This window comes from Oncorhynchus tshawytscha, linkage group LG10, assembly GCF_018296145.1.
Source record: "Oncorhynchus tshawytscha isolate Ot180627B linkage group LG10, Otsh_v2.0, whole genome shotgun sequence".
Classification (NCBI taxonomy): Eukaryota; Metazoa; Chordata; class Actinopteri; order Salmoniformes; family Salmonidae; genus Oncorhynchus; species Oncorhynchus tshawytscha.
Genome location: NC_056438.1, coordinates 71748194 through 71807141, shown reverse-complemented (window position 1 = coordinate 71807141; position 58948 = coordinate 71748194). Strand labels below are relative to the sequence as shown.

The window sequence follows — 58948 nt, the reverse complement described above, 5'->3', positions numbered from 1 at the left end:
AATCAACACCTGCGATTACTTTATGCCTCACTGTATGTCTCTCTCAAATGTCAATATGCCTTGTATACTGTTGTTCAGGTTAGTTATCATTGTTTTAGTTTACAATGGACCCCCTAGTTCCACTCTTCATACCTCTGATACCTCCTTTGTCCTACCTCCCACACATGCGGTGACCTCACCCATTACAACCAGCATGTCCAGAGACACAACATCTCTTGTTATCACCCAGTGCCTGGGCTTACCTCCGCTGTTCCTGCACCCCACCATACCCGTCTGTGCATTATGCCCTGAATATATTCTACCACGCCCAGAAATCTGCTCATTTTATTCTTTGTCCCCAACACTCTAGGCGACCAGTTTTGATAGCCTTTGGCCGCACCCTCATCCTACTCTTCCTCTGTTCCGCGGGTGATGTGGAGGTAAACCCAGGCCCTGCATGTCCCCAGGCACCCTCATTTGTTGACTTCTGTGATCGAAAAAGCCTTGGTTTCATGCATGTCAACATCAGTCTCCTCCCTAAGTTTGTTTTACTCAATGCTTTAGCACACTCTGCCAACCCTGATGTCCTTGCTGTGTCTGAATCCTGGCTTAGGAAGGCCACCAAAAATTCTGAGATTTCCATACCCAACTATAACATTTTCCATCAAGATAGAACTGCCAAAGGGGGAGGAGTTGCAGTCTACTGCAGAGATAGCCTGCAAAGTAATGTCATACTTTCCAGGTCCATACCCAAACAGTTCGAACTTCTAATTTTAAAAATGAATCTCTCTAGAAATAAGTCTCTCACTGTTGCCGCCTGCTACCAATCCCCCTTAGCTCCCAGCTGTACCCTGGACACCATTTGTGAATTGATCGGCCCCCATCGAGCTTCAGAGTTTGTTCCGTTAGGTGACCTAAACTGGGATATGCTTAACACCCCGGCAGTCCTACAATCTAAGCTAGATGCCCTCAATCTCACACAAATCATCAAGGAACCCACCAGGTACAATCTCAGCGATCACTGCCTCATTGCCTGTATCCACTACAGATCCGCAGTCAAACGACCACGCCTCATCACTGTCAAACGCTCCCTAAAACACTTCTGCGAGCAGGCCTTTCTAATCAACCTGGCCCGGGTATCCTGGAAGGATATTGACCTCATCCCGTCAGTTGAGGATGCCTGGTCATTCTTTAAAAGTAACTTCCTCACCATCTTAGATAAGCATGCTCTGTTCAAAAAATGCAGAACTAAGAACAGATATAGCCCCTGGTTCACTCCAGACCTGACTGCCCTCGACCAGCACAAAAACATTCTGTGGCGGACAGCATTAGCATCGAATAGTCCCCGCGATATGCAACTGTTCAGGGAAGTCAGGAACCAATACACGCAGTCAGTCAGGAAAGCAAAGGCCAGCTTTTTCAAGAAGAAATTTGCATCCTGTAGCTCTAACTCAGAAAAGTTCTGGGACACTGTAAAGTCCTTGGAGAACAAGAGCACCTCCTCCCAGCTGCCCACTGCATTGAGGCTAGGTAACACGGTCACCACCGATAAATCCATGATAATCGAAAACTTCAACAAGCATTTCTCAACGGCTGGCCATGCCTTCCTCCTGGCTACTCCAACCTCAGCCAACAGCCCCCCCCAGCTTCTCTTTTCGCTCTTGCTACGGGCGATTCCCTGATCCACCTCTACGCAGACAACACCCTTCTGTATACTTCTAGCCCTTCCTTGGACACTGTGCTAACCTCCAAACGAGCTTAAACGCCATACAACACTCCTTCCGTGGCCTCCAACTGCTCTTAAACGCTAGTAAAACTAAATGCATGCTTTTCAACCGTTCGCTGCCTGCACCCGCACGCCCAACTAGCATCACCACCCTGGATGGTTCCGACCCAGAATATGTGGACATCTTTAAGTACCTAGGTGTCTGGCTAGACTGTAAACTCTCCTTCCAGACGCATATCAAACAACTCCAATGCAAAATTAAATCTAGTCGGCTTCCTATTTCGCAGCAAAGCCTCCACTCACGCCGGCAAACATACCCTTGTAAAACTGACTATCCTACCGATCCTTGACTTCGGCGGTCATTTACACAATAGCTGCCAATACTCTACTCAGCAAACTGGATGCAGTTTATCACAGTGCCATCCACTTTGTTACTAAAGCACCTTATACCACCCACCACTGCGACCTGTATGCTCTAGTCGGCTGGCCCCCACTAGATATTCGTCGCCAGACCCACTGGCTCCAGATCATCTACAAGTCCATGCTAGGTACAGCTCCGCCTTCTCAGTTCACGATGGCAACACCCACCCGTAGCATGCGTTCCAGCAGGTGTATCTCACTAATCATCCCTAAAGCCAACACCCAATTTGGCCGCCTTTCCTTCCAGTTCTCTGCTGCCTGTGACTGGAACGAATTGCAAAAATCGCTGGAGTTTTATTTCCCTCACCAACTTTGAACATCTGCTATCTGAGCAGCTAACCGATCGCTGCACGCCGTCCATCGGGAAATAGCCCACCCAATTTAACTACCTCATCCCCATAGTATTTCACTTTTCTGCACCAGTATCTACCTGCACATGACCATCTGATCATTTATCACTCCAGTGTTAATCTGCTAAAATTGTAATTATTCGCCTACCTCATGCCTTTTGCACACAATGTATATAGTATCTTTTTTCCTGTGCTATTGATCTGTTTGTTTACTCCATGTGTAACTGTGTTGTCTGTTCACACTGCTATGCTTTCTTGGCCAGGTCACAGTTGTAAATGAGAACTTGTTCTCAACTAGCCTACCTAGTTAAATAAAAAATAAAATCAGAGTTTATTTACTAGTTATTGGAAGAGGTGAAACTATTGACTACATCCATCTAGAGCTATGAACAAACACGAAGAGTGTATCTTTTCATTTTATTTATTTTTTTATAACATGTTAGTATGGTGTCCCATAGACAAATCACCCTACCTAAAGCAGTCTCCCCAAAGAGATGCAGCTTGTAGGATCTCTATACATAATGTTTAGATGGGAAAATATGTTTTCCCAAAACTCCTGGGAACCAGTGACTGCATTGGCTGAGTGTCTTCAATGCAGAGTACTGGGTTGATGTGTTGACTCCACTGCCGCTCACATCACCTCCAGACACTGGACCTAAGACCAAGGAATGAAAGAACTAGTCAATATTGCATAAATCATGCATTTTCAGAGCATTTGAAATGGCAGCTTAACAGATACGCAAAACTGTACAAAAGACTAACCTGGAAGACTGCTGCAGAAGGTTCCAGTTTATCACCATCTGACACACTGGAGAGTTCAGTCTCCAAAAAGTTAACTCACCCTAAAAGAGAAGACAGTCATGACATTAGAACAGAATCTCACAAAGACAACAGGACTTTGGCATGCAACAGCTTAACTTGTTCAACTACCCAGACTTTATACACAATGCTTAGAACCACGCTATAAAAATAAAACAGAGCAAGAAACAAAAACACAGATCAGTGGGTTGTACATCAAGAGGGGCAATTGAGGTGATCACAATTGAGTTTGACTGAAATACATACAAGACATGACGGAAGAGTAGTCGTACGGAGGCCAGGTTGTCATTTTGCTAAGGCACATTTCAAGAGGGGGCAGTTGGACTTAAGCATCGTGTGTTGCAAAATGGCCAGGGGACATTTGACTGGCAGTCTCTGCAGCAGGGGGACAATGGCTAAAACATTGCTGGAAATAAAAATTACTGAAGGATGTGAGCAAAAGGAGTTTACCTCACGTGAACTGGCCTATTGATTGTCCACAAATGAACTAGGCAAGAGAGCAGCTTTCACTTCTGATGAGCACTGGTTGGTAGGAGCAACACGTCATTCGCCAAGGACTTGTAGACATTTTCTGTAGCTGAGCAATGAAGCATTAACAGGACCCCCCCACCCCCATGAGTAGGCCACACTAGTCATGTCAAGATCATACAATATTCCTCTAGGCAAATAAACTACCCATTTATTTACCAAACCACTAGTGCCCAGTGGCATCAAGTAATCAAACTAAATTGTTAAGTGCAACTATAGTCAAAGCGTTTTGACTACCAGTACCCCACTAACCATTAGCCACTAAAAGGTAAACCCCACACGTCGGCCCCAGAGGGAAAATATGCCAACAGAAGTTATTTAAAATACTGGAACCATGGCACTTCCTGTGAAATGCAGTATAGTTATTCCCAGTTTTGGGATGTATATGTTTGAAGTGAAGTCTCTGTAGTACCAGAGAAGTTAAAAACCACAGAAGGGACACATTTAAATGCTATGAAGATACACGAACTGGCAAAATGCTAACTTCCCTATAAGTACGTTCAAGGCACACGTATTTTCAACAAATCGTTTAATGGGCTCCATGAAGCCAAAATTGACAAAAAAAAATAATCTTCAATGTTGATGATACAAAGAACAGAAAGTACAAAATCGTTCCCAGGTGGAATATTGGGGAAGAGTAGTAACAGTATGAATTGTTTTTGTTGTTCTCTTTAAGTTAAGTCCATTATAACAAGCACATTTAAAATGCAGGCTTCTGAGCAGAGCAAAACACCGTGGGCCGACTGTAGCCCACTGCAATTTGCAACTTCATGAACAGCCGGCCACTTCAGGCGTGCAGTGTCACCAGCCTTAAAGGAATTCACTCTTTTTGGAAACTTAACACAGGACCGTCGGCTATATCAAGAACCTCAATGGTATGGGTGAAGGCATTGCTGCCTAGCAACACAAGGAATGCATTCATAAAATCCAAAAAGCACTTCCCGGCCAGTTTTCAAAAGCATCTAAGTGGAATATTTTTTTTTACTGTTTTAAAACTTGGCAGGAGGTAGGTCGGACATTGTCGTTTAAAACAAAAACAGGAAGTTAACAAGCCCCATTGGTATCCCCAATATTAATATTTAGGATTCAAATGGTGATGTCAGACAGTGCTGGATAGGAACAGGGCGTAGAAAGTAACTGAGGCTGTTATTCAAAAACAGCCATGTGAAGCAATATTTTCGTTCACTAAATTTGCAGCACCAACAAGTCAGACATTATGCTTTATCAATTGAAATGCCATAAGAGCAAATAGAGATGCATCCTTTAGAGAACATCTCCAACTGGAACTTCTATTAAACATGGTTTGTAAATGAATGGCCGAAACCCAATGGCTAAATTTAAAGACGCTCGAGCTACTTAAACACAGAATAGGACTACAAAAAATCATCAGGTCAACACGTGGACAAATTTCTTGAGAGGAGCGCATCTTTTTAAATACAGCCAGCCAAGGGATGATCTTGAATCGGGGGGGCAGATTTTTACTCGTGAGCAGCTGAGGACAAGAAGTGGGCACACAGACACTGAGTTTAGGAAACAAGTTCACGAACATTTGAGTTTGACACATCCAACATGGTTACCCACTAAACAGTCGCAAATAGCTGAACCAACTAGTGTGGGAGGTCTCTCTGTATAAACAGTGCTGGGCGTAAGATGAAGCAAATATGATCCCAGCAAATTGAATGAGTTCAGAGTACAAGGGAGGAAGGAACGGCGCATTGAACTAGATGGCATTCTATACTAGTCAGAGGAATAGATTTGATTCCAGAACCCTGAGGAAGTGTCCTAGGCCTATTGATGCAAGCACATCATTATGTAAGTACACATAACTCATACATACCATAACTGTCGTAGCTGTCTCTGTAGGATCCCCCAGAGCGATCCCCGTAGCCTCCCTGGCCCCTAACATTGGAGGAGAAAAAAATATATAGGTAAGGTCGCGGTCCGATATAAAATATGCAAGAGGGGAATTTCTACAAACAATTTGAGCATCTCTTAATTGGCAGTCGGACGTGTCGCCTCACCTATTGTCCCTGTATCCTCCACCACCGGAAGAGTATCCTCCGCCACCGCCGCTCCTGTATCCACCACCACTTCCATAGCTCCGGTCTCCGCCGCCACCGCCATAGCTCCGGTCTCCACCGCCACCCCCATAGCTCCTCTCACCATATCCCCTGTCACCACCACCACCATATCCTCCACCACCTGGGAACAAACAAGCACAGGCTGTTCAAAAACAAACTCATATTGACAGCAAAACACACTGAAATGTTTGACTACGGCCAAGAGGGAGGGCAGGACAAACGCTAATGGAGGACGGGGAGCACACCATTTTGCAGAATGTCTGCCCATACCTCGCGAGTAAACTCGCCCACCTCTTCCTCTCCCCCCTCCATATCCACCTCCACCGCCATATCCACCACCGCCTCTGGACCCTCTGAATCCACCACCTCCGCCTCCAGAACGACCACCACCCTTGCCTGCCTCGTCCACACGAATTGTTCTGCCGTCAACTGACTGCAAGAGAGAAAGGGGTTAAAACTATTATGAACTACAATGGTTATGTATGGGTTTAACACATTGACATTTGTCTGGGTGGGCCATCATATTGTTTACAGCTGTACAACATTTATAGTGGTAGTGCTAGATATTCAAACAGGTGCGCTATAATAATTATACATGCAAAAACCGAGGTAAATAAGCTTCCTTAGAAAATGATCGACATATCTACCTTGCCGTTCATGCCATCCAATGCATCCTTCGCATCCTCGGCATTATCGTACTTAACAAAGCCGAATCCACGAGATCTTCCCGTTTCTTTGTCCCTGATGACATCAACTGAGCGAGACCAAAACATCAATTAACCGGAAGTTCCCAATTTCTGATAATATATTTAGTAGCCAACCATCACGCAAATAAAATTACTTAGGACGCACCTTTTGCTATGTTTCCATACTTAGCGAAAGCTTCAGCCAGAGATTCTTCTGTTGTGTCGAAGCTCAGGCCACCGACGAAAAGTTTTCCTTCGTCGGACATGTTTCTTTGTCTGCAAGGGAAAAAGCCCGGGTCAAATAAAATCCCATTAGGTGGCGTTACCTGGCCATTTCCATTAATATCAAACGTTACATAACGTACTCCCGATACCTACATGAGTTGGAAATCTAGCTAGGTCACATCTAGGGTAGTTAACAAATTGTCTGACGCACATTGCGCACAACATAATTAGCTCCGTTAGCGCTAGGCCAACGTATCAATAATCATCGGAATTCAGGCTAATACAACATTTTTGAACGTTATTTAACCTGCTATGGTGAAAAACAAATTAAGCGTAAACCATACGCGCGGATTAACCGTCTGGCTAAATGAGTCTTAATTTTTTATTTATTTTTTAAACAGGCCAAGAAGGGAGCGCCATTTTACACCACGTTGTTGGCCTGTTTCGCCACCTGGTGCTAAGCTAAAGGCGGAGACGCAGCCATCTTTACAATGAAGTTGATAGCTAACGTAAGGTGAAACGAGAACTGAAAATAGAAAAATAAAAAGGGTTCAACATCCGTGTATTTAATTCATGTTAACTAGCTAGTTCTCGCAGAATTTTTTTTTTTTTTTTTAAATAACCTTAAGTGAATTGGCGAAATACATGTCGAAAATTAACGTTAGCGAGTACTTTCGCTAGCTAAAGCGGCTTTCGAACCACGTTTATGCAACAATAACTACATTTCTGTAATTTACACAATAATTATTTACAATACCTAAAGACGACCAAAATGACGATAAATTAGGCAATCAGCTAAATACACCAGCCACAAAATATATAAAAACGTACCTTTTACGGACAGAACGAGAAGAGCTGGTGTTTAGAGAGGCACGTCGTCACAAAAGAAATGGAAGCGCACTCTGTCTGTGACGACTGTTAGCGAAGTATTTAAATGACTTTGGGGGGGCGTGATCTTGTCTTATTTGACTATGGGCACATCTTTTCGCGGTAACCTTTCATTGACAATTTAAACGCATTGATACAATTATAACAGCTATTCAATAATATATGAGTTTGCTATTTGAGTTTGTAAACTTATACGCCCAATGTCTTTGACACTTTTAAAGTCAGTCCAAATTGGGCTATATTTGAATAATTATTCAGGCTACTTTGCCCACTAGTTTTATATAGGCAATTTTCTAAAACATTTATCCAGAAGTGGAAAGGATACACATGTTAGTGGTCCAGTGTGTCCATGTATCTCACAGTCCACTTTTTCTGCATGTACTGTATGTCACCCAATGCATAGGCTTGGTTTGCTTGTCTCTGCAACTGTAGGCCTTAGTCAAGCTACTGTGCTTTTCTTCCTAAAGTATTATTGAAAGAAGAAGAAAAATAACCAGACCATGCCAGATTTTGATGCTGGCATGAATCGGTATATGGAATTGTTTGACCTTTGGCATTAGCCTGCATCTAAATTGAACAAAAATATAAACAAAACATGCAACAGTTTTAAAGATTTTACTGAGTTACAGTTCATATAATCAAATCAAAGTTTGTCACGTGCGCCGAATACAACCTTTACAGGCTCTAACCAACAGTGCAAAAAAGGTAATAATAGGTCAAGAAATAAAAACAACAGTAAAAAATATCAGTTATATTTTACCTTTATTTAACTTGGCATGTCAGTTAAGAACAAATTCTATTTTTCAATGACAGCCTAGGAACAGTGGGTTAACTGCCTTGTTCAGGGGCAGAACAACAGATGTTTTACCTTGTCAGCTCAGGGATTTGATCTTGCAACGTTTCGGTTACTAGTCCAACGCTCTAACCACTAGTCTAACTGCCACCAGAAATAACAGTAGTGAGGCTATATACAGCAGCAAGGCTATAACAGTAGCGAGGCTATGTACAGTTGCGAGGCTATATACAGGCACCGGTTAGTCGGGCTGCTTGAGGTAGAATGTACATGTAGATATGATTAAAGTCACTATGCACATATGATAAACAGAGAGTAACAGTAGCGTAACAGAGGGGTTGGCAGGTGATGGGTGGCGGGACACAATGCAGATAGCCCGGTTAGCCAATGTGCAGGGGCACTGGTTGGTCGGGCCAATTGAGGTAGTATGTACATGAATGTAGAGTTAAAGTGACTTTGCATATATGATAAACAGAGAGTAGCAGCAGCGTAAAAGAGGGTTTGGGGGGGGCACACAATACAAATAGTCTGGGTAGCCATTTGATTATCTGTTCAGGAGCCTTATGGCTTGGGGGAAAAAACTGTTGAGAGGCCTTTTGGTCCTAGACTTGGTACTCCGGTACTGCTTGCCATGCGGTAGTAGAGAGAACAGTCCATGACTGGGGTGGCTGGGGTCTTTGACAATTTTTAGGGCCTTCCTGTCACGTCTGCTCCCGCTCTTCCCCCACTGGCACTTGAGGGCGCCTTCCCTCGTCACGCGCATCAGCGAGATTGGACTCACCTGGACTCACTCATCACCTGTTTACCTCCCCTATATTTGTCAGTTCCCCTGCTCTGTTCCCCGCTGCTGCATTAATAGTTTTTTGTCTGTATTACTCGTTTGCTGACGCTGTTCCTGTCTCATTCTATATTAAATGTTTGACTCCCTGTACCTGCTTCGTCTCTCCAGCATCATGCATGTGACACTTCCTCTGACACCACCTGGTGTAGAGGTCCTGGATGGCAGGCAGCTTAGCCCCAGTGATGTACTGGGCCGATCGCATTTCCCTCTGTAGTACCTTGCGGTCGGAGGCCGAGCAATTGCCGTGCCAGGCAGTGATGCAACCAGTCAGGATGCTCTCGATGTTGCAGCTGTAGAAACTTTTGAGGCAAATGGTGGTCATATAAGGAAATCAGACAATTAAAATATATTAATTAGGACCTCATCGAAATATTTCACATGACTGGGAACACAGATATGCATCTGTTGGTCAGGCTGTTGATTGTGGCCTGTGGAATGTTGTCCCAAACCTCTTCAATGGCTGTGCGAAGTTAATGAATATTGGCGGGAACTGGAACGCTGTCCAACACATCGATTCAGAGCATTTCAAACCTCAATGGTTGACATGTCTGGTGAGTATGTAGGCCATAGAAGACCTGGGATATTTTCAGCTTCCAGGAATTGTGTACAGATCCTTGCGACATGAGGCCGTGCATTATCATGCTGAAACATGAGGTGATGGCAGCAGATGAATGGCATGACAATGGGTATCTCAGTGTTCTCTGTGCATTCAAATTGCCATCAATAAAATGCACGTAAAAATTGTGTTTGTTGTCCGTACCTTATGTCTGCCCATACCATAACCCCACCGCCACCATGGGGCACTCTGTTCACAAGGCAACCATACTGTTAAACAGCCACCACTAGCACATTAGATGCTGCTGCCTATACCCATAGACTAGAAATCATTGGTCACTATAAGTAATGGAACACTAGTCGCTTTGATAATGTTTACATATCTTGCATTTCTCATCTCATATGTATATACTGTATTCTATACTATTCTATGGTATCTTAGTCACTTTGATAATGTTTACATATCTTGCATTTCTCATCTCATATGTATATACTGTATTCTATACTATTCTACGGTATCTTAGTCACTTTGATAATGTTTACATATCTTGCATTTCTCATCTCATATGTATATACTGTATTCTATACTATTCTACGGTATCTTAGTCACTTTAATAATGTTTACACATCTTGCATTACTCATCTCATGTATGTCCTGTATTCTATATTATTCAACTGTATCTGAGTCCATGCGGCTCTGACATCGCTCATCCATATATGTATATATACTTCATTCCTTTCCTTAGTTCCATCCTTAGTTAGTTCTATCCTTGGTACTTCCGGCGCCGACAGAGATGGCCGCCTCGCTTCGCGTTCCTAGGAAACTATGCAGTTTTTTGTTTTTTTACGTGTTATTTCTTACACTAGTACCCCAGGTCATCTTAGGTTTCTTTACATACACCCGAGAAGAACTACTGAATATAAGATCAGCGTCAACTCACCATCAGTACGACCAAGAATATGTTTTTCGCGATGCGGATCCTGAGTTCTGCCTTACAACCAGTGTAACCGAGTGGATCACATGCAGCGACCAAAAAAAAAAACGACTCAGAAAAAGAGGGAAACGAAGCGGTCTTCTGGTCAGACTCCGGAGACGGGCACATCGTGCACCACTCCCTAGCATTCTTCTTGCCAATGTCCAGTCTCTTGACAACAAGGTTGATGAAATCCGAGCAAGGGTAGCATTCCAGAGGGACATCAGAGACTGTAACGTTCTTTGCTTCACGGAAACATGGCTCACTGGAGAGACGCAATCCGAAGCGGTGCAGCCAGCGGGTTTCTCCACGCATCGCGCCGACAGAAACAAACATCTTTCTGGTAAGAAGAGGGGCGGGGGCGTATGTCTTATGGCCAACGTGACATGGTGTGATGAAGGAAACATACAGGAACTCAAATCCTTCTGTTCACCTGATTTAGAATTCCTCACAATCAAATGTAGACCGCATTATCTACCAAGAGAATTCTCTTCGATTATAATCACAGCCGTATATATCCCCCAAGCAGACACATCGATGGCTCTGAACGAACTTTATTTAACTCTCTGCAAACTGGAAACGATTTATCCGGAGGCTGCATTCATTGTAGCTGGGGATTTTAACAAGGCTAATCTGAAAACAAGACTCCCTAAATTTTATCAGCATATTGATTGCGCAACCAGGGGTGGAAAGACCCTGGATCATTGTTACTCTAACTTCCGCGACGCATATAAGGCCCTGCCCCGCCCCCTTTCGGAAAAGCTGACCACGACTCCATTTTGTTGATCCCTGCCTACAGACAGAAACTAAAACAAGAAGCTCCCACGCTGAGGTCTGTCCAACGCTGGTCCGACCAAGCTGACTCCACACTCCAAGACTGCTTCCATCACGTGGACTGGGAGATGTTTCGTATTGCGTCAGACAACAACATTGACGAATACGCTGATACGGTGTGCGAGTTCATTAGAACGTGCGTTGAAGATGTCGTTCCCATAGCAACGATTAAAACATTCCCTAACCAGAAACCGTGGATTGATGGCAGCATTCGTGTGAAACTGAAGGCACGAACCACTGCTTTTAATCAGGGCAAGGTGTCTGGTAACATGGCTGAATACAAACAGTGCAGCTATTCCCTCCGCAAGGCTATCAAACAAGCTAAGCGCCAGTACAGAGACAAAGTAGAATCTCAATTCAACGGCTCAGACACAAGAGGTATGTGGCAGGGTCTACAGTCAATCACGGACTACAGGAAGAAACCCAGCCCAGTCACGGACCAGGATGTCTTGCTCCCAGGCAGACTAAATAACTTTTTGCCCGCTTTGAGGACAATACAGTGCCACTGACACGGCCTGCAACGGAAACATGCGGTCTCTCCTTCACTGCAGCCGAAGTGAGTAAGACATTTAAACGTGTTAACCCTCGCAAGGCTGCAGGCCCAGACGGCATCCCCAGCCGCGCCCTCAGAGCATGCGCAGACCAGCTGGCCGGTGTGTTTACGGACATATTCAATCAATCCCTATACCAGTCTGCTGTTCCCACATGCTTCAAGAGGGCCACCATTGTTCCTGTTCCCAAGAAAGCTAAGGTAACTGAGCTAAACGACTACCGCCCGTAGCACTCACATCCGTCATCATGAAGTGCTTTGAGACTAGTCAAGGACCATATCACCTCCACCCTACCCGACACCCTTGACCCACTCCAATTTGCTTACCGCCCAAATAGGTCCACAGACGATGCAATCTCAACCACACTGCACACTGCCCTAACCCATCTGGACAAGAGGAATACCTATGTGAGAATGCTGTTCATCGACTACAGCTCGGCATTCAACACCATAGTACCCTCCAAGCTCGTCATCAAGCTCGAGACCCTGGGTCTCGACCCCGCCCTGTGCAACTGGGTACTGGACTTCCTGACGGGACGCCCCCAGGTGGTGAGGGTAGGCAACAACATCTCCTCCCCGCTGATCCTCAACACTGGGGCCCCTCAAGGGTGCGTTCTGAGCCCTCTCCTGTACTCCCTGTTCACCCACGACTGCGTGGCCATGCACGCCTCCAACTCAATCATCAAGTTTGCGGACGACACAACAGTGGTAGGCTTGATTACCAACAACGACGAGACGGCCTACAGGGAGGAGGTGAGGGCCCTCGGAGTGTGGTGTCAGGAAAATAACCTCACACTCAACGTCAACAAAACTAAGGAGATGATTGTGGACTTCAGGAAACAGCAGAGGGAACACCCCCATCCACATCGATGGAACAGTAGTGGAGAGGGTAGCAAGTTTTAAGTTCCTCGGCATACACATCACAGACAAACTGAATTGGTCCACTCACACAGACAGCATCGTGAGGAAGGCGCAGCAGCGCCTCTTCAACCTCAGGAGGCTGAAGAAATTCGGCTTGTCACCAAAAGCACTCACAAACTTCTACAGATGCACAATCGAGAGCATCCTGGCGGGCTGTATCACCGCCTGGTATGGCAACTGCACCGCCCTCAACCGTAAGGCGCTCCAGAGGGTAGTGAGGTCTGCACAACGCATCACCGGGGGCAAACTACCTGCCCTCCAGGACACCTACACCACCCGATGCTACAGGAAGGCCATAAAGATCATCAAGGACATCAACCACCCGAGCCACTGCCTGTTCACCCCGCTGCCATCCAGAAGGCGAGGTCAGTACAGGTGCATCAAAGCTGGGACCGAGAGACTGAAAAACAGCTTCTATCTCAAGGCCATCAGACTGTTAAACAGCCACCACTAACATTGAGTGGCTACTGCCAACACACTGTCAATGACACTGACTCTACTCCAGCCACTTTAATCATGGGAATCGATGGGAAATGATGTAAATATATCACTAGCCACTTTAAACAATGCTACCTTATATAATGTTACTTACCCTACATTGTTCATCTCATATGCATACGTTGATACTGTACTCTATATCATCGACTGCATCCTTATGTAATACATGTATCACTAGCCACTTTAACTATGCCACTTGGTTTACATACTTATCTCATATGTATATACTGTACTCGATATCATCTACTGTATCTTGCCTATGCTGCTCTGTACCATCACTCATTCATATATCCTTATGTACATATTCTTTATCCCCTTACACTGTGTATGACAGTAGTTTTTTTTGGAATTGTTAGTTAGATTACTTGCCCGTTATTACTGCATTGTCGGAACTAGAAGCACAAGCATTTCGCTACACTCGCATTAACATCTGCTAACCATGTGTATGTGACAAATAAAATTTGATTTGATTTGATTTAGTTAGATTTGTGTGTATTGGGTATATGTTGTGAAACTGTTAGATATTACTGCACGGTCGGAGCTAGAAGCACAAGCATTTCACTACACCCGCAATAACATCTGCTAAACACGTGTATGTGACCAATACATTTGATTTGATTTGACATCAGCAAACCTCTCGCCCACACGACACCATACACTGCCATCTGCCCAGTACTTGAGACATCTGTGGCATTGTGTGACAAAACTGCACATTTTAGAGTGGCCTTTTATTGGCCCCAGCATAAGGTGCACCTGTGTAATGATCATTCTGTTTTAACATCTTCTTGATATGCCACACCTGTCAGGGTTATATTGGCAACTGAGAAATGCTCACTAACAGGGATGTAAACAAATTTGTGCAGAAATGTTAAGAGAAATAAGTTTTTGTGTGTATGGAACATGTCTTGGATCTTTTGTTTCAGCCCATGAAACATGGGACAAACACTTTACATGTTGCTTTTATAATTTACATGAACATGAAAGATGTATAGTGTTATTGATTTTGAAGTGAACTATTAGTGGGCAGTGCTTAATTTGTCAATTGGGAGGTGCCGGGAAAAAAACAAGCCGAGCCCTGGTGGCTCTGATGTAACTGAACGTATGAAAGAGAGAAAGAAATCACCTTTATAATAAAGCATTCCATGCATAACATCGCTTTTGCGCGCTGGCATAGTTCACTAGAGTAGAGGCGCTTGGAGAAGATGCGCACATAGTGATATTTTTTAAAGCCTATGTTCCGGAATAAAGGTTACCTTTTATAAACGCATTTCATGTAATTCTACATAATATTTATTAGATGACTAGAGACTTTAGCAGAATCTTTTTTAATACCTAAAAAATGTAGAATCTGAGATCAATAAAAAATACCTTGTCTTGCATCTATCAATAGCCTAGGCCTAGGTGTGTGGAGACACATATTGTACAAAATGAAGAGAAAATTATAGTCCTAAAAAAGCTTTCCAGTTTCACTGACTTACCCAATAATGCGCAGCTCACTCACCGGCGATGGACGATGCGCTCGTGCCAAAAGACTATCTCTCTCTCGTTTTACTTTCTAAAACAATGTTTTTCGCTCAACGGGCCTATTTGAAAGTTGCAAACATATTTGGTAGCCCAATAGATTGTTCCAAAATTTAACCAGAATTTTTTTTTTCTCCTATTAATGAAGTCGCGCAAAAACGTGTGTATTTTCCTACGAATTAAGTCGCACGAAAATTTGTCTTTTCACACGAATTTAGCCACACAGAAACGAACGAAATATGCTGAAATATTTTATAAATATTTTCACGAATTGAGTGTGGGATTATGTTTGCAACAGCATGCAGCCAAAACAGGCCTTTTGCAATATTTAAAATAGAAACATCGCGGGAAAACACAGGGTTGAAAGCAAATGGATTCCGTTGAAGAGAGACTAATCTGTCTGTAGGCTACTAGGGCAATGCTGTTCTAAACTGTCTTTTTTTTATGTCCCATATTTATTTACAGTATCAATCAGACGTTTGGACACACCTACTCATTCCAGGGTTTTTCTTTATGTTTACTATTTTCTACATTGTAGAATAATAGTGAAGACATCAAAACTACGACATATGGAATCATGTAGTAACCAAAAAAGTGTTAAACAAATCAAAATATATTTTAGATTTTAGATTCTTCAAAGTAGAAAAACTGTGCCTTGATGACAACTTTGCACACTCTTGGCTGTCATCGACAATTACATGAAGTTGATGCAAAGAGTCAATATTTGCAGTGTTGACCCTTCTTTTTCAAGACCTCTGCAATCCGCCCTAGCATGCTGTCAATTAACTTCTGGGCCACATCCTGACTGATGGCAGCCCATTCTTGCATAATCAATGCTTGGAGTTTGTCCGAATTTGTGGGGTTTTGTTTGTCCACCCGCCTCTTGAGGATCGACCACACGTTCTCAATGGGATTAAGTACTGGGGAGTTTCCTCGCCATGGACCCAAAATATCATTGTTTTGTTCCCCGAGCCACTGAGTTATCACTTTTGTCTTATGGCAAGGTGCTCCATCATGCTGGAAAAGGCATTGTTCTTCACCAAACTGTTCCTGGATGTTTGGGAGAAGTTGCTCTCGGAGGATGTGTTGGTACCATTCTTTATTCATGGCTGTGTTCTTAGGCAAAATTGTGAGTGAGCCCACTCCCTTGGCTGAGAAGCAACCCCACACATGAATGGTCTCAGGACGCTTTACTGTTGGCATGACACCTTGTCTTCTCTGATGAATCCCCTTTCAGATTGTTTGGGACATCTGGAAAAAAAAGCTTGTCCGGAGAAAATGACTTTACCCCAGTTCTCAGCAGTCCAATCCCCGTACTGATGTTTTTCCTGGAGAGAAGTGGCTTCTTTGCTGCCCTTCTTGACACCTGGCCATCCTCCAAAAGTCTTCACCTCACTGTGCATGCAGATGCACTCACACCTGCCTGCTGCCATGCCTGAGCAAGCTCTGTACTGGTGGTGCCCCGATCCTGTAGCTGAATCAACTTTAGGAGACGGTCCTGGCGCTTGCTGGACTTTCTTGGGCGCCCTGAAGCCTTCTTCTCAGCAATTGAAGTTCTTGATGATCCAATAAATGGTTGATTTAGGTTTTATTTTTATTTCACCTTTATTCAACCAGGTAGGCTAGTTGAGAACAAGTTCTCATTTGCAACTGCGACCTGGCCAAGATAAAGCAAAGCAGTTCGACACATACAACAACACAGAGTTACACATGGAATAAACAAACATACAATCAATAATACAGTATAAAAATCTATGTACAGCATGTGCAAATGAGGTAGGATAAGAGAGGTAATGCAATAAATAGGCCATGGTGGCGAAGTAATTACATTTTTTATTTTACCTTTATTTAACCAGGTAGGCTAGTTGAGAACAAGTTCTCATTTGCAACTGCGACCTGGCCAAGATAAAGCAACGCAGTGTGACACAGACAACAACACAGAGTTACACATGGAGTAAACAATAAACAAGCCAATAACACAAACAAGTCAATGACACATTAGAGAAAAGAAAGTCTATATACAGTGTGTGCAAAAGGCATGAGGAGGTAGGCAATAAATAGGCCATAGGAGTGAATAATTACAATTTAGCAGATTAACACTGGAGTGATAAATGAGCAGATGATGTGCAAGTAGAGATACTGGTGTGCAAAAGAGCAGAAAAGTAAATAAAATAAAAACAGTATGAGGATGAGGTAAGTAGATTGGGTGGGCTATTTACAGATGGACTCTGTACAGCTGGAGTGATCAGTAAGCTGCTCAGATAGCAGATGTTTAAAGTTGGTGAGTGAAATAAAAGTCTCCAACTTCAGCGATTTTTGCAATTCGTTCCAGTCACTGGCAGCAGAGAACTGAAAGGAAAGGCGGCCAAATGAGGTGTTGGCTTTGGGGATGATCAGTGAGATATACCTGCTGGAACGTGTGCTACGGGTGGGTGTTGTTATCGTGACCAGTGAACTGAGATAAGGCAGAGCTTTACCTAGCATAGGCTTATAGATGACCTGTAGCCAGTGGGTCTGGCAACGAATATGCAGTGAGGACCAGCCGACTAGAGCATACAGGTCGCAGTGGTGGGTGGTATAAGGTGATTTGGTAACAAAACGGATGGCACTGTGACAGACTGCCTCCAGTTTGCTGAGTAGAGTGTTGGAAGCGAAGATGTAGATGACATCGCCGAAGTTGAGAATCGGTAGGATAGTCCGTTTTACTAGGGTAAGTTTGACAGCGTGAGTGAAGGAGGCTTTGTTGCGAAATAGAAAGCAGATTCTAGATTTAATTTTGGATTGGAGATGTTTAATATTAGTCTGGAAGGAGAGTTTACAGTCTAGCCAGACACCTAGGTATTTATAGTTGTCCACATATTCTAGGTCGGAACCGTCCAGGGTGGTGATGGTAGTCGGGCGGGCGGATGCGGGCAGTGAAAGGTTGAAAAGCATGCATTTAGTTTTACTAGCATTTAAGAGCAGTTGGAGGTCACGGAAGGAGTGTTGTATGGCATTGAAGCTCGTGTGGAGGTTAGTTAGCACAGTGTCCAAGGAAGGGCCAGAAGTATACAGAATGGTGTTGTCTGCGTAGAGGTGGATCAAAGAATCACCAGCAGCAAGAGCGACATCATTGGTGTATACAGAGAAGAGAGTCGGCCCGAAAATTGAACTCTGTGGCATTCCCATAGAGACTGCCAGAGGTCCGGACAACAGGCCCTCTGATTTGACATACTGAACGCTATCAGAGAAGTAGTTGGTGGACCCGGCGAGGCAATCATTTGAGAAAACAAGGCTGTTGAGTCTGCCAATAAGAATGTTGTGATTGACAGAGTCGAAAGCCTTAGCCAGGTCGATGAATACGGCTGCACAGTAATGTCTCTTATCGATGGCGGTGATGATATCGTTTAGGACCATGAGCGTTGCTGAGGTGCACCCATGACCAACTCTGAAACCAGATTGCATAGCGGAGAAGGTACGGTGGGATTTGAAATGGTCGTTAATCTGTTTGTTAACTTGGCTTTCGAAGACCTTAGAAAGGCAGGGTAGAATAGATATAGGACTGTAGCAGTTTGGGTCTAGAGTGTCTCCCCCTTTGAAGAGGGGGATGACCGCGGCAGCTTTCCAATCTTTGGGAATCTCAGACAATGCGAAAGAGAGTTTGAACAGGCTAGTAATAGGGGTTGCAACAATTTCGGCAGATTTTAGAAAGAGAGGGTCCAGATTGTCTAGCCTGGCTGATTTATAGGGTCCAGATTTTGCAGCTCTTTCAGAACATCAGCTATCTGGATTTGGGTGAAGGAGAAGTGGGGGAGGTTTGGGCGAGTTGCTGTGGGGAGCGCAGTGCTTTTGACGGGGGTAGGGGTAGCCAGGTGGAAAGCATGGGCAGCTTATTGAAATTCTCAATTATAGTGGATTTATCGGTGGTAACAGTGTTTCCTAGCCTCAGTGCAGTGGGCAGCTGGGAGGAGGTGCTAACCATAGCTTTCCTAACTGCCTGTGTAAATTTGTTCCTAACTTCCCTGAAAAGTTGGATATCACGGGGGCAGTTTGATGCTAATGCAGAACGCCACAGGATGTTTTTGTGCTGGGCAAGGGCAGTCAGGTCTGGAGAGAACCAAGGGCTATATCTGTTCCTGGTTCTACATTTTTTGAATGGGGCATGCTTATTTAAGGTGGTGAGGAAGGCACTTTAAAAAATAACCAGGATCCTCTACTGACGGGGTGAGGTCAATATCCTTCCAGGATACCCGGGCCAGGTTGATTAGAAAGGCCTGCTCGCTGAAGTGCTTTAGGGAGTGTTTGACAGTGATGAGGGGTGGTCGTTTGACTGCAGACCCATTACGGATTCAGGCAATGAGGCAGTGATCTTGGTTGAAAACAGCAGGGGTGTATTTGGAGGGCAAGTTGGTTAGGATGATATCTATGAGGGTGCCCGTGTTTACGGATTTGGGGTTGTACCTGGTGGGTTCATTGATAATTTGTGTGAGATTGAGGTTATCATGCTTAGATTGTAGGATGGCCGGGGTGTTAAGCACGTCACAGTTTAGGTCACCTAGCTGCATGAGCTCTGAAGATAGATGGGGGGCAATCAATTCACATATGGTGTCCAGGGCACAGCTGGGGGCAGAGGGTGGTCTATAGCAATCGGCAACAGGTGCAATCTTACTGGCAGCAATATCCTTGCCTGTGAAGCCCTTTTTGTGCAAAGCAATGATGACGGCATGTGTTTCCTTGCAGGTAATCATGGTTGACAGGGAAGAACTGTGCCGGCCGTTAAAAGAAGAGGACCAAGGTGTAGCGTGGTGAGCGTACATATTCTCTTTATTTGGAAAATGACGCCGAACGAAACAATAAACACTACAAAACAAACCGTGAAGCTAAAGGCTATGTGCCCTAAACAAAGTCAACTTCCCACAAGACAGGTGGGAAAGGGCTACCTAAGTATGGTTCTCAATCAGAGACAATGATAGACAGCTGTCCCTGATTGAGAACCCTACCCGGCCAAAACATAGAAATACAAATAATAGAACATAGAATACCCACCCCAAGTCACACCCTGACCAAACCAAATATAGACATAAAAAGGATCTCTAAGGTCAGAACAATGACTCCAAGCACCACCCTCCTTTTCAAGCTTCCAGTCTGTTATTCGAACTCAATCTGCATGACAGAGTGATCTCCAGCCTTGTCAACACTCACACCTGTGTTAACGAGAGAATCACTGACATGATGTCAGCTGGTCCTTTTGTAGCAGGGCTGAAATGCAGTGGATATGTTTTTTGGGGATTCAGTTCATTTGCATGGCAAAGAAGGACTGCAATTAATTGCAATTCATCTGATCACTCGTCATAACATTCTGGAGTATATGCAAATTGTCATCATACAAACTGAGGCAGCAGACTTTGTGAAAATGAATATTTGTGTCATTCTTTTGGCCACGACTGTATATAAAAAATAAAAAGATGTGCTAACAACAACTGCCTGATTTAGCTTTTGGTATATTTGGCCTTTTTATACATGTTCTGTATTTTCACTGAAGAAAGCAATAATTAATCAACACACTACTGTGAATAAATGGACACTAGGTGTTATAAAACGGAAACTGCTGTCCATACATAAATTGTGAGAAATGCTCAGTCTGAAGCCATTTGGCTATGGGTTTCACAGCCTTATAATAATAATAATACAAGTTATATCACATTAAAAAGGGTTTATTTACAACCTATGGGGTATAAGATATATATAAGATAGAGAATAGTGGCATAGGAGAGTCTGAAATGAATGAAATACCCTAACCTTAAGATGTGTCCAATGTCAGCAGCAATTTCCATTGAGAAAAGCTCAGTATGAAGCCATTCGGCTATGGGTTTCACAGCCCTATATTAATGATATAAGTTATATCACCTTAAAAGGATTTATTTACAACCTCTGGGGTATAACATGTAGAGCAAAGTAGTACAGGAGAATCAGACATATAACCCCTAACTTGAGTTCAGTCTTCACCAATGAGAACCAAGAGGGGCCTAGCTTCGTCCTTTATGAATGGGAAAGGCCTTGATTCTAGGCCGTAGAAAATTCTCCATCCATCTCATTAGATCAGAACAGGATGGATCAACAGTGATTCATATAACTGGTTTGCATCCTAAAAAAGTATAGTTGTGTTTTGCTGCATAATACATTATTTTGTCTACCCATATGATGTGGATCATCGTCAGGTTATTAGATGTATAAGCTTCTGTAACAAAAGATAATTGGGCATAGGTGAGGATAACAGAGCAGAGAGAGGGAGAGAGAACATAGACAGTTAATCTCATTCTAGTTCTGCGAGTGATACAGGTATGCTTCTCTCTCTCACCACAGCAATGGCCACACGTTGGTCTATGCAAGCTACAATGTTGCGCAAACCATAAACACGGGCCGGCCCAACACAAATCAATTCTTAGAATGCTAGGCACGTTTTCACATTACGTGTTTTAGGGGGCAGGAGAATTACAGAGAAGTCAACTTGAATTAACTCTGATTGATTTTATTATAATTTTTACATTGCAAACAGTGACAATTATTTTTCATGCCAAGAGAGGTACTGATCCTGGCAAATGGGTTCTGGAACAAAACAAAAATTGAGAGGTGCCAGATCCTGTTCTGGCAAGATCCGTCTCAAATTAAGCATTGGGAGTGAGCATAGAGAGAGAGGCGAGCTGTTGTAAACTCTTTGACACAACATTTATTTGAATTCTGAACCTATTTGTGTGTGTGTGTGTGTGTGTGTGTGTGTGTGTGTGTGTGTGTGTGTATGTCTAGCCTGCTCTGAGACCTCTATCCCCTTCTTTATTAAGTCGAGGAGACAAGAGTTGTCTTTGATAGGAAGTGTGAAAGGGAAGGTTGGTCCCTTCTGGTTCATGACTGTACTTTGTACACAGACCCACAAAGAATTGGAAAACAAATCCAATTTTGATAAACTCCCATATCTATTGGATGAAATACCACAGTGTGCCATCAAAGCAGCAATATTTGTGACCTGTAGCCACAAGAAAAGGACAATCAGTGATGAACAAAGACCATTGTAAATACAACCTATATTTATGCTGATTTATTTTCCCTTTTTGTACTTTAACTATGTGCACATTGTTACAACACTGTATATAGCCATAATATGACATTTGAAATGTCTCTATTCCTTTGGAACTTTTGTGAGAATAATGTTTGCTCTACATTTGTTATTGTTTATTTCACTTTTGTTTATTTTCTATTTCACTTGCTTTGGCAATGTAAACAAATGTTTCCCATAGCAATAAAGCCCTTTGAATTGAACTTTGGATCCCTACAGGGGTGATAGTCGATAGTTGGTGAAAGATCTACCCCCCGTCTAGAATAACAAAGATGTGACCATCCCCCACCTCACGGAATGCAATGTGGTTCACACTGGGGCAGATGGCTGTCCCATTCACAGTAAACTCTTGATTGTGTGGATGGAAATGAGAATACTGGCCATGTGACCAAGATATATCCCCATGTAAATGAACAGCAAAACCCCCACAGAAGACACAGTAAATGCAAAGTTGTTGGGTGCTAGGGCACGCTATACGTGCAGCATAAGGGATAGTGTTTTAAATGGTGCCAAAATCATCAATTACAATGCAGACCCTGAAGTTTTGAAGTATTGAATTAATTTTCGATTCTCTATCTAACCCGTTACATGTGGAATGTGGAGTATTTCCATTCACGCTGTTTCCACAAAGTACAATGGTTAGAGTATAATCAGTGTTCCTCTCCATAACCCAAAGTGTGCAACACCGCTATCTGCTGGCTTGAAAAGGTAGATTTTTCAGTGTCCTTAGAATTTCTATTCCTTTCCTACTCTTTTTCATGTTGACATTATATTTAAAATTTCAGTCAGTTAGCAGACGCTCTTATCCAAAGCGACTTACAATTAGTGCATTCATCTTAAGATAGCTAGGTGAGACAACAACACATCACAATCGTATCAAGTACCCTCAAGTTCCCTTAACAAATTATTTATCGGCAAAGTCAGTGGTCCCTTCTTCCTCCTCCTCCTCTGGTCCTTTATGGGTTCTATTTCTACAGGTTTATTTTTTCTTTCATTTTCTGTTGAAATAACATTGTATTTAAACGTACCGCCACATGTTATCCTCACCTATGCCCAATGAGCTACTTGATGGGGAAACAATTAACTGAGACCAGAAGAGTAATTAGATAAAACACCTAGCTGTTTCGACCTTTGAATGCCCGGCTATGAAAAGCCAAGTGACATTTACTCCTGATCTACTGACCTGCTGCACCCGCTACTGTCTCCCCCCTCCAGGTGTCGCCCATTTTCCCCATTATATTTATACCTGTGTTCTCTGTTTGTCTGTTTCCAGTTCGTCTTGTCTCGTCAAGCCTACCAGCGGTATTTCCGTACTCCTGTTCTTTCCTTTAGTCCCTGTTTTTTTCTCTAGTCCCTGTTTTCACCATTCTGCCTGCCCTGACCCTGAGCCTGCCGTTCTGTACCTTGTGACACTACCCTGGATTATTGAACTCTGCCTGCTCTGAGCCTGCCTGACGTTCTGTACCTTTCGGACTCTGCTCTGGATTACTGACCTCTACCTGCCCCCTGTTTTTATAATTAACCTTTGTTACTTTGAACTCTGTGCATCTGGGTCTTCTCCTGAGCCATGATACTCTACAATTATTTTATTATTTGACCCTGCTGGTCATCTATGAACATTTGAACAACTTTGAGAACGATCTGGCCTTAAACTGTTATAATCTCCATCCGGCACAGCCAGAAGAGGACCGGCCACCCCTCAGAGCCCGATTCTTCCAGTGGTGGGCCGTCAGGGCCAGCAAGGCCTTCTCTGCTGGCCTAAACATAATCAGAATATAATTTTAAAAAATATATATTTTCCCACAAATATGTATTAAATTATTCCCCAGAGTAATAGTTATACTCTTCATTTCATAGCTTTCCTCTTGGTTGCACTGCTTCCAGCCCCAGGTTGAGATTTGGAGGTCTGGTCTTTATGTTAGATCTTTTATCCAATCATATTCAGCCATCATGTGTTGCCAGGGGTCTAAAATCTGCCCTCAGGCCTTCAGAATCAACAGTGCGGGCGCTTGTAGCTTAAAGTGAATGGAAATGAAAATTTAGTGTCAACCAATCAGCTTTAGAGTTGGCTATTGTACGCCTGCTGCCTGGCTCCAGTGTTACACAGGAGTGTTACACAGGAGCCAGCTAGCAGGCGTAGTGCGTGCACGTCTTTTGATTGGATTACCAATATTGAGAGGCAGGTCTTATATGGGCAGGTATATGCAAACCTCAGAACTAGGAAACTGAATTTGATAAACTAATTCATTTGCGTACTACTAAGCTGTATTTTTTAACCCACAATGGCGGAAGGAGAAGATATCGATTTGGTCGAGGATATAATTATAACGCCATTCTCAAGACAAACTTTTCTAGAAAAGTTAGGTATTGTCAGGAGAGGTCGCCCGACGCCGACGCTACAAAGCCTGTCACAGGCGGGAAAGGGGTTCGTTCGCCACTTTCAAAGTTCCAACTACGAGCGCTATCAATGGCTCACAGGCTCCGAGAAGCACTGCCAACTGTACTGCTGGGAATGCCTATTATTTGCAAGTGATAGATTTAGTGTTTGGAGCCACACTGGCTTTGCAAACTTGAGTTGTCTAACCAAGGCAGCAATGAGACACGGCTGGGCACTTACAAGCAATGGTGCTTTTGAAAACTTTTGGGGAGACCCGAGTGGATCTACAGCTCAACGAACAAGCGCGCAGGACAATGGGAGCTGCACAATGAAAAGGTATTGTACTCTTCCCCTGCAATTTTATGAATAAAAATGTCAATTTCAAGGTGACGCAACGCCTGGTTTTATACTGCGTTTCTGTCTAAATGTATAGTGTCTAGAGCCATGGCATCATAATGATGGTAATAAGAGGTGGATTAATTCTGGTGGGACTGTGTTGGACCTCACTGAAGGCCCAGCCCCCAGGCCCACGGCACGCCACTGGATTTGTCTCTAGGTTTCTTTCCTAGGTTCCTGCCTTTCTAGGGAGTTTTTCCTAACCACCGTGCTTCTACATCTGCATTGCTTGCTGTTTGGGGTTTAAGGCTGGGTTTCTGTATAGCACTTTCTACATCTGCCGATGTAGAAAGGGATTCATAAATACATTTGATTGATACAAAATTAATGTTCTATGGTTATCTAATCAAAGTTTAGTGGTCGTGTACACAGATCTGCAGGTGCAGCAAATTGCTTATGTTTCTAGCTCCAACAGTGCAGTAATATCTAGCAATATAATAACAATACACAATATCCATAAAATAATAGTATGTACAGTAACAATACACAGTATGGACAGTTTATGAATATAAAAGGTGTGTACAGCAGTAGTTGCAGTGCTTTCAGAAAGTATTCACACTTTTTCCACATTTTGTTGTCTTACAGCCTGATTTTAAACTGGATTAAATTTAGATTTTGTGTCACTGGCCAACACACAATACCTGGTTCAGTCAAACATCTGGGCCGAAGGTATGCCGACCTCTTACTCCTGCTCAGGGAAGAGCGGGGGCTGACACCCCAGGGAACACTCAAAGGACGATAGACCCGTGGCAGAGCAAAGAAGAGTGTTGCAGGCGTATTCGACCCACACTAGTTGCTGGCTCCAGGTGGTGGGGTTGGCTGAGACCAGGCAGCACAGAGTCGTCTCTAGGTCTTCGTTGGCTCTCTCCGACTGGCGATTGGACTCGGGGTGGAACCCGGAGGACAGGCTGGCAAACGACCCAATGAGTGTGCAGAATGCCTTCCAGAACCGGGATGAGAACTGAGGACCACGGTCGGAGACCATGTCCACTGGCAGTCCATGGATCCGGAAGACGTGCTGCACCATGAGCTGGGCCTTTTCTTTGGCAGAGGGTAGCTTAGGGAGAGGAATGAAGTGGGTGGCTTTGGAAAACCGATCCACTATGGTCAGGGTGACGGTGTTGCCATCAGACAGCGGGAGACCCGTGACAATGTCCAGGGATATGTGAAACCAGGGATGGTGAGGGACAGGCAGAGGTTGAAGGAGACCAGCCGGAGCTTGCGAGGAGTCTTGTTCTGTGCACAGATCGTGCATACGGCAACGTCAGGAACCATGGTAGGCCACCAAAAGCACTGTCGTACAAAGACCAGGGTCCACCGGGTGCCAGGGTAGCAGGAAAGCCTGGAGGAGTGGGCCCATTCAGGACCCAGGAGCAGACCACGTCAGGAATGAACATCCGGTTATCTGCCCGGAATTGAGGTGCGGAGATATTCCAGGTTCTTGTTGTCAGTCCACACAATGAATGGATGTTCCGCCCCCTCCAGCCAGTGCCTCCACTCCTCCAACACCATCTTCATCACGAGAAGCTCACGATTCCTCATATCATAGTTCCTGTTCGTGGCATTGAGGCGGTGGGAGAAGAAGGCGCAGGGATGTAACTTGAGGTCCAGGGCAGAACGCTGGGACAGGACAGCCCCCACTCCGACATCCAAAGCATCGGCCTCCACCACAAACTATCGGGATGGGTTAGGATGAACCATGATGGGAGCTGTGGTGAAGCGGTGTTGCCCGGTCAGCAGCTTGGGACCATGTGAATGGAAACTTGGGAGAGGTGAGTGCAGACAATGGGGAAGCCAGGGTGCTGTAACCCTGGATAAAGTTCAGATAAAAGTTAGCGAATCCCAAGAAACATTGCAGCTGCACCATGGACATCCACCGCCGATCTCACCTTTCCGGGATCCATCTGTACACTCAACTCAAATCAAATCAAATTTATTTATATAGCCCTTCGTAATCCAGATAGGGTGCAAAAGGTCCAGAACAGGAGGCAGTCTCAGGGTCAGAGCAGGCAGGGGTCAATAATCCAGTGTGGTGTGGCAAGGTAGAGAATGACAGGCAGGCTCAGTGTCAGGGCAGGCAGATTGGTCAAAACCAGGAAAAACTAGAAAACAGGAACTAGAACAGACAGGAGAAAGGAGAAAAAAGCTGGTAGGTTTCACAAAACAAAATGAACTGGCAACCGACAGACAGAGAACACAGGTACAAATACCCTGGGGATAATGTGGATAATGGGCGACACCTGGGGTGGGGTGGAGACAAGCACAAAGATGGGTGAAACAGATCAGGGAGTGACACTAGAATATAGTATATACTGTACATTTAAATAGGGGGTAAAATAATATGTAAACATTGTTAAAGTGACCAATGTTCAATGTCTCTACATGGGGCTCTAAGGTGCAGGGCAGAGTACCGGGCAGTAGCCGGCTAGTGATGGCTGTTCAACTGCCTGATGGCCTGGAAATAGCTGTTTTTCAGTCTCTCGGTCCTGGCTTTGATACACGTGTACGTACTGTCTCCGTTTGATAGATGGTAGCAGGATGAATAGGCCATGGCTCGGGATGAGGGACAAACAAATATCATCTAATTCATTTTGATTCAATAGTGTAATGATAAAGTAAGTAATATCGATGTAAATCTGGGCCCGTATTCATCAAGCGTCTCAGAGTAGTAGTGCTGATCTTGAATCAGGTCCCCCCTGTCCATATAATCTTATTCATTATGACCTAAAATACAAAACTGATTCTATACTGAACAAAAATATAAATGCAACAATTTCAAAGATTTTACTGAGTTACAGTTCATAGAAGGAAATCAGTCAATTGAAATAAATTCATTAGGCCCTAATCTATCGATTTCACATGACTGGACAGCCATAGGCCCACCCACTGGGGAGCAAGGCCCAGCCAATCAGAATAAGTTTTTCCCCACAAAAGGCCTTTACAAACATATTAACTATTTTGAGTGGAGGGCAGTATTGTTGCAACTCCCTTATTCTTGTTGTGTCCGAAAAGCAACAGTGGAGGTCTGGAGTGAGGGTAATTTGGCCAGACAGGAAGACAATTCTGTTCATGCTGCCAGTACCTACAGATCTGCTATCCTAATTTGATCAATCTGTTGTCGAGAACATTTTCAGGGAAATGCTAATTACAGTGTACTCAAGGTTTAAAAAGCTTCTAAATTTTGTAACTTCTACTTTAAAACGTCAGACTTGATTTGCCCTAACAAAATCGTATCAACCCCCTACAAAAATGTAAATGAATTATAATCCACATAATAATTCCCATTTCCTGTTGCTGGAGGATTATTTTCCTGTTGTCAGAAACAGGGTCAAATGAACAGTGCATCTGTATGTGTTTCTCTGTCTGCTGGAGGCTTGTCTGTGCTTGAGAAGACAGTGTGAGTATGAGTGAGGCGAGAGGACGATTTGTTCCAGACAAAGCCTGCTTGCATGATGCCACCCCCTCTGTCACACACACACGCCCCCGTCTGTCCATCTCTGCCCACCATCCCGGCTGTCTCACAGTCTAGTGATATCGACAGGCATGCCCTCTCGCCTACTCCACTACCAGCGCTGAGGGGGCTAAAATAAAGCTTCTGCCGTTGTCATGGAAACACTTTGATACTTGAGGAGAGAGCATGCTGCAGAGAGATGATTTTACAGTAGGCTAGAGGCCATTTTGAAAGGGAGGTAATAGAGTGCACAGTGGTATTGTTTTCTGATTCTCATTTCTCTACATGAGAATCTTATCTTTCCTTTAGGTTTCTTTTTTTCCAGGTAAAGGACATTTCCAATATTTTGCTGTATGCTCTTTATTTGAATTTAATCACAGAGTGAACCAGATCAACGTTCACTACCAAGGGCTTCAGAGAAAGGCAACTCTCCATCCCTGACCCCCTCCCCCCTTCGCCCCCCCCATCTACGGGAGAGTACATCCCATACACAGGTTAGCCAAAGATGACATTCTGAGGAGTTTATCTTCATAGCAACAGCAAGTTGGGAAAAGTCTTTGCCTCGCACCAGGAGTTTCATCATGGTGTGTATCAGAGGAGGGCTTAATGAGCCTGTCCTCCACTAGCTCCTTCCACCAGCCTCCTCTGGTATACATTATGTCCTTTACATCATGGCCCTGTCCTATTTGCATACTTTATCTCATTGATCTTGAGTTCTTATAGACAGACATGCAGGTTCTGATTACAATGTTTATGCAACTGAACAGTAGATCAATGTAGGCCTACTCTGTGGAAAAACAAATCGAGGCAACTTTCTTTACATAGACATAGCTTTCTGAGGCAGACTAGAGTATATTTTTTAGGCTTCCATGTAGGGCCTATTGTAACATGTTTAAGATAAAGTATGTGAACCCTTTGGAATTACCTGGATTTCTGCATAAAATGGTCAAAAAAATTTGATCTGATCTTCATCTAAGTCACAACAATAGACACACACAGTGTGCTTAAACTAATAACACACAAACAATTATATTTTAAATGTCTTTATTGAGCACACCGTGTAAACATTGACAGTGCAGGGTGGGAAAAATATGTGAACTCTTGGATTTAATAACTGGTTGACCCTCCTTTAGCAGAAATAACCTCAACCAAACGTTTTCTATAGTTGCGGATCAGACCTGCACAACGGTCTGGTGGAAATTTGGACCATTCCTCTTGACAAAACTGTTTCAGTTCAGCAATATTTTTGGGATGTCTGGTGTGAACTGCTCTCTTGAGGTCATGCCACAACATCTCAATAGGGTTGAGGTCAGGACTCTGACTGGGCCACTCCAGAAGGTGTATTTTCTTCTGTTGAAGCCATGCGGTTGTTGATTTACTTCTGTGTTTTGGGTCATTGTCCTGTTGCATCACCCAACTTCTGTTGAGCTTCAAATTGGCAGACAGATAGCCTTATATTCTCCTGCAAAATGTCTTGATAAACTTGGGATTTCATTTTTCTGTCGATGATAGCAAGCTGTCCAGGCCCTGAGACAGCAAAGCAGCCCCAAACTTTACAGTGGGATGAGGTTTTGATGTTGGTGTGCTGTGACTTTTTTCTCCACACATAGTGTTGTGTTCCTTCCAAACAACTCAATTTTAGTTTAATCTGTCCACAGAATTTTTGCCAGTAGCGCTGTGGAACATCCAGATGCTCTTTTGCAAACTTCAGATGTGCAGCAATGTTTTTTTGGACTGCAGTGGCTTCGTCTGTGGTGTCCTCCCATTAACACCATTCTTGTTTAGTGTATTGCGTATCGTAGACTTGTCAACAGAGATTTTAGCATGTTCCAGAGATTTCTGTAAGTCTTTAGCTGACACTCTAGGACTCTTAACCTCATTGAGCATTCTGCGCTATGCTCTTGCAGTCATCTTTGCAGGATGGCCACTCCTAGGGAGAGTAGCAACAGTGTCATTTTGAGCTTTTCTTTTTGGAGCTTTTCTTCCAAAAACAAGGACATTTCTGAGTGACCCCAAACCTTTCAACGGTAGTGTATACAGTGGCAAAAAAAGTATGTGAACCCTTTGGAATTACCTGGATTTCTGCATAAATTGGTCAAAAAATTTGATCCGATCTTCATCTAAGTCACAACAATAGACAAACAGTGTGCTTAAACTAATAACACAAATTATTGTATTTTTCTAGTCTATATTGAATAAATCATCTAAACATATAAGGTGTAGGTTGGAAAACGTATGTGAACCCCTAGGCTAATGACTTCTCCAAAGCTAATTGGAGTCAGGAGTCAGCTAACCTGGAGTCCAATCAATGAGACGAGATTGGAGATGTTGGTTAGAGCTGCCCTGCCCTGTATAAAACACACTCACAAAATTTGAGTTTGCTATTCACAAGAAGCAGTGCCTGATGTGAACCATACCTTGAACAAAAAGAGATCTCAGAAGACCTATGTTTAAGAATTGTTGACTTGCATAAAGCTGGAAAGAGTTACATTAAATAGTACCCGTAAAACACCAGTCTCAACGTCAACAGTGAGGAGGCGACTCAAATCAAATCAAATCTATTTATATAGCCCTTCGTACATCAGCTGATATCTCAAAGTGCTGTACAGAAACCCAGCCTAAAACCCCAAACAGCCTTCTAGGCAGAGTTCCTCTGTCCAGTCTCAACGTCAACAGTGAAGAGGCGACTCCAGGATGCTGGCCTTCTAGGCAGAGTTGCAAAGAAAAAGCCATATCTCAGACTGGCCAATAAAAAGAAAAGATTAAGATGGGCAAAAGAAAAGACACTGGACAGAGGAACTCTGCCTAGAAGGCCAGCATCCCGGAGTCACCTCTTTACTGTTGACGTTGAGACTGGACAGAGGAACTCTGCCTAGAAGGCCAGCATCCCGGAGTCACCTCTTTACTGTTGACGTTGAGACTGGACAGAGGAACTCTGCCTAGAAGGCCAGCATCCCGGAGTCACCTCTTTACTGTTGACGTTGAGACTGGACAGAGGAACTCTGCCTAGAAGGCCAGCATCCCGGAGTCACCTCTTTACTGTTGACGTTGAGACTGGACAGAGGAACTCTGCCTAGAAGGCCAGCATCCCGGAGTCACCTCTTTACTGTTGACGTTGAGACTGGACAGAGGAACTCTGCCTAGAAGGCCAGCATCCCGGAGTCACCTCTTTACTGTTGACGTTGAGACTGGACAGAGGAACTCTGCCTAGAAGGCCAGCATCCCGGAGTCAACTCTTTACTGTTGACGTTGAGACTGGACAGAGGAACTCTGCCTAGAAGGCCAGCATCCCGGAGTCAACTCTTCACTGTTGACGTTGAGACTGGACAGAGGAACTCTGCCTAGAAGGCCAGCATCCCGGAGTCGCCTCCTCACTGCTGATGTTGAGACTGGTGTTTTACGGGTATTTAATGAAGCTGCCAGTTGAGGACTTGTGAGGCGTCTGTTTCTCAAACTAGACACACTAATGTACTTGTCCTCTTGCTCAGTTGTGCACCAGTGCCTCCAACTCTTTCTATTCTAGTTAGACCGTTTGCACTGTTCTGTGAAGGGAGTAGAACACAGCGTTGTACCAGATCTTCTGTTTCTTGGCAATTTCTCGCTTGGAATAGCCTTCATTTCTCAGCAAGAATAGACTGACGAGTTTCAGAAAGTTTTGTTTCTGGCCATTTTGAGTCTAATCGAGCCCACAAATGCTGATGCTCCAGGTACTCAACTAGCCTAAAGGGGGACAGTTTTATTGCTTCTTTAAATCAGAACAGTTTTCAGCTGTGCTAACATAATTGCAAAAGGGTTTTCTAATGATCAATTAGCCTTTTAAAATGCTAACCTTGGATTAACCATTGGAACACAGAAGTGATGGTTACTGATAATGGGCCTCTGTAGATATTCCATAAAAATCTGTCGTTTCCAGTTACAATAGTCATTTACAACATTAATATCTACACTGTACTTCTGATCAATTTTATTTTATTTTAATGGACAAAAAAAGTGCTTTTCTTTCAAAAACAAGGACACTTGTAAGTGACCCCAAACTTTTGAATGATCGTGTACATCAGACTGCAATGAACTTTGCCTTCATATCCATTCTAACAGACTATTCAGCAGCTTACTCAGGACAACTTTGGAAATAAGCATTTTGATGAATGATTGATCAATTACACACCTTGATGGTTTTTGTACCTCAAATTAAAATCAGATTTAATTCAATAGTCTGCAACACAGAGATTTCTGTGCTTTTATATTCTACATTTACAAGGAGTGTAACAGATTATATATAAGGTGAAATCTGGTTGTGATAATGCAGCAGCCACAGGAATCCATAGAAACAGATAGACATGTCAACAGTACTCATTAGGACACAGTGTGATTGAAACTTGCTTAATATTAGCAGTGTTCCTAAAATAGTTGCGTAGATAAAGTATCCCAACACACTGCTTTATGCGTGACTAGCTGCTATGACTCATAGTGATTAATGACACATCGTGACTCAAGCTCCTCTCTACTTTAGAGGGAGAGGACTTGCTTAATCAATGTTTCTCACCTCAACCCTCAGCCCCTGAACGGTTGTTCCACCAAAACTGTTTTTCCCATTGTTATCTAGTGCCTAAAAGGTATCAGTTGAAAATGTGTTATTGCTTGATCAATTTGCCAAAGGTATGCGTGTATATCTCCCATGTTGGCTATTGTGACTTGAACATGGTGATTCGTTGTGATTCTTCAGTTCAGAGGCTGATTTTCTCCTTGCAGTTCTGTGGTCATTGAGCACTGAGTATATTATGGTATTGACACAGTGAGACCAGCAGAGGGCTCTCAACTGTAAACTAATGGTGCGCGTCACCCCTTCCTCAGGATGAACTTGAGCTCAAGGGGAGAATCTGAATATAATTTCCTTGATTCATCTCATCCTCTAATTCCCTCCTTCTCAAAACCCATTGGATGAGAAGGTCAGAGGTCCTTAAACATCTGACCTCATACAATGGGTTTTTAGGAGGAGGCGAGGACAGGAGCAATCAAGGAAATGCAATTCAGATTCTCCCAAAGTATAAATTGCCCTTCCATCTCAATGAGGGCAACCATAGAGATGGATAGAGTTCACTACTTAGAAATAACCCGTTTTTGCATGAACATTGCCATTGCCCGGGCAACCATTATTCTGAAGTAGTCAACAATTACACTTGTGAGCAAACATTCCATAACTGCAGGTGGCAGTAAATCACCAACCTTGGCTTTATACCTGTTCAAACACCACATTCCAGGTGGCAGTATGCACCCTTTCAGTTTGTTTACCAACTCATAGAAGTAGAACATTGACTACTTCAAAATGGAGACAGCCTCAATGGCACTGCCCGTGCTCTCACAGGCAATATACTGGTACAGATACAAAGATGAGTCATCTAAGTCTACGGTTGCACTTATAACCACATACTTTATCCAGGACAAATGAGAAGGCATTGTATAAGATCAAGATGAACGGAATGACTGCCTGTTCCTGGAACTCTGTCAGCAGTGTCAAAGGATGCATGTCTGACTGTACGCCAAGTTTTCGGGTTCGTGCTTGCAGTGTGTGTATAAGTTTGAGTGTACACTAGATATGTTCCTGTGTGTGTCAGTATAGCACATTGGTGAAGTGTGTCTTTCATAGTGTAGGAAGTGAAGTGTGTCTTTCATAGTGTAGGAGGTGAAGTGTGTTCGAATGGAAGCATGTGTGAGGGGGAGGCCTAATGCCCCATCAGAGGTGATACTGTCGGTCTACAGTCTGTCTTGTCCGTTACTCAGACCCAGCGCTGACAAACACTAGCAGGATATGGGACGAAGCAAGCAATAGGTCCCCTTCTCCCACGCCAACCCTTTCACCACTCCTTATCTATAATTGTTTTATCCCCCATACAGTGTGTCTTCCTACCAAGCCCCATCCACTTCACGTATTTCAGAACTTCCTGCCCATCTCTCCCTCTGGTTTCATATACCCTCCGCCTCCCACACTATAGCAGGCTGATAAACATGTCTGCGTTGGTGTTTTGTCTTAGCCTCCAAAGGGTGTAGCATGACTGAGAAGGCTACAAAGAGGGCACAGCTTCAGCGACAGCTGGCCAGCCCACTCAAAACAGGGCTGCCAGATTAGCTATTCATTGCGCTATCTATATGAATGTCAACCGTATGCATCATCTCTCATGGCTTCGCGTTTAAAGCAAATTAGCAGTGGCGGAAAAAGTACACAATTGTCATACTTGAGTTAAAGTATAGATACCTGAATAGAAAGTAACAAGTAAAAGTGGAAGTCACCAAGTTAAATTCAAACTATTTGGTTCTAAATATACTTTTGTATCAAAAGTAGAAATAATTTCAAATGCCTTATATTAAGCAAAGCAGACCGCACCATGTTCCTTGGTTTCACGGATAGCCAGGGGCACACTCCAAAACTCAGACACCGTTTATCAAAAATGCATGTGTTTAGTAAGTCTGGCAGGCCAGAGGCAGTAGGGTGACCAGGGATGTTCTCTTGATTAGTGTGTGAATGAACCATTTTCCTGTCCTGTTAAGCATTACTCATGTAACAAGTAATTCTGCATGTCATGGAAAATGTAGGGAGTAAAAATAACATTATTTTCTAGTGAAGTAAGAGTTTCCCAAAATATAAAAGTGAAGATTAACTACTTACATACTTTAAAAGTATTTCACACCACTGCAAATTAGTATCCAGTCTTGATTTTCTGTAATAATTTAAGAAATCAAGTATTTTTCAGACCAATTAGAGTTTAATAGCAAAATAACTTAACCAGACAGGCAAGTGCAGGTCATCGGCTACCCCCCAGACCAAAGACAAAACTACAATAACCAGCGCCATCAGAGGAATTATTTACCCAATCACATTTGTCAGGCAAAAAGTAAATCCATCACTAATGGATCTAATGCAATCAACCATGACTAGACCTCTACTAACTTCTACCCCAAGCCATAAGACTGAACAGTTCATGAAATGGCTACACTATTTACACGGACTCCTGCACACTCCCTATCATATGCTGCTGCGTAGGTAATCAAGATAGATTAACTTTTACCCCTATACCTTGTACCTGTATATAGTAATTTTATTGGGTTAACATTTCCTTCAACTCCGTATTGTTGGGAAAGGGGCTTGTAAGCAAGCCCTTCACAGTAAAAGCCACACCTACTGTAGCCATCAAGTGATGGATATTTTGATCTGATCTCCAGGTTAGATAACAGTAGATCTCCCTTAATTTAGTATGATACATACGTATTAGTTGGTGGATGTCCAGCCCCGTCATACAAAACTAAGAATCTGCAACATGCATGATATTACGAATTCCAAAATTAGCTACATGGCTAATGCTGACAAGGTAGCTAACATTAGCTTAACAGTTGGGTTAAGGTTGGCTAACATGTTAAGGAGTTGCAAAGTAGCCGTGATAATTTCCAAACATTTGGGATGCTTGACAGTTGAGTTACACGTACCCATCCACCTTCCTTTCGCCTCAAGTAACCTTCATTGTTATGCAACCACTGATGGATTCATGTTTACTATGACACATCTGGTTTATGAGGAAACTGCATTGAGCCACAGGAAGATAAGCCAATGGGCAGCCTAATAATTCTCCACATCCAATGTTAAGTTCCAAAGATGTGAGCATCTAGTCAATAAAGAAAATTGGGGCTAAGTCAGTAGGGTTGCTATATTTAGACACGAGTAATCGACTATATACACATCATTCTCCAATCTGAATGGTGATAATGCTACACCTTCCAGAATTAGTCCCAGCAGGCATCCTCCCCGAAACAAGTTGTTAAAGTAGTAATATTACTCTTGGACAATTACGGGCCCAGGGTAGCTTTACCTTCCCACCGCAAATCTGAGGAGAGTAGACGCACATTACCAGTGATGAGCTAAAACAGTGAAATATGATATAGCTCTGGCTTTAACACCTACCTGAATCACTGACAAGATCTCCAGCCTTCCTCGCAGCACAGCAGAAGTCACAGCAGCCACAAACCAGGTCATCCCCACCTGCAGCCTTCCAGCTACAGATAAATATGAAGGTTAGTTTATATAGCAGCATGTCAAAGGTACTATACCCACAACCCAGCTTATACATACCCATCTGTGAAAGAGCAGGCCTTGTTCTCAGCATCAATGGGGGAAGAGGCTGCAGATGCTTTCAGATGACATGTTATGTAGAGCTGTTGGGAATCATTCTGTGGTTGGAACCTGAAGGACTCCAGCTGAAACTGGATCTTGTCATCCTGGGATCTGGACAGGAACTGGGAGCTGGAGCCGGTCAACTTGGCATCAACCAGACACCTGAGGAGACCAAGGGTCAACGTTAGGCTTCAGGGGTTACATTTAAGGTAATATAAGAGCAGTCAAACTGACAACTAAACTCACCCATGGTCCTCAATGAAAGAATATCTAGGGACAGTGTGGACATCAGGCGCCAAGGTGGCGACACAGCGGTCCACAAAGACACGGAGGGGAACGTGGTGGTACGGCATGACCGAGGCTTCCATGTTGATGATGTCACCAAGATAGTAATGGTTGGAGGGCCTCTCAAACTGCCAGTCAGCTGGAAAGAGGAGTGGCATGTCAGTGGGGGTTTACACAAAGGAAGAGGCTTCCAGTCAGGTTTACCTACCAGTCATTAACCTCAGGGAGAAGTAGAGGAGTTCCTCTGCCACCATGTTGGAAATGTTGGGGATCCAGGTTGGCTTCAGGGCATTGCTGCTCACATCGTGATTCCTAGAAACAAACATGGACTATGGCATTACTCAAACCTCAGAATGATATGGGTTGTCAAAGTGAAGAACGCAACAATAGTTACCTCAAGTAGTGGCACTCAATATCAACCATAGCTGCACTGGTTTTCACTATAGAAGTGTTAGCAAGAGGTTTTGCCTCAGACAAGAGTGAAGGTGTAGATCAGCACATCCTCAGTCATCTAGGAACAGGATCATAAGTCAAGCATCAGACAAGAATGATGAGTCACATTATTCAGGAAGTTAAACAGCAAATGTGACATACCGTCAGCTCACTGCCACAGCCATGCAGCTCTGATTCAAAGGTGATCACATGAGCGTCAGCGTCCTCCTCAGTGGCAGGACAACCTCCTAGAGTGATACGCTGTGGCTGTATGAGCCGGCCAATCCCCAGCAGGTCCTGCTTCACCTTCACACGGACCAGACACCAAGTCACCACACTGTTGGTCGCCACCTGCGGCGGCCACTCAAGCACGGTAGGCTTGCGCTCAGGCTTTTCAACTCTATGATAGTTCAAAGTCAGAGGCTTCTCAAAGGCCTGCTTGGACTGGGAACCCTCAGGCTCTTCAACAGCCTCGCTAGGGTCCGGCCTTGCAGGCTCCTCTTGCACTGGCTTCTGAGAGTCAAACCTGGCTGGGACTTCATCGTGCAGAAACCCTGATCTCGGATAAAACCGTCTGGAGTCCCACACATCACTAACAACACAGCCAAAGGCCACAACCAACAGAAGCCCTGCAAATGATTACCAGAAACCCATCAGTGGGAATACATCTTTGTTTTTCTTCTGCAGTTTGTCAAACCATTTTATAACCCCTTCAGCAATCAGCTTTATTCTGGCCCAGACCTGACTAACCAAACAGGTGCTGAGGAATGTGAGGTTGAATGTCATTTAGCTACCTTTGGCCACCTTCCTGCAGACAAAATCAAGTATACCTGGGGCTTTATGGAGGAGGGCTCAACTTTACAGAGCATTGATAGAAATGTATTATGTAGAACAGACATGTCTACATAGTATAAAGAATTATGTTAATTACATATATTGTATTTCTATCAGAAACATTTTAAGTTGCATATGGGTTGCACTTGCAACCTACTGAACCCTCAACTTATTCAGTGGGTACAGGGCAGAACAATCTATAGCCCTGCTCCACTTCAAATACTTGTATGTATCAGTCCCAATAATATATAAACTCAGAAAAAAAACAAATGTCCTTTCTTCAGGACCCTTTCAAAAATAATTTGTACATATCCAAATAACTTCATTGTAAAGGGTTTAAAAACTGTTTCCCATGCTCGTTCAATGAACCATAAACAATTAATGAACATGCACCTGTGGAACGGTCGTTAAGACTAACAGCTTACAGACTAGAGGTTGACCGATTAATCGGCATAATTAGGGCCGATTTCAAGTTTTAATAACAATCGGAAATTAGCATTTTTGGACGCCGATTACATTGCACTCCACGAGGAGACTGGTAAGTTGCTAGCTAGCATTAAACTTATCTTATAAAAAAAACAATCAATCAATCTTAAATCACTAGTTAACTACACATGGTTGATGATATTACTAGTTTAACTAGCTTGTCCTGCATTGCAAATAATCAATGCGGTGCCTGTTAAATTAGCATCGAATCACAGCCTACTTCGCCAAACAGGTGACGATTTAACAAGTGCATTCATGAAAAAAAGCACTGTCGTTGCACCATTGTACCTAACCATAAACATCAATGCCTTTATTAAAATCAATACAAGTGTATATATATTTTTAAACCTGCATATTTAGTTAAACAAAATTTATGTTAGCAGGTAATATTAACTAGGGAAATTGTATCACTTCTCTTGCGTTCCGTGCAAGCAGTCAGGGTATATTCAGCAGTTTGGGCCGCCTGGCTCGTTGCGAACTGTGTGAAGACCATTTCTTCCTAACAAAGACCATAATTAACTTGCCAGAATTTTACATAATTATGACATAACATTGAAGGTTGTGCAATGTAACAGCAATATTTAGATGCCACCCGTTTGATAAAATACGGAACGGTTCCGTATTTCACTGAAAAACATCTTGTTTTCGATATGATAGTTTCTGGATTTGACCATATTAATGACCTAAGGCTCGTATTTGTGTGTTATATTATAATTAAGTCTATGATTTGATTGAGCAGTCTGACTGAGCAGTGGTCGGCAGCAGCATGCTCGTGAGCATTCATTCAAACAGCACTTTCCTGAGTTTGCCAGCAGCTCTTTGCAATGCTTGAAGCACAGCGCTGTTTATGACTTCAAGCATATCAACTCCCGAGATTAAGCTGGCAATACTATAGTGCCTATAAGAACATCCAATAGTCAAAGGTATATGAAATACAAATGGTATAGAGAGAAATAGTCCTATAATACCTACAACTTCTTAACTGGGAATATTGAAGACTCATGTTAAAAAATAAACTTAAACGTCAGCTTTTTTACATGGCACATATTGCACTCTTACTTTCCTCACCAACACTGTTTTTGCATTATTTTAACCAAATTGAACATGTTTCATTATGAGACTAAATAGATTTTTATTAATGTATTATATTAAGTTAAAAATAAGTGTTCATTCAGTATTGTTATTGTGATTATTATAAATAAAAATCTGCCGATTTAATGGGTATCGGCTTTTATTTGGTCCTCCAATAAATCGGTATCTGCGTTAAATCATAATTGGTCGACCTCTATTACAGACAGTAGGAAATTAAGATCATAGTTATGAAAATTTAGGACACTAAAGAGGCCTGTCTACTGACAGCTGATCGTCCTCGCAGAGGCAGACCACGTGTAACAACACCTGCACAGGATCGGAACATCCGAACATCACACTTGCGGGACAGGTACAGGATGGCAACAACAACTGCCCGAGTTACACCAGGAACGCATAATCCCTCCATCAGTGCTCAGACTGTCCGCAATAGGCTGAGAGGCTGGACTGAGGGCTTGTAGGCCTGTTGTAAGGCAGATCCTCACCAGACATCACCGGCAACAACGTCGCTTATGGGCACAAACCCACCGTTGCTGGACAGGACTGGCAAAAGTGCTCTTCACTGACGAGTCGTGGTTTTGTCTCACCATCATTTGCGTTTATCGTTGAAGGAATGAGCGTTACACCACGGCATGTACTCTGGAGAGGGATCGATTTGGAGGTGGAGGGTCTGTCATAGTCTGGGGTGGTGTGTCACAGCATCATTGGACTGAGCTTGTTGTCATTGCAGGCAATCTCAACGCTGTGCGTTTACAGGGAAGACATCCTCCTCCCTCATGTGGTACCCTTCCTACAGGCTCATCCTGACATGACCCTCCAGCATCACAATGCCACCAGCCATACTGCTCGTTCTGTGCGTGATTTCCTGCAAGACAGGAATGTCAGTGTTCTGCCATGGCCAGCGACGACCCCGGCTCTCAATCCCATTGAGCACGTCTGGGACCTGTTGGATCAGAGGGTGAGGGCTAGGGCCATTCCCCCCCAGAAATGTCTGGGAACTTGGTGGAAGAGTGGGGGGTAACATCTCAAAGCAAGAACTGGCAAATCATCTGGTGCAGTCCACGAGGGAGATGCACTGCAGTACTTAATGCAGCTGGTGACCACAACATATACTGACTTTTGATTTTGACTCCCCCTGTTCAGTTTGTCTCAGTTGTTGAATCTTATGTTCATACAAATATTTACACATGTTAAGTTTGCTGAAAATAAACGCAGTTGACAGTAAGAGGATGTTTCTTCTTTTGCTGAGTTGACATTATTGAAGGCATAGAACATTAGATCTTACCTACAAGGAGGATAAGGCGTGCATTATACAATGATGAATATGGCCATAGTTAAAACTCAGATTATTACATGTCTACCTGAAGCCTTCTGTTACACTGGAATATCTTAAACTCCCCAATTTCTCTTTGCGGCAATATGCTCACTTGGTTAATAGTATGGATCACTAACTACGTTTCCATCCAACAATTTCATGCGGATGAATTACATGGCACATGAGAAGTCACGACCAGGCCGATGGAAACATGAAATACCGGTACAATTTTATAAATGCCGACATTCAATTTGTTCATTCGACATGGTGGGATTTTTTTGTGTGTAAAATGAATTATGCAAATAGCAGTGTAAGTGAACTTTGAGTCACACATGTTATGTGGTCCTCCCATTACGACTCGGAAAAGCATGCAGTTTACTAGGCTACAGATAGAATAATTGATTAACTTCACAGGGTGGTGAATGTGCAAGGTGATGAGGTTGATGCCCATTTCAAATAAATATCGAGGCTACTATTCTGGTGACATGAAGATCGATGCTTGGCTTCCGTTTGACAAAAACATTCACGCTCTTATCCATAATAATCTCATGTAGACTAGTCTTCACACACTGTATCTGCGAGCTGTTGGCTAGAGTGCAGGTGCCAGGCAAGACCAGAGTAGGCATAGGTGCAATTTAAAGCAAGAGTTTGTGACAACCACTAGTAGAATAAAAAATGCGATGGAAACATATTGAACTTTAGATTTGTATTCAGAAGGTGAAAATGTATGCACAAAAAAAATGACCACTGACTTTTATCCGCAAAAAGTCCATTTGGTGGTAACCCCACTGGTGGGAAAATGCGCATGTTTTCTTTATGCGGATTCTAGAGTATTCGCATAAACCTATCGCCAATTGGATGGAAACCTAGCTACTGAGACAAAAAAAGGTTAAAGGTTAAAAAAAAGGTTAAAAAAAAACAAGTCTCATCTCTTACCATGGAAATGCCCATATATACTGAACCAAAATAAAGTGTTTATTACATGAGATTAAATAAGATGCCAGAAATGTTCCAAATGCAACATTTCCCCAAAATTTGGGCCACACATTTGTTTACTTCACTGTTATTGAGCATTTCTCCTTTGCCAAGATAATCCATCCACTTTACAGGTGTGGCATATCAAGATGCTGATTAAACAGCAGGACCATTACACAGGTGCACCTTGTGCTGGGGCCAATAAAAGGCCACTCTAAAATGTGCAATTTTGTCACAACACAATGCCACAGATGAGGGAGCGCGCAATTGGTATCTGACTGCAGGAATGTCCACCAGAGCTGTTGCCATAGAATTGCATGTTCATTTCTCTACCAAAAACAGCCTCTAACATTGTTTTAGAAAATTTGGCAGAACATCCAACCAGCCTCACAATGGCAGACCACACCATCCCATCCACATCCAACTTTTTCACCTGCAGGATTGTCTGAGGTGGTGCTGAGGAGTATTGTTTTTCAAATAAAGCCCTTTTGTGGGAAAAAACTCATTCTGATTAGCTGGGCCTGGCTCCTCAGTGGGTGGGCCTATGCTCTCCCAGGCCGCCAAATGGTTGTGTCCTTGCCCAGTCATGAGAAATCCATAGATTAGGACATAACTTATTTGAATTGACTGATTTCCTTATATGAACTGTAACACAGTAAAATCTTAAATTGTTTTATATTTTTGTTCAGTATAGAAAAACTACTTAGACTGTTCTGTGTTTTGGCCTTGAACAGGGCTCTCCTGGAAAGCTACCCTGTAGGTTTTCACGACAACCCCAGTTTCAACAAACCAGGCTCAGTTTATCAAGCAGCTAATTGTTATACTCACTCGGGTGCAGTGAAAACCTACAGGAGGGTAGCACTACAGGAACAGGGTTGGAGTGGCCTAGCATAGAATGATAGTTCTACACAACCTTGACCACTGCTTTCAATGATTCCAGGAATAAGACAATGCCTTCACATAACAAACCTGACAAGATTTCCAGATCCTATATCCACATTTCTGTGGTAAGAGTAGGTTTTAATATACACAAATAAGTCAATATAATTTGGGGGGTACAACTGTTTATTAGAAACGAATACGTTGCGAAATCAGGAACCCATGTTTTATCATAGCCATGTAAACACGAAATTTAGCGGCAGAGCTCAAGCTTGTGTCTGATGTCATGCCTAAACTGCTGTTTAGCCGTAATCAGGATATTTTAGACAAACCTTTACTTTGCGGTACATTCTTCATTCTCGATTCAGAAGGTTCCAGAGTCTTATAAACTAATTTGTCCAGTTGCAGATTGAACTCCAAAAAAACAAGAATATTCAGAAAAATATTAAATCCACTGTTTGTATCTAATGAGAAATGCCTCTTGCGCGTGTATAGAACATTGTTTTGGTCGCACTGTGTGATGCGCTGTTGTCTACTTCTACGCGTTGCTGCACCGTGTCGCATAGAAAAGAGTAGTCCCTGCAATATGTTGGGAAAGGCGAGGGAACTCCTCACTCGGTGCAAAAAGTGGATTTAATATCTTTCTGAATAGTCTCATTTTTGGAGTATCACCTGCAACTGGACAAGGACGTTTATAAGAGACACGTTTCTTCTGTATTAAGAAATGAGAAACAATCGCCAGGTAAAAGGTTCGTAGAAAAAGTACTGCCAGTGCTTTTCAATACCTACACTGTAATGGGTATGGAAGGACGGAATATATAATTTCATATCCTGCTACAAACTGTAGCTAGTATCAGTAGTTTGAAGGCTAGGCTGGCTTTTTGTCAACCAGGACCACTTCTCCACTGGAGACCACAGCAGTTTGCCTAGTCTTCCTCCATGCAACATCTCTTCCTGTAAATCACAACGGAAACGGTTAAGAACAGAACCTGGGTCATATTCACAACCACAAAGCATCTGAGCCTAGGATTGTTGATTTAGGATCAGCTGTCTTTTAAATCATGCTAATGATTAAGGTTATGGACAGGAAGAATCTGATCCTAGATCAGCACTCGTACTCCGAGACACTTTAAATATGGGCTATAGTGACCAAACAAGGCCTTTGTAAAGGGAGAATACTACCCACTTTGTTTGTTGCATTTTGGTTCACAGGAGTCCCATGGAGTAGGGTAGCACAAAGATGCACTACAGTGGATGAAAATCTGGCAAGAGTACAGCATAAAATCAGTTAGTGAAAAGCCAATGACACATCAAGTTGTGTGTATTATATCAAATAGGTATGAATAAAGGTAGCCAATTACTGTATCTTTGCGGGGAGCCAGAGTGTGATCCACAAAGGTAAACATCTTGAGGATGAAGCGTTTGTAGTGGCTGGGGTACAGAAGGCCAGAGGAGAGTTCCACAGGGACCATGGTGGTCTGGTACTTATCATTATGGTAGGAACATCTGGAGAAAGAGAGAGGAGTAGTAGAAACTTCATGTTGCCAAGCCTCAATTCCAAATATACTAAACAAAAATATAAATGCATTATACAACAATTTCAAAGATTTAACTGAGTTAGTTCATGAAGGGAAGTCAGTCAATTGAAATAAATTCATTAGGCCCTAATCTATGGATTGCACATAACTGGGAATACAGATATGCATATGTTTGTCACAAGATACCTTAAAGGTAGGGTGTGGATCAGAAAACCAGTCAGTATCTGGTGTGACCACCATTTGCTTCATGCAGCGCAACACATCTCCTTCGCAGAGAGTTGATCAGGCTGTTGATTGTGGAATGTTGTCCCACTACATTTCACAGGCTGGGCCAACTTGCTATATACAGTATATTGTCGGGAACTGGAACACCCTGTCATACACGTCAATCCAGAGCATCCCAAACATGCTCAATGGGTGATATGTCTGAGTATGCAGGCCATGGAAGAACTGGGACATTTTCAGCTTCCAGGAAATGTGTACAGATAATTGCAATCTGGGGCTGTGCATTATCATGCTGAAGCATGAAGTGATTATGATGGATGTGTCATGACGTTGCCCTCTTTGGGTATAGCAAGCCCCATCCCCCTCTCCCTGCCTCCCCCTTGCCTCCTTAAACTAGGCTGCTGTGGTCAGAGAGAGGTCGTACATTCCTGAGAAGACCCTGCCACATAGTATAAGAGGCAGAATAAATTTTCATAGAGCACAAAGGAATTTCGTCCACCTCACAGAACTTGAGGTACGAACAAATTTCATTTTCCGGAGAAAGTATAAAAGATCGGTGAAAAATCCAGCTACGAACTGGTCCGTTTGTTACAACTTGGGGAAGCTCATGGGAGATGGTGTGGCCACATTACCATAACGCTGTTTATATAATAGCCTCATGAGGTTTACATCTCATTGTTGTATAAGATGAATGAGTGAGTATGATACTGTTTGTGAAATTGTGTAATATGATTTTGGACTGTTGAATGAAGGAAAATACAATTCCCTTTTGACTTGAACTAAATCAGAGGACCGACCCTGAGCCCAGTTAGGGTCAGGCATCCTGGGACAGCCCCTTTTCTGCAATTCCGAATAAAACCCAACTTTGGGAAATGATCACCAGACCATGTTAATCTCCATTAGGAGAGGACGAAGGTTGCGGAATCTTTTAACCATACCACGTGGTTAAACTCTGAGACTATCGATACCGACAGAATAAGAACAAGTCTTTGATATTAATTACTAGTCTGCAGCTAGGAATTCGGTATCATTGAACACGAAGAACGACAATCACCGAAACATCCATTCTATAACAAATGAATGAATGTCACTCTGAACTATCCCTTCTGAGAGAGAGAGAGAGAGAGAGAGAGAGAGAGAGAGAGAGAGAGAGAGAGAGAGAGAGAGAGAGAGAGAGAGAGAGAGAGAGAGAGAGAGAGAGAGAGAGAGAGAGAGAGAGAGAGAGAGAGAGAGAGAGAGAGAGAGAGAGAGAGAGAGAGAGAGAGAGAGAGAGAGAGAGAGAGAGAGAGAGAGAGAGAGAGAGAGAGAGAGAGAGAGAGAGAGAGAGAGAGAGAGAGAGAGAGAGAGAGAGAGAGAGAGAGAGAGAGAGAGAGAGAGAGAGAGAGAGAGAGAGAGAGAGAGAGAGAGAGAGAGAGAGAGAGAGAGAGAGAGAGAGAGAGAGAGAGAGAAGAGAGAGAGAGAGAGAGACTCTCCAACAGAAACAAACTTTTCACGAGCGATCAAGACGACACACTGAGCGTAAATATATATATATTGATTGCAATTGTTCCCGAATTAGTGAGTGTTCATGTGCAAAGGATTAGCATTTCAATTGTTATAATTATCACTCTGTAGTGACTTCTTAGTCGACCCCCACTTCCCCTTTTGTCTAATAAGCCTCCATGCCGGTTTAGCCCACTAGGGCACATTCCCCTATAATTTCTTATAACCACATTTACTTTGTTTGTTTATGCATTCCTGTGAATTACTTAGTTAGTAATAAATAAGTTATGTAAGACAATTGATGTATGGATGACTCAGTGAAGACTGGGTTCGTGCAGATAACCAACAATTTACGACGTTTGGAATGAGACTAACGTGAGGTAAAGTAATTAATTAATTTGAAGACTAATTGATCAGATAAAATATCTGAAAAGTTATTTTAGGAAATGATAACTTTGTAATCTGAATCTTTTTCCTTGGTGCCCCGACTTCCTAGTTAATTACAGTTACATGATTAATCAGTTGATCGCGTAATACTAATTAGAGAATCTTTGATAAAAGCTATAAGTCTTCAATTTAATGATAGTAAAGACACGACAGATGAATGGCACAACAATGGGCCTCAGATACTCATCACGGTACTGTATGTCTGTGCATTCAAATTGCCATTGATAAAATGCAATTGTGTTTGTTGTCCGTAGCTTATGCCTGCCATAACCCCACTGCCACCATGGGGCACTCAGTTCACAACGTTGAATTCAGCAAACTGCTCGCCCACTCGATGCCATGCAATCTGCACGGTACAGTTGAAACCGGGATTCATCCGTGAAGAGCACACTTCTCCAGCGTGCCAGTGGCCATCGAAGGTGAGTACTTGCCCACTGCAATCGGTTACAACGTCGAACTGCAGGCAGGTCAAGACCCTGGTGAGGACGATGAGCATGTAGATGAGCTTCCCTGTGATGGTTTTTGACTGTTTGTACGGAAATCCTTTGGTTGTGCAAACCCACAGTTTCATCAGCTCTCCGGGTGGCTGGTCTCAGACGATCCCGCAGGTGAAGAAGCTGGATGTGGTTCCTGGGCTGGCATGGTTACACATGGTCTTCGATTGTGAGGCCGGTTGGACGAACTGACAAATTCTCTAAAACAACATTGGTGGTGGCTTATGGTAGAGAAATTAACATGAAATGCTCTGCTAACAGCTCTGGTGGACATTCCTGCTGTCCGCTCCCTCAAAACCTAAGACATCTGTGGCATTGCGTTTTGTGACAAAACTGCACTTTAGTGTCCTTTTATTGTCCCCAGCACAAGGTGCACCTGTGTAATGATCATGCTTTTTAATCAGCTTCTTGTTATGCCACACTGGTCAGGTGCATGGACTATCTTGGCAAAGGAGAAATGCTCACTAACAGGGATGTAAACAAAAATTCTGCATATGGAAGATTTGAGATCTTTTATTTCAGCTCATGAAACATGGGACCAATACTTTACATGTTGCGTTCACATTTGTGTTCAGTGTACATAGTGGCAGATGATGCAATCTGAAGTCACATAATGCCGAAATGTCAAACATATTGTTCAAAATACATAATTGAAAAAATGAGCAAGACATGCATAATCAAGTGGATTAGTACTGTAGTTACTCACTTTTCAATGAGGAGGTCCCACTGGGGCATGCTGACAAGGCTGGGGTCAGAGGTGGTCCAGCAGCGCTCCAGCAATAGGACCAGGTTGGGATCCTTCTTCTCCAGGATGCGCACCTCAACGTATACAGGTTGTCTCAGGACTTTAGTGAGAGGGTAGTCTTCCTCAGTGTAAAACGATGTGAAGGCACTGGACTCTGGAAGTCAGACAGGATTCAAGAAAAAAAAATGCATGTAAAAGTCAATTATAAAAAACAATATGTTTGAAGTTCTACAAATTGACACAGAACAAGTCTGAAATGAAATAAACCTTACCATCTTTACATGTCTTGGTGTCACAAATTCCTTTGGCTAGTCTGAGTTCCAATCTGAGCGGTCCCATAACAGCAACCGGAGCGGGTGCAGGAACACTGTTCACCTCAATAACCAGAGCCTTCACCGCGGTATTGGAGTACTTACACTGGAACAGCAGCCTAGAGAAGGAGACCATGGCAGTGACTGATACAGTAGAATCTTGAAGCATATCAACACTTTATGGGCTAAATCTGGATGCAGGAAACTAGCTCTTGGGAATCAATAAAATTCAATCTTACAGAGAGAAGACTCACTCAAATTGGCTGTCTCTGGTGATGGCGCCTTGGGGTACGACCCCCACTTCATAGGAAGACACCATCCTGTTCTCATAAACCATATAACCATTTTCCTCCTGCAGGGGAGAGTCCACTGTTAAAGGGCAACTCCACCACCTTTAAATCTAATTTTCAGGATCTCCAGCATAATACCAGTGTCAACATTTGTGAAAATGGCACATTTCTAAGTTTGGTATCATCAAAAACTGAAAAACAGTGATTTTCAAACACTATGAGATTCGTGTTGATGTGAGGAGCAAGAAAATACCTTGGGCTCTAAATGAACATTTTTCAAGATTCTTTTTCATTTTCCCAACATTAAAAATGTAGGATCACGGCAGGAAATGTAGGAGCACCGCAGGAAATGTAGGAGAACCAGAAAATAATATTTTTTAAATTGAGATACAGCTCATATTCGGCCTATATGAATTCCAGCTACTTTTGAAGCACATGTGACCTAGAAACGAATATGTAACACTAAAGATATTAGTTTATTATAAAAATGTAAAATATTCATACAAATATCTGTCATTGAAATTACAAAGTAATTTTATATAAACACCATTGGTCAATCTGCTAATGGTAAACTTAATCTATATGCAGATTATACTATTATGTATGCTTCTGCCTCTACTGTTGATCTGGCTGTGTCAAAACTAAGCTATCCAGGAATGTTTTGCTGATTAGAAAAACTTGAGCTTAATACTGACAAAATACTGACAAAATGAAATGCATGTTATTTTCAAACTCTTGTAAGAATGTTTCAACTACATGTTCACTCATTAGATGGTTCTCCAATCGAACGCCTTCCTGCATATAAATACTGAGGCATTTGGATTGATATGGATTTGACATTTAAAAAATATATAGATGAGTTGTTTAATAAGAAGCTAAGATTTAAAGTTATTTTTCTACAAAAACAGATTGTGGCTTTCTCTCAGCAAGTAGGAAGCAGATTATTCAGTCAACCTTTTTTCTGTTGATTATGGTGATATTATATATCAAAGTGCAGCTGCTACTACTCTTAAACCTTTGGATGCCATCTACCATAGAGCCCTTCGTTTTGTTACAGGTGACAGTTTTGATACTCATCACTGCATCCCATTTCAAATGGTTGGCTGGACTTCGCTAAAGACCCATAGATCTCTACATTAGTCACTTTTTGTTTACAAGACCCAACTTCATAAATTGACCTCTTATCCATCTTTTTTTGCTGTTGAAGTATAGATAACTGAGTGGCCTAACCCGTTCACAGGATTGGTTAACTCGAGGTTCCTAGGGTAAATCTGCTTTTAGTTTTAATGCACACAATTCAACATTTGTTTAATCTTGTTGTGCTGGTGCCGTTCAATTTAAAGTATTGATTGAGGTCTTATTTGTGGATGAATGTAACTGTTTTTCTGGGTGATTTGAGAAGTTTATTTGTGCTTCCCATGACAGCGTTTTTGTATTATAATAACATTTCTATATATATACACACACAGTTGATGTCGGAAGTTTACATACACTTATGTTGGAGTCATTAACTTGTTTTTCAACAACTCCACAAATGTCTTGTTAACAAACTATCATTTTGGCAAGTCGGTTAGGACATCTACTCTGTGCATGACAAGTAATTTTTCCAACAATTATTTACAGACAGATTATTTCACAATTCCAGTGGGTCAGAAGTTTACATACACTAAGTTGACTGTGCCTTTAAACAGCTTGGAAAATTCCCGAAAATGATGTCATGGCGTTAGAAGCTTCTGATAGGCTAATTGACATCATTTGAGTCAATTGGAGGTGTACCTGTGTATATATTTCAAGGCCTACCTTCAAACTCAGTGCATCTTTGCTTGACATCATAGAAAAATCAAAATAAATCAGCCAAGACCTCAGAAAAAAATTGTAGACCTCCACAAGTCTGGTACATCCTTGGGAGCAATTTCCAACACCTGAAGGTACCACATTCATCTGTACAAACAATAGTATGCAAGTATAAACACCATGGGACCACGCAGCCGTCATACCACTCAGGAAGGAGACATGCTCTGTCTCATAGAGATGAACGTACTTTGGTGTGAAAAGTGCAAATCAAATCCCAGAACAACAGCAAAGGACCTTGTGAAGATGCTTGAGGAAACAGGTACAAAAGTATCTATATCCACAGTAAAACGAGTCCTATCAAGACATAACCTGAAAGGCCGCTCAGCAAGGAGCCACTGCTCCAAAACCACCACAAAAAATCCAGAGTACTGTTTGCAACTGCACATGGGGACAAAGATCGTACATTTGAGAAATATCCTCTGGTCTGATGGAACAAATATAGAACTGTTTGGCCACAATGACCATTGTTATGTTTGGAGGAAAAAGGGGGAGGCTTGCAAGCCGAAGAACACCATCCCAACCGTGACGCACGGGGGTGGCAGCATCATGTTGTGGTGGTGCTTTGCAGTAGGAGGAACTGGTGCACTTCACAAAATAGATGGCATCATGAGGGAGGAAAATGATTTGGATATATTGAAGCAACATCTCAAGACATCAGTCAGGAAGTTAAAGCTTGGTCGCAAATGGGTCTTCCAAATGGACAATGACCCCAAGCATATTTCCACATTTGTGGCAAAATGGCTTAAGGACAACAAAGTCAAGGTATTGGAGTGGCCATCACAAAGCCCTGACCTCAATCCTATAGAAAATTTGTGGGCAGAACTGAAAAAGCATGTGCGAGCAAGGAGGCCTGGAAACCTGACTCAGTTACACCAGCTCTGTCAGGAGGAATAGGCAAAAATTCACCCAACTTATTGTGGGAAGCTTGTGGAAGGCTACCCAAATGTTTGACCCTAGTTAAACAATTTAAAGGCAATGCTACCAAATACTAATTGAGTGTATGTAAACTTCTGACCCACAGGGAATGTGATGAAAGAAATAAAAGCTGAAATAAATAATTCCTTCTACTATTATTTTGACATTTCATTCAATGGTATGATTGATCTCCGGAAGAAGCTATCCCTTTTCCTTTCTTTCTGTGTCCCCAAATGTTTGGATATACTGGTAAAGTTACTGGGGTGTTAGCTAGCTAGCCAATGATGGAACAATGTGTAAACAAATGTTTAACAACGCGCGAGTAGTTTTAGAACAGCCCTGGGCACATTTATATACAGTATTGTATAGATCTCTTATTGCTCAAATAAACAGCAAACCTGGTAAAGCAACACCTCGCGGCACAACGCTTCTCCCCTATTTGACCTAGATAGTTTGTGTATGCATTGATATGTAGGCTACGTGTGCCTTTTTTAAATGGATGTAGTTCTGTCCTTGAGCTGTTCTTGTCTAGTTCTGTATTATGTTTCATGTTTTGTGTGGACCCCAGGAAGAGTAGCTGCTGCTTTTGCAACAGCTGATGGGGATCCTAATTAAAATACAAAATGACATGGTTTATGAATATAAATTGCAGTCCCGGCGATCCGCTCTAGGAAGATAAAGCCCTGATTGGGCTAGATGCAAGCCATTTTCGCTGTAGTAATGATGCAACCATGACTATCGAATCTACACTGAAACAAAGGTGCAGCGGAGCCTTATCATTACAACAATGATTATTTGGGAGATTAGAGTCCTGCTTGGGCTAGAAACTTGTTGCAGGTTTTGAATATCACCGTTTTTTTCCTTTTAATTCTACCCTGTGACATCACAGAAGCACTTTTAAGGCTCGCTCTTTTTAACCACAGATCATAGAAACGCGCTGTTTTCACATATATAGACACTGGTTTGGTGCTGGAGATTATGAGAATGAAGTTGAAAAGTGGCGGAATTGGCCTTTAAACGTCCAACAATACAACAATTTTTATCTCTAACAAATCATTTCTGGGTAACAATGATGGGTTTAAATTAAAATGGTCAAAAATAAACTAAAATAGCTTTTTAGCAAAGAGCAATTTCTCAAGCAAGAATTTTGCTAGGACTGTCTGGGAGTGGGGAGGGGAAAACTGAAAACGAGCTGTGATTGGCAGAAAGGTTTGGAACTTTATTTCCTAATGGTCTGTTAACTAATTTACTACCAAAACTCCATCCCACCAAAACACTGAAATTTCAGGCAGTCTTTTCAAACAGCTCTGACACTAAAAGGGCATTATCATAATTTTCACAATATTATTCCAACCTCATAGTGTGGAAATGTATATAAAAAACAGGAATCCTGTTTTCTACTACACTGGGCCTTTAATACTGAGCCACTGTACACAATGCATATTCTGTCTCTCTACTCACCTTCAGAGTGGTTCCACAGGCTGTGACAGGGAACTGGTATATGGCAAAGGCTGAAGTGATGCCAACAGGACTGCAGGGGCCGTTGTTTCCCCCCAGCAGAATGATGGTATCAATGTCTATTTTGGGCCAAGTGGCATTCCTGGCCACCACCACCACAAATTGAGCATCCATGGTACACTGCACAGTCACTGGGGAAAGATACATTTTTTATGTTTTGTTCAAGTACAGAGCATTACAAGGAAGAAGATCTATCAGATGCTCACCTGCCTTCCCATAGTAGCACTGCTGTCCATTGAAGCAGCAGTCGATAGCCTCACATTGAACCAAAGTAATTTTAGGGGTTCCACATTGCACTGTATCCTTAGACTCGACTTGGCATCTCGGATTTTGAGTTTTAGTTTCTGCTGGCCACTGGGGAGTTTGCTTATGTGGACCTTGTGGCTCTGGCCCCTGGGGAGTCTGCAGCTGTGGCGCCTGGGGAGTCTGTAGCTGTGGCCACTGGGGAGTCTGTAGCTGTGGCCACTGGGGAGTCTGTAGCTGTGGCCACTGGGGAGTCTGTAGCTGTGGCCACTGGGGAGTCTGTAGCTGTGGCGCCTGGGGAGTCTGTAGCTGTGGCCACTGGGGCTCTGGTCTCTGGGTGGTTTGCTGCTGTGGCCCCTGGGGCGCTGGTCTCTGGGGAGTCTGTAGCTGTGGCCCCTGAGGAGCCTGCAGCTGTGTCCCCTGGGGCTCTGGTCCCTGGGGAGCCTGCAGCTGTGGCCCCTGGGGTGCTGGTCTCTGGGGAGTCTGCAGTTGTGGCCCCGGGGGTGCCGGTGCCTGGGGAGTCTGTAGCTGTGGCCCCTGGGGAGCCTGCAACTGTGGCCCCTGGGGCTCTGGTCCCTGGGGAGCCTGCAGTTGTGGCCCCTGGGGTGCTGGTCTCTGGGGAGTCTGCAGCTGTGGCCCCTGGGGTGCCGGTGCCTGGGGAGTCTGTAGCTGTGGCCCCTGGGGAGCCTGCAGCTGTGGCCCCTGTGTCTCTGGTCTCTGGGGAGTCAGCAGCTGTGGCCCCTGGGGCTCTGGTCTCTGGGGAGTTTGCAGCTGTGGCCCCTGGAGCTCTGGTCTCTGGGGAGTCTGCAGCTGTGGCCCCTGGGGCTCTGGTCTCTGGGGAGTCTGCAGCTGTGGCCACTGGGGAGTCTGCAGCTGTGGCCACTGGGGAGTCTGCAGCTGTGGTCCATGGGGCTCTGGTCTCTGGGGAGTCTGCGGCTGTGGCCTCTGGGGCTCTGGTCTCTGGGGAGTCTGTAGCTGTGGCCCGTGGGGCTCTGGTCTCTGGGGATTCTGCAGCTGTGGCCACTGAGGAGTCTGCAGCTGTGGTCCATGGGGCTGTGGCCACTGGGGCTCGGGTCTCTGGGGAGTTTGCTGCTGTGGCCCCTTGGACTCTGGTCTCTGAGGAGTCTGCTGTTGTGGCCTCTGGGGCTCTGGCCTCTGGGGAGTTTGCTGATGTGGCCCCTGGGGCTGTGGCCACTGGGGAGTTTGCTGATGTGGCCTCTGGGGAGTCTGCAGCTGTGGCCCCTGGGACTCTGGCCTCTGGGGAGTCCGCTGTTGTGGTTTCTGGGGAGTTTGCTGCTGTGGCCACTGGGGCTCTGGCCATTGGGGCTGCTTAGGCTTAACTTGAGGTTGGGGGTTGTTGGTTGGCGGAAACCACCAGTTGGGCTGTGCATCAGCATAACATGCAAACACTACCAACATAATAAACCTATAGGAACACCACCTCACTGCCATACCTGCTCAATAAGATATAAGCTAAGTATCTTTCTTCAATAAGACATGTATCTGCAATACTGTCCTTTACAGCCTGTTCTGCCTAATGCAAATATATATACCCGATTGAGTATAATAAAATGCTAGAAACTGACCCTGTAATCAAAATCAATCCCTTTCTAACCCTGTGCAATTAAATAGTCAGCACCTTAATGGTTAGACTAGAGTCACTGGCCATATCCTGAAATAACCACTAGTAGTCCCAGTGGATATAAGAATACAATTCTAGTTGCAAAAATTGATCGCAACAAGGGAACAAAAATCAGCTTCAAAGCAGAAAAATTGTTCCACCTCCATTAGGAAGAACACAGCTTATATACCCTGAGATATATGATGTAATACATCGCTATGTGTGTACGTGTTCCTCTGTGTCCTCGGTCCTTGTACTAGGACCTTCAGAGATTAGCTGACGTCAATTACTATTATCAGCGAACAAGAGACATGTAAAACCATTCCAAATATTCAGTGGACACCTTGAGGTCTGTCTGGAGACTACAGAGTTGATGAGTACTGTATGTGAATCATGTAGGTTACAGAGACTCTGAATATGTTATACATTGTCAGTCACATGCAATTTAAATACGAACATTAGTGATCTTACATTTCTCCATTACACTTCTTATGCCCTTCAGGTACATCTGAATGATTGGATAGGTATAAACAACGATTGCAGCCCTGTTAAGCTTTCACCATATTGCTTTAAACCTATCCAATACTTACATATTCCACAAGTGCTAGGGCTATGAAGGTTCATTGATTGATTTTATCTGAAAGTTAAAAATGCATATTACACACATTTCACATATTTTACACAAAATAAGTGACTTATTTCCATTGTGGTCCCTTAAACCTAGAACCTGCAGTTAGGCATTTCCAAGGTAACGGATTTATGCTTTTGACTAAGATTTTTCTCTTTAAAATGGATGCCAAACAAAAAACATTAATTTCAAAGTTTAACAAACCATTACAACTCTACGCACAAGGACTACTTTGAATAACTTACACAGATCATTTCACAAAAACACATTTACTGGAAGAACTGTGCAGATGCAAAGTTTGGCAACAGAACTATGGTAAAATCTCCCTCTGTTATTTATGCGACCCTGTTTTTCAAAGTATCTGTTTCACAAGTTTGTACTGTACTGTAGATGACTGTGCTGTCCAAACTTGTGAAACATCGGCATCTATGATTGGTTCAGATTTGATCTGGTCCGGCCCAATCAAATTTGGTCTCTTTTGGGGGGCAGAGCTCATTAGAAATAATAGCCAGTGTTTAGAATAATACCCACATATGCAAAAGAAGGATAGTGCATATTTCTACCTTTGTGGACCTATTCAGGATACATCACCATGAAGAGAATGATATTCATATCCGTAATTATGCATTTCATTAGCTTATTGCAGTGCCAGAATAGGTGCAAAAAAGTTCCTTTCTCGGTCCTACATTTCGGGCAATTTGGTGAAGTGTCCGGGAACGTACAGTTTAATTTAACAGGGGTATTTATGAATTTGTAGTTTAGTCTTCTTAATTTTTGGACTAGTAAGTAGGTAGTACAAGATCTTCAGCCATACCTCCTTATCAAATTCTGTACCTAAATCGTTTTCCCACATCCTTTGAAAAGGGATGAAGGCGGATCATGTCATTATTATACTGGACAAAGATATAAACGCAACATGCAACAATTTCAATGATTTTACTGAGTTAAAGTTCATATAAGGAAATCAGTCCATTAGAATAAATAAATTAGGCCCTAATCTATGGGTTTCACATGACTGGACAGGGGTGACTGGCAGCCAAGGGTGGGCCTGGGATGGCATAGGCCCACCCACTTAGGAGCCATGCCCACCTACTTGGGAGCCAGGCCCAGCACAAGGTGCACCTGTGTAATGATCATGCTGTTTAATCAGCTTCTTGATATGCCACACCTGTCAGGTGGATGGACTATCTTGACAAAGGAGAAATGCTCACTAACAGGGATGTAAACATTTGTGAGAAATATGCTTTTTATGTTGCATTTATATTCTTGTTCAGGATAGATGTTAGCAATTATTCATTTGATAAATATAGATGTGGTTAATTCATTCTTCAACTTCTTATAACTGAAATCTCAGCTTTCCTTCTTCAATAAACATAAAGATAACTTTTTTTATTTGAAGATAGATTTGTTTAGGTACCAGGGATGTTGTATTCAGTCCAGATTTCGATAAATTACTTAATTGCATTCAATCCACTATGGAACAAGTCAACGAACCTCATAAGACCCAGCGAGAGCCACTTATAGAAGTCGACCTTTGAGAACACATTGGCAAGTCAGGGTTAAAAGCGATAGGAGGAAGTAAAGAATGCCTGTTTGAAATACCCAATTGCTTTCTACAGTCTGCCTATGCCATTCATTTGTTGTACATACTGTATTGAAGGTCTTCCTGTCATCACAAATGTGTTGAAACTGACTCACAAACAAAGAATTCTTCAGAGGTAAAGGATGACTCGAATTGTGCTTCATTCGGAAACCTATAGTGATTCTGGTCTGTCCATAATCTAGAACAACAAATTGCGAGTTTGGGCAGACCCAGACCACCCATATAGATTTAGGTTTGACCAGAGTAAAGTTGTCAAGTGTGCTCTCTCTCCGGCCTTTAGGTCACCAGGCTGCTCATGATGGCGCACACCTGTCACCATCACTCACCTGGACTCCATCACTTCCCTGATTACCTTCCCTATATATGTCACTCCCTTTGGTTCCTTCCCCAGGCCTTATTGTTTCTGTATCATGTCTGTGCGTTGTCAATGGTTCTTATTTTGTGTAATGTGTTTTTTTTTCTCATTTAAATACTCACTCCCTGAACTTGCTTCCCGACTCTCAGCGCACATCGTTACAAGAGGACTTAATTCAGTTTTTTTTATTACGCCATATTAACCTTTTGTTGATTCTTATTTTTTTCAATGAATCTACAAACAAATTGAAGGTAAATAACAGGGCAACATAAATAGTTTCTGAGAGTGTGGACCAACAAATCAGGTGTTTTCTAATTTAGCTAATGATGGGAGTGTAATTTTCTTTAAACAGGTTTTTTATTTTTAGAGTTGGGATAAGTTCTTCCCAGATATTTGAATCCATTTGGTTTCCAAGAGAATGGACAGACAGATCAGCTCCTCTGTTAGCAGGCTATCTAGCAAACAAGCATTTGATATGCTTTGTATACAGAGAATTAACCGAATTGGGATATGGTATCAACATATGTGGAATGGATTTCACTGGGTTTACAACATATAATGAAATATCCTCTGCATAGCTTAAGTTCTTGTTCTGCAATAGTGGGACTTCTGATAATCTCGTTAGAATGTATGGATTCTGCCAGCGGTTCTACGACCATCAACAAGAGAAGGGTAGACAGAGGGCAGGCTTGCCGGGTCCCTTTACTCAGGCCGAATTCTTGAGACTTTAAAACGGGGGTGTCAAACTCTATGGAGGGCCTAGTGTCTGCAGGTTCTTTTTCTTCTTTTCAATTAAGCCCTAGACAACCATGTGAGTGGAGTTTTTTACTAATTAGTTACTTTAATTCATCCAAGTACAAGATAGTAGCGGAAAAACCTGCAGACACTCGGCCCTCCATGGAATGCGTTTGACATTTGCCTTAAACCATTACTAGAGACCATAGGCCTGGGACTAGTATAAATCACTTGGACCCATTTTCTGAAATTAGCACCCATTTTTGCAAAACAGGGAATAGGAACTTCCATCTAACTCTGTCAAACACCTTCTCAGCATCTAAGGACAACAGTATATAACCAAAAAACCTGATCATAATACTGCAGTGCTAGACACTCTACACTGGCTTCCTGTTAAAGCTAGGGCTGTTTTAATGTTTACTGTTAACCTACAAAGCTGTCACGCCCTGACCATAGATTGCCTTTGTTTCTCTATGGTTTAGTAGGTCAGGGTGTGACTGGGGGGTATTCTAGTTTATTATTTCTATGTTGGTGATTTGTATGATTCCCAATTAGAGGCAGCTGGTAATCGTTGTCTCTAATTGGGGATCATATTTAAGTAGTTATTGTTCCCACCTGTGTTTGTGGGATATTATTGTGTTTTGTGCACCAGGTAGTGATGTTTCGTTGTTAGTTTATTTGATTTGTTTTGGCTAAGTTTCACTTTATAATAAATATGCGGAACTCAACATCCGCTGCGCCTTGGTCCGTCTCTCCTCACATACGTGACAAAAGCATTACATGGACTTGACCCTACCTATCTTTCCTATTTGGTCCTGCTGTACAAACCTACACCTACGCTATGGTCACAAGACGCAGGCCTCTTTATTGTCCCTAGAATTTCTAAGCAAACAGCCGGAGGCAGGGCTTTTTCCTGTATAGCTACATTTTTATGGAATGGTCTGCTGATCCATGTGAGAGACGCAGACTCGATCTCGACCTTTAAGTC

General features: G+C 43.1%; 2 protein-coding genes and 1 pseudogene across 5 annotated transcripts; all 3 read right to left on the bottom strand.

Annotated features, from left to right (window-relative positions):
- Positions 1 to 2880: 2880 nt before the first annotated feature.
- On the bottom strand, positions 2881 to 7747 carry LOC112260848 (cold-inducible RNA-binding protein B). 4 transcript variants are annotated; one of them, XR_006084369.1, is made up of 8 exons: positions 7646 to 7747; positions 6756 to 6865; positions 6551 to 6657; positions 6195 to 6336; positions 5844 to 6024; positions 5660 to 5721; positions 3238 to 3317; positions 2881 to 3130 (listed from the first exon to the last, which is right to left on the bottom strand). XR_006084369.1 is itself a non-coding variant. In XM_024436210.2 (7 exons), the coding sequence occupies exons 2-7, from the start codon at positions 6853 to 6855 to the stop codon at positions 5301 to 5303; spliced, it is 606 nt and encodes a 201-aa protein (XP_024291978.1). In that variant the 5' UTR covers positions 6856 to 6865; positions 7646 to 7747; the 3' UTR covers positions 4335 to 5300. The 4 variants fall into 4 exon arrangements, 2 of the variants coding, with proteins under 2 accessions (XP_024291978.1, XP_024291980.1); XR_002955064.2 differs by lacking the exons at positions 2881 to 3130; positions 3238 to 3317 and adding an exon at positions 4335 to 5314 and having other exon boundaries at positions 5660 to 5725; XM_024436210.2 differs by lacking the exons at positions 2881 to 3130; positions 3238 to 3317 and adding an exon at positions 4335 to 5314.
- Positions 7748 to 36321: 28574 nt separating this feature from the next.
- Positions 36322 to 43313, bottom strand: LOC112259649 (annotated as a pseudogene).
- LOC112260847 (zona pellucida sperm-binding protein 4-like) lies at positions 43134 to 56133 on the bottom strand. Its single transcript, XM_024436209.2, has 9 exons — positions 53878 to 56133; positions 52982 to 53097; positions 52719 to 52906; positions 48453 to 48550; positions 48160 to 48317; positions 47849 to 48041; positions 44318 to 44462; positions 44143 to 44218; positions 43134 to 43910 (listed from the first exon to the last, which is right to left on the bottom strand). The coding sequence occupies exons 1-9, from the start codon at positions 54468 to 54470 to the stop codon at positions 43825 to 43827; spliced, it is 1653 nt and encodes a 550-aa protein (XP_024291977.2). The 5' UTR covers positions 54471 to 56133; the 3' UTR covers positions 43134 to 43824.
- Between the last annotated feature and the right edge of the window lie 2815 nt (positions 56134 to 58948).

Bases quoted from the DNA above. Each gene is read 5' to 3' on its own strand.
- LOC112260848 (XM_024436210.2), bottom strand. From the start codon at position 6,855: ATGTCCGACGAAGGAAAACTTTTCGTCGGTGGCCTGAGCTTCGACACA. The intron at 6,337-6,550 runs GTAGATATGTCG...TCTCTCTTGCAG, and splicing joins TGGATGGCATGAACGGCAAG to TCAGTTGACGGCAGAACAAT. The intron at 6,025-6,194 runs GTGGGCGAGTTT...GTTTGTTCCCAG, and splicing joins TGGAGGGGGGAGAGGAAGAG to GTGGTGGAGGATATGGTGGT.
- LOC112260847 (XM_024436209.2), bottom strand. From the start codon at position 54,470: ATGGCAGTGAGGTGGTGTTCCTATAGGTTTATTATGTTGGTAGTGTTT. The intron at 48,318-48,452 runs GTGAGTCTTCTC...CTCCTTCTCTAG, and splicing joins ACCAGAGACAGCCAATTTGA to GCTGCTGTTCCAGTGTAAGT. The intron at 44,463-47,848 runs GTGAGTAACTAC...CTCTTTCTCCAG, and splicing joins TGGGACCTCCTCATTGAAAA to ATGTTCCTACCATAATGATA.